The 71,872-nt window shown below is 47.4% G+C and overlaps 1 protein-coding gene across 1 annotated transcript; it reads right to left on the minus strand.

The window, feature by feature from the left end:
* Positions 1–35,116: 35,116 nt before the first annotated feature.
* AGTR2 (angiotensin II receptor type 2) lies at positions 35,117–39,100 on the minus strand. Its single transcript, XM_073358865.1, has 2 exons — positions 38,998–39,100; positions 35,117–36,744 (listed from the first exon to the last, which is right to left on the minus strand). Exon 2 carries the CDS (start codon positions 36,711–36,713, stop codon positions 35,535–35,537), a length of 1,179 nt encoding a protein of 392 aa, XP_073214966.1. The 5' UTR covers positions 36,714–36,744; positions 38,998–39,100; the 3' UTR covers positions 35,117–35,534.
* Positions 39,101–71,872: the final 32,772 nt, after the last annotated feature.

Raw genomic sequence — 71,872 nt, forward strand, 5'->3', positions numbered from 1 at the left:
CACCGGAAGGTGACATGCCTCAGAATTGTTCCTGGCAGGCAGGAGGTAACTGACACTTATTTCCCTGTCTGGCCATTTGTGCATTGTGCATTGTATGCTTCACAATGTGTGCTTATTTACACACTGAGCCAGTGTGGACTGAGAGATTGCGAAATCTACCTGAGAGAAAATTTACAGGAATAAGCAAACAGCAGAGGGTGTCCTGTTGATGAATAAAGACAAAGGATTTGGTATCGGGGAATGCAAAGGGACATACTGAGCCTTCACTGAGGAGGAAAACTAACAGCGGACTGGTCTTCCAGGGGCGGAGGGCACAGCCAGCCTGTGAAGTGCTGCATGGATTTTGGGTGATTTCTATAAGACCGGAGAGTATCTTGCTAATTAAGTCAAGGCTCCGGCATGCATGTGAACCATTTCTTTCCAATACTTCTACTTGCTACTACTTGAATCTCTGTGTTTTATTAAATAAACTTATCCTGGTTTTCACTCTGAAGGTATGTAAGTGCTATGTGTCCAGTGGAGTGCTGATCTGGGGTGGGACTGGACTGGTACGCCGAGGTGTCCTGCTTCTTTGGAAGCAGCGGGTCAGTGAACACTGAGAGCATGCCGCGGAACAGGGGCAGGGCACTCCAGGGAGATGCTTGGAGGGCCTGGGAGTTGAGGTGGCCTCGTCCCTAAGCTGTGGAGTGGCAGCAGGGCCTGCATAGACCTGGAAGGCAGCGCTTGTGGCGGGTGTCTGGGAGCTGACCCCTCCTGGCTTCCTCGGGCTAAGGGCACGCGGAGCGAGGGGCCTCACAGCCCTGGGCACCCGCAGGAGGCGTCAGAGAGATCCATGGGTATGAGACACTGTACAAGAGCAAAATAATATGGTCACTGATCTGTGGTGGGCAGGGGATTTCCAGATGGCCTTTACCCGTGGCCCATCCTGCAAGATGGGGGAAGGCCTTGACGACGTGGCTCCAAATAAGGCACCAGGTTTCTTTCCCTGCTAACTCCTGATAGAATTTGGGTTAATATTGCTTTGAATTTGCTGAGTCAGGGTTTTTGGTTTTTTATCCATAACTTTGCATTATCATCTTGTAATCTGTGTGTCATTGCAGGACTTTTCTTTGTGCTTTTACAGAAGCACCCAAGTCAGTATTGCTGTAGCCAGCTAAGCAGGGCGGCTCAATCAGATCTGATGCCATCCGAGTCAGAATCACAAACACAAAGAGACATGCTTCCCCCGTGCAGTGAGCAAAGAGAGCACATGGCACTGCTAGCTTGGCCATTCAAACGGCCATGAGGCCCCAGGGTGAATCACAGAGTCTCAGGGTTGGAAGGGACCCCAGGAGGGCGTCCAGTCCCACCCCCTGCTCCAAGCAGGACCCATCCCCAACTAAATCATCCCAGCCAGGGCTTTGTCAAGCCTGGCCTTCAAAACTTCTAAGGAAGGAGATTCCACCACCTCCCTAGAGAACGCATTCCACTGCTTCACCCATCTACCCAGTCAGGACAAAATTCTCACTGACCTCACCAGAAGCCAGATTTGGCTGAATGGACATAGCTTAACATCCCTGCAGTTGCAGCACAGATAGACCACCCCTTTCAGACCTGCTCAAGCATATCCTTTTACACAAATTAGAATAGATTTGCTTCTAAACTACAACATTCCTTAAGTCAGATCCCATTTGATTCAAAGATATTGGAAATCAGGAAGGAGCCATGGATGGATTTTAAACTTGTTGCTTTATTCCTGGTTCTAATTAACGTTTTCATGTTAGAAAAGTATTTGAAACATCTGTGGAGGTTAAGATTGTTTGGAAGTATCTTATTTTCTTTTTTCTTTAATTGGACACTTCAATTATAGCTTCAAAACAAATGAGTCACCCTGAATTGCTAAACCAGGAATCTTTTCTTACCTGCCTTTAAAGATTCAAACTAGAAAACAAGTAAGCCAGGGAACATAAGTGCTGGAAATTTCTTGCAGTACTGGCTTGCCTTCTACCCTGGTGTGGAGGGCAGCAGTTTGGGCACAGGGTTGTTTGCTGGTCCCACTGCCACAATGCAGCAGAAATGTTCAGGCTTCCGTAACAGCAAGTCTCGTAGGAGAATGTGCTTGTGGTTTGACTCCCACTAGTGCCATAAACTAAGAGCTGAACTGTGCAGCTTTTGAAAAACCTCAGACAACAGAACCAGTGCAGATTACAGGATATACTCTCAGCACTAAGGGCAGACCAGTTCCCTTTGGGGCCACAGGGCATGGTAGTAAGGCACACACAGCTTTAAATAGACATTTAACCCTGCTGCTGCTGGTGTGCTTTGCTTTCTGTTCTCCACCAGTCACTGCCAGATCTGGGCTTGTGTGCAAACGGCAAGGGATCCAGAAAGGTCTCCGCTCTGGGCTTGCAGGTACTGTGCACAGAGCTGGTCAAGAGGTGGAATTTTCTTCCCGTGGGAAACGTCAATATTTGGCCACTAATTTCTGTTCTGAATCGCAATGGAAAATTCAACATATTGGAAAATTTTGAAGAATGAAAAATTCCCAAAAATGTTGAATCAGAAAGGTTGACACTAAAATGTTGACATTTTTTGGTCAAAACTAAATGATTTGACATGTTGAAACAAAAAAATGTCATTGTGTGTCAAGATGTCAACTTAAAGTGAAAATTGTTTCAGTTGTCACAAGCAGGAAATCAGAAAATGTCATCGAAATCAATATTTTTCCATCCAATTTTTCAATTTTGACAAACACATTTTTCAATGGGAAAACTATTCAAGTAAAAAGTTTTGACTAGATCTACTATAGGGTATGAGAGTGGGCAGCTATTGACAATTGCTGTTTATTGGTCATTTCTGATATTACAGCACTGCACAGTTGACTGTGATGATGATGAATTTAAAAACCATGACCGTGAATGTCATTTCATTAGATTCAGAGACTATTTTTATTTAGTACCGTACTCACTTGGGTCTCGCCAGTGCCAAAATTGCTATGAGCATGAGTTTTAAATTATCAGTGTGTCTTAAATTGCAGCATGAGACTTATCCTTGTGATTCATCAATACTTCTATAAATCTAAAACTTTCGATGTATTTTACTTAATCTGTGTCCTGCCTGATTTGATTCTTCTCTGTATTTGGTTTTTGTTTATTCCTTTTTTGTTCAAAGCTCACTCTCTCTTTGTTCATGTTTCTTATATAAAAACTTTAAAACAAAGCCAGAAATTATAGCCACAATCGGTACAGCATACAAAGACAAAAAGAAAACAGCCAAACCTTCCACGCCCTCAGACACACGCTCACGCTCATCTTCTCTAGTGCTTGGTCCAGTTCAGTTTTCAATGACACAAGCTATGATACCCCTTCTATTTGGAGCAAGTTCCACTCTCTAACGAACTCCTGCTCCCAATGAAGAGAGCAGCACAGGTCGCATGGCTATCACTGGCAAAGGGACTAGGCCTTAGCTGGCTTTCCTTTGCAGTTATTTTTCCTGATACCCAGGATTAGCTTTCCTGTGCTCAGTTCCAAACAGTTACTCCTGGTACTGCCCCTTGTAACACCTGAAGCAAAAAGAACAGGAGTACTTGTGGCACCTTAGAGACGAACCAATTTATTGGAGCATAAGCTTTCCTGAGCTACAGCTCACTTCATCGGAGGCACCTGAAGGAATGTTTACTCCCTTGGTCAGTAGCCGTCTCCAGCTTTAATGGGGGAATGGGATATTTTTCTACATTTAAAGTTACCTCTGTAAATATAGGGTAGTGGCTTTATAACAACAACAATTACTGCAGAAGGTCATTATTTTGTCCTATTAAGAATCATGACCTCATCAGTGCTAGGCTGTAGTTTAGTTTCATGGAGACGAAAGGGAAATCATCTCTTCTAGCTCACACTATGTATAGTGCATTGATTTAATCACTCCAATAAGGATATGCTGGCCGTCCTAAGTAGCCTAGTATCAGCAATTGGTAGGTGCATTTTTCTTGAGAAGGAAGTACAGGAGAACCTCAGTGTTACGAACACCTCGGGAATGGAGGTTGTTCATAACTCTGAAATGTTTGTAACTCTGAACAAGACATTATGGGTGTTCTTTCCAAAGTTTACAATGGAACATCGACGGAATACAGCTTTGAAACTTTACCGGGCCGAAGAAAAATGCTGCCTTTAGCCACCTTAATTTAAATGAAAGAAGCACAGAAACGGTTTCCTTACTCGGTCACGTTTTTTTTAAACTCCCCCCCCCCTTTTTTTTTTAGCAGTTTACATTTAATACAGTACTGTTCTGTACAGTATTTGTCTCTTTTGGGGCGGGAGGGGGTCTCTGCTGCTTGATTGCGTACTTCCGGTTCCAAATGAGGTGTGTGGTTGATGGGTCAGTTTGTAACTCTGGTGTTTGTAACTCTGAGATTCTATTGTAAAACAAACTTTATCGAGTGAGGTCCATGACAGAGTACAAGGCTGAGGATTAGATATAGTTGATCTTGTTTTCCTTAACTCCAACTCTGGGAGTCTGAAAAGTTGACTCAGATTCAAATATTATTGAGTTTGCATTCCACTTGGTAGAGACTAAGCAAACACTTCCACAAGCCAGAATGTAAAGCAAATATTTGACAATGGTGTGAACGTTTTTAAGAATGGGTGTATTTTTTGTCAGGCACTTTCTTTCAAAACACAACCCACAATATTTTTTTTAATAGTTCCTTATTTCATGTTTCAATACTGAAGAAAGCCTCCACCTCTGAAATCCAGAGGAACAAGCTGAGAGGAGGGGGAAATTGTGATTTATTTTGTAACACAATTTCTGATTGAGCTTTAATTATGGTTTGAGGCATAAAAGTATACAAGTAACCTAACTTCCTTACCAGGCTGGAAAGTTCAGTCCTATTGGGCAAATCATGATGAAGGTAAGAGTATTGGGAAAATCCTCTCATTGTCTTCTGTTGGGCCAGGATTTCATTGATTCTTGTGTGTCCCTCTCCCTTGCACCTTCTCTCTCTCACACAAGACAGAAACCCTGCTGAAAATCCTGTGTGTTGACTAATGCAATGAGTATCCAGCCTGTAGGAGATTTCTTTAGGCTCTGATTCCATTAACAGATAACTAATCCACAGTGACTAATTTGACTCATTCTGCCTGGGAGTTTGAGGATTTCAGTCCATGTCCAAAACAATACCAAATGCAGGAAAGCCTGAAACTCAAATGGTTTGGAATAAAAAGATTAGCAAAGTTGTCATGCTCTTGTAGGTTTTTTGCCATTCAGACACTTTGGGCTATAGTCCGCATGAACTGGATCCTCAAAGACAAACAGCTGTGCAGCGAATTTCAGAGCTGGGAACTCCTGAGGCTAACAAAACCCTCTTTTCTCCTTGCCTCTGGATCCTATTCATAGCACTGGAGAACCGATACAGCTGGGCCACTGTAAGGTGCAGCCGTGTTATGCTCTCCTGTCAACATAATAGAACCACCTCCATGAGCAGCGGTAGCTCTCTCTGTGGGGAGTGTCTCCTGCAGACATGAGCACTCATGCTGGCAAAACTTATGTCACTCACAGGGCTTTTTTTCCACATCCCTGAGCAATAAAAGTTTTGCCAGCATAAGTGCTAGTATAGACATGGCCTTAGTTGGGTCCCTTTATTACAGTTGTATATGCAGGGACTGAAAAATTTACCAGGCACCCACTAGCCAGAGGCAATATTAAAGAGAGAGGTTCAATAGAGGGACCCCCAGGCTGGATGCTGATGGGAATCCCAGTTCCAATCCCTGCTGCTGGGGGAAAGGGCTCCATTTGTCAGTCCAGGTGTTTGTCAATATGGAAAAGTCCTTTAGGATTTAATAGAAAGCAATAATCTCCCATAAATTTCCAAACTGTGAAAAATGTAATAGAGCATCCGATCCCTGCTCTATAGTCTACAGGATGATTCTAAAACCCTAGGGAACAGAGCTCTCCCTCTCTGAGCAATCCTATAGGCTTCTAGGATAATTTCTTTAAAACCCCATCAGATTTTGTAGTGCTTTCTTGTTATTCACTTTTTATTGTAACAGTGCCCAAAGTCCCCACTGTGCTGCGTGCCAGACATGCATGGGGGAAGAGACAGTCCCTGCCCCAAAGAGTTTACAGTCAAGAGATTAAAGGCAGATGGGTGGATCCAACACACGAGCAGGGTGATGGGGTGAGGGCAGGCACCGAGCAGGATAGTTCTGAGCCTTTCGACATGTTTGTATTATTTGTGCCACAAACTCCAGCATTGCAAGGCTGGGGAGGAACTCTGGGGATGAGGGGAGGAGAGGGGGGGACAGTTCCAGTCGGAGGGATGTGTGGCTAAAGACCGAGGGAAAGCGAGGGGAGGGAAGTGGAAAGGGGTACTGCAGAGGAGGGCTGGGGAACGAAGAGCACCCTAGGCACAGGGCTCCATGCTAGCAGAGCCTGGCACATGGAGATTCAGGAACGGCAGAATTGCTGACCCGGGCCTGCCTGCTTGGCTGTCGTCACGGCTCCCCAATGAAACGTTTGCCCAACACTGACTCAAGTCATGGAGGCAATGAAAGAGCTCCAGTGGGCAAAACTAGTATCAGACAGTAACTCTCCTAGGGCACCAAAACCCTCCTGCCTAATACAAACTCCACTGCCATGTTCCTGCTGTGTTTCTCTGCTGAACACAGATCTCTTGTGCACTGGGGTCATGCTACTGACACTGAATTTGGAAGCATCACACCAATCCAGAGAGCAGAACAAACCGAGTTGCTGGGCGTTCCTCCATCCAAACCTTCTTTGGAAGAGCCGTGAAATTCAATTCATGGTTCTTTCTTTCCATCTTACTGGTAACATCACCTGCATGGGCTGGTCCCAGGCCACGGAAACAGAAAGTTCTGACCCTGGCTCCCCTCTACAGACTCACTCTGTGGCTTTCATCGAGTCGCTCTTCATCTCTCTGCTCCAACATCGCTGAAATGGGGACATGACTATAATGATGATGATTATCCAATGAGGTGCTGATGACATACACTGTTCTATTTAGAGCAAAGAGAAAGATGCAGGCCCTGCCCTAAAGAGACCTCACAGATGCAGTAAGAGTATTCATGAGCCAATCACTACTCCCATTTTGTCAGATGTAAATCCAGAGTAACACCATTGGCTTAGCTGGGGCAGTCCTGGATTTCCAGCAGTATTCCTTCTGGTTCTGGCAAGAGTTCTCCAACAACACAAGAAAGGATAATCCTACAAGACACCCTGGGCGTCGCAGGGAACAGGCTGTCCTCACAAGAACCGTCACCCAGTTTTGCTCTTAAGGAGGTGAAGATAAGGTCCGGGGATGAGCATCCAAACTTTGGATGCTGCTCGGAATCAGACTCCCTAATCTCTTTCTGTTCCCCCAAGCGCTTACAGTAATTCATCACCATGGATTCAGTGACAATGCTCCAAACAAGACAATTGCCACATTGAATGAATGAGACAAAAGGTTTCATTATTGGGGAGACATTTCTTTGGGTCTGTCTACACTGCATTATAAACCTGGGTCTGTCGGACATGGGTTTGTGGACTTGGTGGTCCCAAGGCTGCACTTGAGCATCGACACTGCATTGTAAATCTGGATTTATAATTGCTGGACCCAGGTCTGACAGCCATGCTAGTGCATCCATACTGTGCTATGAAGCTCTTCTGACTCAGATCCATGACTTGACCTGTGTCCACACTGCAAAATGGCAGGGCTTGCACTCAAGTCACAGCAGGACTTGGGCTCTGACCCATACTGTAACAGGGGCCTAGGACCCGGATCCTGAGCACTTGCTGTCCCGAGTCAGCCTGATATATTTGGGTGGAAGCGGGGCTTGGGCTCAAACCTGTGTCAGAGCCCAGGCTTAGCGCACAGTGTAGACATACCCTGTATGTTCATAACAAGTCATCCTCAGCAATGCAGAAAGCTATAAAGCCTTGATTGAAATGTTATTAAACATAGTGCCATTAGTATGAAGAAAGCTAATCCAGCATTCTCTTTCACATAGAACCATAGAATATCAGGGTTGGAAGGGACCTCTGGAGGTCATCTAGTTCAACCCCTTGCTCCAAGCAGGACCAATCCCCGATTTTTGCCCCGATCCCTAAATGGCCCCCTCAAGGATTGAACTCACAACCCTGGGTTTAGCAGGCCAATGCTCAAACCACTGAGCTATCCCTCCCCCCAGAACATCTTGGGGTTTTGTTTGCATGGGAGGTAGATAGGCATGACAACCTGAAAATAAATGGTCTATGCAAGTACTGTAAAAAATAGCTTGTTTAGAGAACTATTATCTCAGTTAGGAACACACACACACACAAAAGAAAGAGTGATATCAACAGGTGTAGAATCAACAAGAACTGACCTGCAGGGCTCTGGAGCAGGAAGCTTTAAAGGCTGCCAAGTTTATCTACAGTGAGGTTAATTCTTTCTCTTGACCTCCCTGATCTTCGTCCTCAGTGTTTTTTCAATCCCTGGGTATAGAACTGCAGTGGATGGAGCCCTGTTGATCCTGGAGAGACAGTAACACAACGAGAACAAAGCAGCAGGTGCCGACAGTGTTTGAGGGGAGGGGGCCCCTCTGCATTTGCCCCATCTCTAATTTCAACACTATAAAACCAAAACCTCAAGCACAAACTAAGGCCTGGCCCTGTACTGAGCTCCGCATGAGCAGACCCTTAAAAGTGCAGTACTGGGGTCTAAAACTCCATGATGTCTGCCGGGGGGGTGGGGCAGGGGGCACAACTCCACTCATTGCTGGCTTGAACAGCTGGGACTTTTCTTGGCCAGTTTGACGTGCCCTCAGGTCCATACCAGCTTCATTTCTGTTCTCTCAACTTTGCTTTTGGCTTTTTGCTTGGGCATTTTAATTTAGCTTTTGGCAGTAGAGGGAAGAAGTTTGCTTTTTCACGTGGTTTTCCTTTTAAAATATGCTCCTGACTTCTTACCAAATAGAAATCAGTCAGAGAAGCTCTAGATCTGATATCAGACATGCTGGTAAAGCCAACACATGGTATTTTAGGATTTATTTTATTGTTAATACTGCCATGGAGATTTTTTTTTCTATGGCATTATTTCTGAGTTCTTGGAAAAGAATCCGAGGAGTAATGAGAAAGGTAGTCAAGCCGGGAGGCTGTGTTTGTGATCTCATTGATGGAGCACAGCTTTTCTACACTGCAAGCTAAATTCCAGCGCCTTAAAGTCCAACTGAAGGCACACGGCTGCTGGAACTAATTGGTTTATTAAGATTGTTTAGTGCACATTGAAACAATCATTATTGCCTAGCCAAAGAACTATAGGCCACGCTATGCTGTTTGCCCGTTACAATAACAAAGAAAACTTCCAAAAGAACTTTGTAGGTAGGGTCCAATTCTTCTCTCATTAACTTCCCAGGCCCACACTCCACTGTCACTCACACCTATGTGGGTCTGGACAAAATCTACTGAAGCCAACAGTCACTGCACATTTAAACAGTACTGATGTGCTCCAGAACAGAATTAGGCTCATTGACTTCAGGGGAGTTCTCTCTCATTTACAGCTGTGTACGGGTGAATGAGGCAGACCATCTGTTGCCAAAGTGTGAAATGTATTACATGGACACGCAACACCTCTCCCTGCCTTTGAATTCAGTGTGACAGCTTGAAGTTCTGTCCTTAGTGAGAATCTGTGACCCATAAACAGGCAAAAATCCAAATGAATTCACAGAATAAATCCACAGAATAAAATCCAACCACTGACTAGCTCAGCAGAACCACAGCAGTCTGTGCAGCACATTTAGCATGCATGTTGCATGACTTCCACACACCCTGCTGTGGCGGCAGGCCCCCAAAAAGGAGAGGTTAAAGTCACCCTGCCCAAGTGGCCAGCTGCATTGGAACTGCTGCCGGATTCAATTCTGGGAGAGGGCAGGCAGCAGTACTGAAACGAAACAGCTGAACCTTGCTTTGTGCTCAAAGTCTGCCAGTCTGAGGATCTGGTCAGCCATGGAAGGGGAGCAAATCCCCAGGATTAGGGGGCTCAGGGGAGAAACTTTTGCTGCTCCCTTTTGGGAAGTTTTATCTAAGAAACCAACAACGGAAGCTTCCCGGATGACTTCAACTGCCTTTCTGTAATGGGAACTTCGGGCTTTAGGGTAATCACTGACACCTTGAAATGCACCAGAACCAGTTCTCAAGCCACGACAGAAGCAGCCGTGTTCAATGGCATGGAAAATTCTTGTTCCTTCTGGCTGTGCTTTTGGTTTCAAAACACCTAACAGGGCCTACTCCCTATCGAGGCTTTACTATAACAAATGTAAATTCTCCCCTCTAACCACGCCTTGGGGGGAGGGATAGCTCAGTGGTTTGAGCATTGGCCTGCTAAACCCAGGGTTGTGAGTTCAATCCTTGAGGGGGCCACTTAGAGATCTGGGGCAAAAATTGGAGATTGGTCCTGCTTTGAGCAGGGGGTTGGACTAGATGACCTCCTGAGGTCCCTTCCAACCCTGATACTCTATGACTCCCTTCTTGCAGGTAAATGAGATGTGTGGCTTTAAGGATGAGAAAGAAGGAGCTGTGGTTTCACTTTAAAATGAAACGTCATCTGTACTGAATAGTGAGAGCAAAGTGCTGAGAGGCGGGATGAGGCCTACAGCACATGGCGTCTTCGCACCATGATTTGCAAAAAGTCTCCAGCAGGACCAATGTTCTGTGTAGTCTGATGAACTAGCAGCTTAGACCTGGGCTGCGGGTCACTGTCTCCAGGCTATTTCCAGATGCAAACATGGTTAGCTAGGCCATTCCCTGAGCAGGATGAGCCCCCCGCATCTCAGCTCTCCTAGGCTGAAATCGAGCTGGCTACCCTGCAACTGGTCTGGACTGTCACTTAAGCCATATGACAGCGCTGTACAAACACCTTGTACCAGTATCAGCGTGGCTGGGGTTCTGCACTGTGACATAGGCTGCAATCCTTGGTTTACTTTTCCTCTGTTAGACTGCAAGATTTTTAAAACTCCAGCAGTTCAGATTGATTTTTTTTTAAAGACTAGTGAGTAAATCACACTTAATAGCTGTCACAGCCAAACCCTGTCCTTGATTTAGCCTCAGCTCTGACATCCAAAGATTGCATTAGGTCTTTTGGCAACAGCTTCTCACTGGGAGCTCATGGTCAGCTGATTATCCACCACCGCTCCCAAGTCTTGTTCAGAGTCACTGCTTCCCAGGACAGAGTCCCCGCTTCCCAGGACAGAGTCCCCCATCCTGTAAGTAGGGTGGACAGTCTCTGCTCCGAGGCGTGGAACTTCACATCTGGCTGTATTGAAACCCATTTGTTATGGAAAGTTGAGGAGAATTCTGGCAGCCAGGGGACGAAGATAAAGGGACTTTGTCGCTGCTGAGGGAGGGAGGGAGGGAGAGGTTGGCAGTTAGAAGGGGGCGAAGTTGAATGGTCAGAAGAAGAATTCTCAAAGCTGAGGAGAAGGGGAGCTTGGCCTTTCCACAGAGGGGATGTAGGAGAGGCAGGAGCTGTCCAAACGGCAGGCTTCAGTCGGCAGAACTCTCAGCTGAGAACGATCTGTTCTTCTAAAAGTAGGAATTCACCAATGTAGTAACATTCTGACCTTGTATGAATGGAAATGATCTAAGAGCTAGGCAACTGTGAACATAATGTACAAAACAGATCACTTAGCACTGGCAGCATTGGTCAGAGGATTCGGATTTCATCACACCCAGGAAAACGCATCCTGAGTTTCCCAACAACTGTTTTCTCCACTGTGGATGAGGAAGCAACTACTGCTGCTCTAAAGTCACTTGACCAAACCCAGAGTGGTCACAGATGGCATGTCCTAGAGAAAAGGAGGAGCCAATCGTGTTTCTACCATAAATGAGTCTCTCTCCCTGGCAGCTCCTCATGGGGCCACCCCCCAAATTATGTTGTCAGGGATCAGAGCAGATGTTATTAAATAACGTTTGCCTGCTGCCAAACTGAAACCACAGAGCTGAGAGTTCTTCTTGCTTCTCACTGTCCTTTGGGGAAAACTTTAGCACTTTATTACCTCCCTGCTTGTATATGCATTAGCTCACCGCAGGGCTTTGATACACTCTTCACCATAGGCATTGTAAACGTGCGCCTACTGCTCAATAAAAATGATTTATTTAACAAACAAATAACCAAACCATGGCCTGCCAAAGTTATCCAGCTGATCCTAGCACTGGTGATACACAGAAATAAATGGAACACGTGGGCTGAAATTGAATGCATCTTCAGCACTGCGTCTCTTTCCCTGTGCAGGTTAGAGCCAGAGGTCAGGCAGATTTAAGGATGGCCACATGGCCTACTGGACTGAGGATGGGACTCCAAACCGAGAATGCCTGAGTTTCCCCTGACTCATGGCACAGTCCTTTTGCATTCTACACTCCCAGTGAAGTGGGAGTTTAGGGTGTGAGTGGAATGCAGGATTGTTACCCTGAGCAAGTCACTTAAACTTTGTGTCTCAGTTTCCTCATCTATAAAATGGGGCGAGCAACACTTTGTCACATACCTCAGAGGGGTGTTGGGAGGAGTCATTAGGTTAATTCTTGAACAGCACTTTGAAGGTACAAAGTTCTATCTGCTATTGTTAATGCACAGCCCCAGAAACGTAAGTCCGTCTGTCTGTCTGTCAATGGGAGACATTCAGTACAGACAATGATGACTTGGTGTCCTGAATGGACACGCATTTGGGTGTGTACATTTTCCCACCCTGCTCAGCTGCTGTCCCTCAGGACGTTTCTGGAGAGACCATCTCCCCGCAGTCCCAGCTCTCTGTGCCCATTCAGCCCTCACCCCGATGGGGTACTAGTAAGGAGAGTTTGGACCTCTCTCCTTCTCCATAACAATCCCCTCCATCCAAGACTTCAGCCTTCAGACTGCTCAGTTGGTCTTGTGCGCCAATAGCCACAGCAGCAAAAACCACTCTCGCCCATCCGGGGCTCGCCAAGAGACCACACTGGCTACTATCCCAGGCAGACCCAGCCAGGATGACCCCCACTTTCATAGCATCTGGGCTGCGTCATTGCAGTTCCCCTTAGCTGGGAATGAAGAGGCTCCAGTGGGTTCCAAATGCAGCAGCCCGGTTGTTCAGTAACCTGTCACCCTGATTCTTGCACTGTCTCACTGGTGAACTTCAAGCACGTCAAGGCTGCTGCCCCGATTTGCATGGTATTCTTTGCTCCCTCTTTCGCTTTCCACCAAAACTTCCCACAGCAGCAACGTTGCAGAGAGACAACAAAACTGCTGATTAACAAGGAGAGGCGGGTGACTCTGGCAGACAAAGGTTTCAGAGGAGCCAGCCCAAGACTGTTAAACTCATTCATCGCCGGGGAGAGAGAATCAGCCTCCAAACAAAGCAGCTCAGGAATTTTTCTACAAAACGCTTTTTCGCTGGAAAATGCTGATTTGTCAAAACCAAACCAGTTTGTGGGCATGTCCTTTTTGGCCAGGGAGAGCACCTGGAATAGCCAAGCACTTGGTGGTGAGAGCTCTCACCTGGGATACGAACAGCCATACTGGGTCAGAGCCGTGGTCCATCTTGCCCAGTATCCTGATTTAGTTGAGGATTGGTCCTGCTTTGAGCAGGGGGTTGGACTAGATGACGTCCTGAGGTCCCTTCCAACCCTGACAGTCTATGATTCTGTCTTCTGACAGTGGCCAATGCCAGGAGCTTCAGAGGGAATGACCAAAACAGTTCATCATCAAGTGATTCATCCCATTGCTCAGTCCCAGCTTCTGGCAAACAGAGGCTCGGGATGTGGCAGTCCTGGCTCCAAGTCCTTGGTGCGGCTGATTTGGAGTCAGGACTGGAACTCAGGGCTCCCACAGGAGTGCCCTGACCATGGAGCTGTTGGCTATTCTGGGGTGCTCTATCTCACACACACATTAAATAACATCTACAGGTCACAGTCTCATCCTGAGGAAAAACGGGAAACACTTCCGAACTCTCAAAGAGAGTCGCAGGATGGGGAAAACATTCCCCTTCCAGCTTCACTCCTAAGGTTCCCACATTCAAAGCTAAATGCAGCAGCCACCTCTCCACCCAGGTTCCCCTTGGAGACAGCTAAGCCCACTCAGCACCGTCCTAGTGGCAGAGAAGGAGAGAGCGCATTGGCATTGTTCTGTACATGTTGGACACTTTCAGAAAACCGAGCAATGACTGCTATAGAAGGACCTGGGTCAATGGCTACATACCCAGAGTCAAGTCGGTGTCACACAGGTAAAAGGCTCTGTAGCATGACCCGTAGGAAAGCTTGGCCATGACATGAGGAAGTGACCCATAATCTTCTCAAGACTTGTTTGCGTTGGAGTGAGTTCCGGTACGATCCATATTGGGCACATGGAAGAACATTTACAGAGTGCTTTGTAAATAGATGATCTATATCAGCTTGGGTCTCTGTATCAATAAAAAGTAGCTAAACATTGGCATTCATAGCCCATCTAAATCTCTGACAAAACTACTGGATTTTACCACATCAGCCAGAGGTTTGAAAAATACCAAAAAACAAACCCACAAGACCCAGGAAAGGAGCCACCAGGTGTCAGAAACCAGGACAGAAATGTATTTGTGCAGAACACTCATACATCAAATAGGAGAGAGAGGGCTTTTGTGGGGAGGTGCTTTTCAGAGCATGGGAAATGGGATATAAAATCAGACTGGGCATGATTAGTGCATGGCTGATGTCTACAAGATTTAAGACTTTTCCTGGAATTCCTGCCTCGCTGCAATTGTAATGATAAAGAGATACTTTTGAAAAGATGAAATTGTTATTCCAAATACACTTGACCTATCCCTATAGGATAGGAACATTATGTTCAAGTGTGATTATTTTTAAAGGCCAGTTTGATACTGGAGGTTAAAGGGACTGACAGCTTCAAAATGGACTAAGCCCCACCCTTCCCATTAAAAGAAACAACTTTGTATTGTTATTTCAAATACCCCTGAGAGTGATAAATTCTCAGCCTTCCAGAGCAAGAGCTGGAACAGGAGGTAAAAGAGCAGGGAGGCCATGCGGGCTCAAGCCCCAAATCTTTATACCTGAACCCACAATTTTGCCCATAGGAAAACGCGCAATTTGAGCGCACACAGTATTTGCTTTGCATTCCCCAGTCATGTGGCTGGGCACAACGTGCAAACAACTCTTGTCACAAAAACACGGAGCACCCTTGAGAACATGCTCTCCGTGTCACAGGAACTAAACCCCAGGCTTCAAAGTGCCGTGCAATGGAAAACAAAACCCTGGTAAGTGACGACCGCCTCAGCACTTTCCAAAGACCTTGACGTCCGGTCTTTTTGACTCTTGTCTAGGTCAAGTCAGAGAAGGAAAGTGGAATTTGTGGTGAAAGGAACAGGGCCAGGCTCTGATCCTAGTCAGACAGAGTAAAATGAAGAGTAACTCCACTGAAATCAGATGAGAATCAGGCCCAGAGGTTGTGACAAAGGGAGTCGGAAGGATCAGGGAAAACGCAGGTGGCTAGCAAGCGGTTAATTCTGGCCGCGTGAGAGGAGAGGGCCTCGTAAAACATGGAGGAATGCTGCTATAGTCTCTTACTAACCTCCAGTGATCACAGGCAACAGCAGGGGAACGAGGCTGGTGAGCAGCAACTCTCTTTCTACATCCCAGCTGTTTTTATTTGAACTAGCAATATCTGGTAGCTAGTTACACAAACGGATGGCATAGAACATTCCAGAACAGGGAACTTGGCTGAAATGGGATATTTTTTAATCTTATTTGATCTTTATTATTTCTTCAGGCTTAGAAAATTACAGTATTATTGCTATCGGGGAATTTCAGAGCTTATCAGAGCAGCTCGCGGGGGGAAGGGCGGCACTTTAATTCCTGCGTTTGAAGGAATAATGGATGTTTCTTAATTGCACAAGGCCAGAAACCCCTGGAGGAATGTGCAGGCAAGAGTTGGCTCCTTCTTAAAGATGAGGAAGCTGCCAGGAAGTCCTGCCAGGTGATTCATTTTGAATGAAGGAATTGTTTTGCTTTAGATAAATTGGGAAACCGGTTTTGTCAAAGGTAGAGCAGGGATGCATAGCCCACTTCCTCTTCAGGATGGTACTTGTTTCAAAGAAAGCTCGCTCTCCCTGCTCTGCTCAGCCCAGCAGCCCAAAGGCTCCCAGGACAGGAAGTGCTTGTTACTGTGAGCACATGATCAGATGTATTGCTTTAAAACTTTGTCCTTACACTGGGCTATCAATGAGCTGAGGCTGGAGGGATCTCTACTTGCCTTTAATAATGGTTAAGGAAAAATGAAACCCATGCCCACTAGGTCATCCCTGGCAGAGACCATCTCCTTTAACTGGAACTTTAGGGACAAGTTTGTGGCAGCCTGGCTCATGTTGAATAGCATCTTCCTGCACGTTCGGGTCCCATGGAACCCCCATCGTATAGAATTCAGTGAGACTACTCCTGGAGGGAAGTGCTACACAACGCCTGGCAGAGGGGCAGAGCCTCGCCCTTACAATAGACCGCGCAGCACATTGTTTCCACCCGTTAAGCCTATATTAAGTCAGGCAAGAAACTGACCTACGGTGTGTCCCTCTGTGCTAACATCACAAGTGCCATCCCATCAGGGTAAGAGGGATGATTCCAGCATTTGGCTCAGAAATGTCAATTATTACAAAAATATTCCTAGTTTATTCCTCTTGAGAAGTCCATGAATTTTTAATCTTCAGGGCTGAATAAAATGTGTCCAGCTTTCCTTTAAGTTAGGATACAAACCATTGTGAATCAAGCTCTGATGCTCGCATACAGGCTTACCCAGTACCAGGTACAGCTTCCAGACACTCTTTATAATAGCTGATTGCAATTTTGATTGCTTCATTTTAGAAATGCAGCTATTATAACACAGTGTTGTTTGGTTGTGGGCTTTCTCAACATCTGTTCCATTTAGATAATATTTTGAAAGGGATTTGGCCATTTCAGGTGAGGCCCAAATAGATAAGAACTTACAGGAACATACTTTTCAATGAAATGTGTAGTGATGCACCAGCAAAATGTTTTGCATACCCGGGCTGGAGGTTAAAGCTAGACAAATTCAGACCAGAGCTGAGGTGCCATTTTTTAAATAATGTGGGTAATAAATCATTGGAACAACTTACCAAGAGTCATGATGGGTTCACCATCACTGGAAAATTTTAAATCAAAATTGGCTGTTTCTCTAAGATATATGCTCTAGTTCAATCCACCACTATTGCATTTGTAGCAGGAATTAATTCTGGGAAGTCCTGTGGCCTGTGTTATGTAGGGGTCAGATCAGAAGATTGCAATGGTCTCTTCTGGCTTTAAAAAAAAAATTATGAACCTGAGAGTCTAAAAACTGGTATTTTGATTCTCTAGGCTCAAATGTTAGAGATGGAAAAATAATCTATGTTAATGCTAATCTGCTAGAAACTGGCCAGTCCTCCAGCAGAGGACATAGCAGATATTAAACTCCGTCTACCTTTAATATTAGCCAAAGGTCTAGGAGACATGAAGAGGTTCATAAGGACATTGAGAATTTTTTTTCCTAAGAGGTCACAGCTACCTGAGAACCTAGCATGTAAACGGACCCATTTCTGCTTTGCAGTGAAGTTAGTACCCATAAAAAGATGCCAGATTCAGTTAGCACTCAGCAAGAAGAAAACAAACCAACGTGAAACTGCCACAAGCATTTCCCAAACATACTGCAGATTTCACTTATGTCTAAAGTAATATTCAAATTTACAGAATTTGTCACGTTCAATCTTTAAAATAAGTTTTACTCTAAAACTAAACAACTGCCTCTTTTTACACTTTTGCAATTTCAAACGGATTTTTGAAAAACAAGATTTTTAGGCCCGCAGTAAAAACGCTTCAAACCCAAAGCAAAGCTCATCTCATCATTATGCTATTTTAGATGCCGTCGTGTCTGGGTTTCATGTTTTACCTTACATTATTATCTCAAATTTATTTTAGGAATAAGTCTATTAGTATTCATAGTCTAGTGAAAACAGAAGTAACAGCAGTGAAATTCTATGCCATCACCAGGGCCAGCACATGTATGCTGTCTAGCTGATATGTGCATTCATTTACCATTGTTCCAGTTCTCCATGTCTGCAGACCCTAGGAGAATGAAGTCCTGTTTCTTGCATTGGTATCTCCACATTCCATACCTTCTTGAGCAAACCAAATAATAAAACACAGATGAAAACATCTTCTAACTGCCTAGACTTGACCTTTAGTGAGAACAGAAAACTCTGGGTCTGTTTGTTGCCTTCCAGATCCAGAGGGCCAAGTTAGGACTACCAATACAAGGCGTGGGATTCACTACAGAATTGTGGGCAATCATCTGTTGGGAGGAAGGTTTCAGTTATACAGTGTTCTAGGAGTAACATAGGCCCAAAGTTGCACAAGAGGCCGCTGATTTGGAGTGCATCTATTTTGCGGCACTCAGTTTGAAACACAATGGACCTGATTTTGGAAGAGCTGAGTGTGTGCGTATCCCATTGGAGCTCCAACTGGAGCACCGGTTGCTCAGCATGTTTGAGAACCGGGGGGGGGGGGGGGGGGGAAGGGAACATGAAACCTATAAGAGTTGAAGATTTTGGCCATATCACTGGGTTATCATCTTGCAGTAAACTCAAAGCGAGCTGGGAATGTATTTATGCTGCCTTCCAGCGTGCCCGTCCTTCTAGAGTTGGCTCGTGTAATTTTGCCAGATGATGATAACTTCACTCTGCACTAGATAGATACATCCATGTCCCTTACATGTTTTTGTGGATACTGATTGCACTGGGCCCAGTACCAGCGGTAGGACAAAGGCCCAATGCAATACCCATTGAAGTCAAAGGAATGACTCCCAGTGTCTCTAGTGGGTATTGGATGGGCCCTTAGAGTACAAGCTCTGCTTTTTCAGAATAGGTAGTAAATTCACGTGATGCCTGGCACACCAGGAATCAACTTCTCAACAGAACAGGCCATGTTCCATTGGTAGGAACTGGCTACTAGAATACGGAGATGATTTGTTTGAAACTTTTTTTTTTAGCTGAAAAATGCAGAACCAGCTGATCAAAACTTTTCATAATTTCATGTCAAATCTGCCAAATAGTTTTTGTTTAAAAAAAAAAAACCTGCAAAAATCAAACACTAGTGCTTCAATCCTTGCAAAACAAAATGTTTCATTTTTTTCTATTCAAAATTACTTTTAGTTTTAAAATATATTTCGATCATCTTAAAGATGGTATTAAAAGTTTGGAAAATAAACAAAACATTTAGTTCAACTCAAAGCTTTCTTTTTTTTTTTTTTTTAACTTTTTGGTTTGACAAAATTTTTGAAACGTTTTCTTTCATTTCAGGTCAATCAGAAACATTTTATTTTTTTCAGTTTTTAAGTAAGAGCAGCAAACCAAAAAAATCACTTATTCACTTGGCTCTACTGTACAGCTGTGTACCAGTGGCATGAATGCATTTTGCACAATAAAAAATTTGTCCACACATCCTTGACTTCCCTCCACTTCATTTTGTTCTACAGGACAGTGAGGTTCTCAGATGTATCACTAAATATAGTTCGAACTGACAGGCTTCATTGTTATTTTTTATCATGGTGATGTAGAATATAGATTTTTATTTTGAAGCTTTTTTATTTTTATCAATTTAAATTTTTCACCGTTGTGGGAAACTGTGGAACACCGGGGGGCAAGGGGGCAGGCGATATTTGAGGGCAGACACTGAGAGTCAAAAAGTTAAAGCTTTGTACTTCTTAACACACAAAACTATCAACGTCACATGTCAAAATTTGCAGGGTCGATGTCCTTCAATCCAGCTCTAAGAAGTCTGCAGGCAGCATTGCTCTCGCTGTGCCTAGCTGTACATTTTGATCATTATTGACGGACTTTTTGGTTGGTGGCGACTCAAGCTCCCCGTAAGCTGCACAGCCACGCAGCAGGTGCTCGGGGGACCTGCCTGGGAACCTGCCACAGCTGGGGAGCAGCCAGGGGAGGGGTGCCCCTTCCCCTGGCCCCAACCTAGCCCGGCCCCCAACCTGCCCCAGCCAGGGCACGCCGGCCCCAACTCTACTGCGGCCCGGACCCAGCCATGGAGTCACAGTCCCAGGTGCGGCTGGAGCAGCCCAGCCTGGACCCAGCCCCAGCCCAAACACCCTGGGGATGGGAAGGGGGAGGGGGAGGGAGGTGCCTATCTTGCCCTCCAGCCCTGGAGCTGCCATAGCAGGGAGAGGCACCTCTCCCCTCCTCCTGGCTGGCTGGGCCTTTGTGATAAGAACATAAGAACGGCCAGACTGGGTCAGACCAAGGGTCCATCTAGCCCAGTATCCTGCCTTCCGACAGTGGCCAGTGCCCCAGAGGGAATGAACAGAAAGAGTAATCATCAAGTGATCCATCCCCTAGCACCCATTCCCAGTTTTGGGCAAACAGGCTAGGGACATCATCCCTTCCCATCCTGGCTAACAGTCATCGATGGACCTATCCTCCATGAACTTATCTAGTTCTTTTTTGAACCCTGTTATAGTCTTGGCCTTCACAACATCCTCTGGCAAGGAGTTCCACACGTTGACTGTGCGTTGTGTGAAGAAATACTTTTGTTTCAGAGTAGCAGCCGTGTTAGTCTGTATTCGCAAAAAGAAAAGGAGGACTTGTGGCAACTTAGAGACTAAATTGGTTAGTCTCTAAGGTGCCACAAATCCTCCTTTTCTTTTTGCGAATACAGACTAACACGGCTGCTACTCTGAAACCTGTCATTATGCAAGGCACTGCATTTAGCCGTATGGAGAAATAAATTGGTTAGTCTCTAAGGTGCCACAAGTCCTCCTTTTCTTTTTCCTTTTGTTTGTTTTAAACCTGCTGCCACATCCATGCACCAGCTGCCAGCAATGCACAGCTGGTGCCTCATGGCAGAAAAACAAAACTATTTCCCTTGGCCCAATTGTGTGCAGAGTGGAAGAGGGTGTGAAGATAAAATGATTGTGGGCTTGTCCCCTTACCGTTAATTAACTGTTTTTCCAGGTGACAGCTGAAAAGGCAGACCAAGCCTGTACCCTGTTCTCAGCCCAACAGCCTTCTCCAGCAGCGAATGAGCTGGGAGAGCAGCAGGAATGAGGAGTCACTGAATGAGGAAGTGCCCAGGAGACATTCCCTAGTTAGCATGAAACTAAGAAAAGAGATGAAGGTGATCAAACTTTTCTGACATGGAGAACTGACTGCTACAGCACAATAGAAGTTTGGGAGTTTCCTACAGATGGTTCACAGTGAAAATAAAGATGGTCAAAAATGGAGAAACTCCAGCAAAATGATTGTGGGTTTGGTTTTTTTGCCTTTTTTTAAAATCAACATTTTGATTTTTTTGAAATTTTCCAGCCAGAGCAGAAACAGTTGCTTTCTTGAAAAATCAATTCTCCCTCTGCACGGCGTTCCTTTTGCTGAGTAAATGTAAAACCATTCTGATTTCAAGGCAACGCGCCCTCTTAAAACAATGCACTCCATCAGTAATACGCATTGGTTGCTGCTCCTGGGATTACATCAATTTTCCCCATCCCTGGAAATTGGATGAGTTGCTTATAAGGTGGACAGAAACTCAAGGCAGGAAACAGTGCCCAGGCCCAGCGCTGCAAAGCAACCGAGGATGGAGCCAGTGTCAAGATAACAGCACTCAGAGAAAAGTGTTCCTCATATGGGAGGATGGCACCACATCTCCAAAGAGAAAGTTGGTAAAAGGAAATAATTTGCTTTTGGTCTATCACACGTGACATGTGAATCCTGGATCCTTCACTTCAGGCTGCTTTATTTTAGTACTTTTGTTTTTGTTTTTTTAAACAGTGGCATGAGGCTTTGAAAACTGCAAAGAAGAGGGAAGCAAGTCTCTGTGTTTCTAACATGCCTGTCATTGCTGTAGCTATGAATACTGCAGGAAGAAATGGGGCAAGAAACATTTCACATCCCTGCTGTGTTAGATGTTCGCTTGCAAGATTATTTTATGATGTTATGCCTTGCAGAGACAAATATTCATATTGCAAATTGGAAATTCCTTAGAGGCAGCTAGTCAGATGTAAAAGGCAGTGGACAAGTGCAGTGGGCAGCTTTGAAATGTTCAAGGACTGATCCTGGCAGCAACTGTGATGGGAGGGGTCTTGGCGGATGAACAGGGCAATATCATTCATGTTCTGACTTTTTCCTCAAATTCACCGTGTTGCTAAATAGCGCTATTTTACTGGGCCAGTGGTTATTAAAGTGCCTTTGCATTTCAGGGCAAGCAACCAAAAAAGAGCCCTTGAACTTTAAGTATTTATTCATAGGATCCATGAGGCCTGGATGCAGCCCCACCCTGTTCGATGTAGCAGGCATTTCTGAGACACAAACAACTGATTTTTGGATGTCCCCAAGACGTCTTAGACAGTGAGTCCCGAAAGCTCCTGCAACTGGGCAGGTGCTGCCACGAACCAACAATAATAAGGACAATATAATTCCCCCCCCCCCCCCCTTTGCTAGCTTCCCAGGAAAGGTCAGTTTTATGTTCAGCAAGGAGTTTGCTCTGACTCTTCCGTGCTCCCGGTCTCTTGCAGCAAGCTCAAGGTTGGAAACTTTCCCAGCTCTTACTATGAAGTGTGAGTGCAGAGTTTCCTGCAAAGCACCAAATCATTGCCTCAGCGGAGCAGTGTCTGTCTCTCGCACTCCAGCCTGGCTGTCTCCCGAATCACAGGTCTCTGCCAGGCTCAGAGCTGAAGTGAAGGCTGCTGCTGACACGCTCTGGGAATTTTGTTCTTTGGCATTCTCAGGGTGAGGGATGGATAGACTCAGCTTTGGACTATGGTGAGGAATGTAACTAAAATTAGGCAAAGGAGCCTGAGGCTGGAAGTCAATGAGAGTCTCCATTGGTTTCAACAGGCCCTGACTTGGGACTTTCTTTTCTGTTTGGCATGGAGCTGAGTTGGAACAAGAAGCCGCAGACTGGGTACTTGGGCACGTCCCCTGGGTCTCTTGCATTTCAAAACCCTGCATTGCTCCAAGGGCAGCTGGTGGTTTCTAGTCATGCCAAAGACTGATAAATATTCTCTCTCCTAGTAACCACAGAAGCTGATTGGAGTATTGATTTTGTGGGGACACACGCCGGTAGAACGGCACCAAGGACACAAACCGAACTGCAGATTCAGAAAGCCCCATTCCTAACAGGCCCCGAAACTCTGGCGGTGCAAACCCTGCTCTGCTGACTCGTGCATCCACAATGAAACTATTACTGTTGTCGTTCATACAGGCCACAGGCATGCACGCTCTACAATGAAAGCAGAGAACCAGATCTCATGCGCGTGCAATCTACACCCATTTAATGCAGACAAAGCTTGGCTACAAATGCGACTTACAAATGGCCGTATTTTGCTATTCTTACTTTGCAAGGAGTCCCACTGTACTCAGTGGTACTATGTGCAGAGTAAGGAGCTACTCAGTGTGAGTGAAGGTCACAGAATTGAGGCCACGGTGACTAGCGCTGGCCTCTCATGATTCATCAGCCCCTGCAAAGAGCGGCACGGTAGAGCCAAACCAGCGCGGCGTGCAACTGCTCAGCTACGCGGAGCTCCAGACAGCGACCGAGCCCAGGCTCACAATGACCTTGCACCACAAGCTCCGGGGAGGACAGGACCAAGAATTCAAAACCCTGACGAATTTGAGAATTGGTTTGCAATCAACGAGATGAAATTCAATAAAGTGCCAAGTACTTCACTTAGGAAGGAAAAGTCCAATGTACCATTACACACCAGGGACTAACTGGCGAGGCAGTCGTACCCTGAAAAGGATCTGGGGGGTTATAGTGGATCACATATTGAATGAGTCTCAACAATAAGATGCAGCTGTGAAAAAGACTAATATTCCGGGGTGTATTAATGGGGTCGTATGGAAGACCTGGGAGGGAATTGTCCCACTCTACTCAGCACTGGTGAGGCCCCAGCTGGAGTGCTGTGTCCAGTGCTGGGTGTCACGCTTTAGGAAAGATGTGGACCAATCAGAGAGAGTTCAGAGGAGAGCAAAAGAAGTATTAAACAGTTTAGAAACCTACGAGGAAAGTTTAAAAAACTGGCCATGTTGATGTAAGAAGTGTCAGGATGAGCTCCACCCTGACATCTGGTGGTGAGGTGTGGCAAGTTGTGGAAAAGAACTTCAGGGGCCGATCTCATTTGCATAGGCACACCCACCACGCCTAGAATGAGGCCATAGCTGCCCAAATGGTCACTTTGGCTGCTGTGGGATCCCCAGTGTCTCTGTTATTGGGGCAGGAAGAATAAATTGTTATTACCCTGATTATGGGAACTGTGCTTGGAACTGTACGTGGCCTTTTGTTATGATGGAGGGATTCACCATCAACTAAGTAGCACTCGCTAGGCAAGGGTCATGGGTTCCAAAACTCTGTGAATGGAGAGAGGCTGGGGACAAGTAGTAGTACTTGGTGGCATAGGCCCCTTGGTGAGGGCCTTACATGCTGATTGCACTTCCTCCTCTCTCCACTGTGGAATATCAGAGCTAATTTTGGGTTCATTAGAAGTCTAGTTATAGGCTGCTGAGCTCACTTTGGGCTGACAGTGCACCAGCACTGGGGCTCCCCTACTATAAGCTGAATTCACCTAAGAGCTGAAATCACTGAGTGTTGTGTTAAGTAGTGGGGGAGCCTGAAGATATATTGTGGAGCAGTTTGCGGGACGGCTGGTGAAGCAGTTCGACGCGGAGCAGTGTGTGGATGGCAGGAGCTGCTTGTGGGCCGTGGAGCTGAGTGAAGGAGTTCGTGGGGCAGCTGGCGGAGCGGAGCGCAGCTGAGCGAAGGAGTTCATGGGGCGGCTGGCGGAGCGGAGCGCAGCTGAGCGAAGGAGTTCGTGGGGCGGCTGGTGGAGCGGAGCGCAGCTGAGCGAAGCAGTTTGTGGGGCGGCTGGCGGAGCGGAGCGCCGCTATGGAGCTATGGGGCGGTCAGCTTCAGATCACGTAAGGTGCCTCTTACCCCCGTCCCATTTCCACCCAGGTGGGGAGGTAAAGCTCCGCCGATAAACTTTCGAACTCTGGGGCTGCCCTGACCAGGGACAGAGACTTTTGGGGCATTGGACTTTTGGGACTTTGGGTGATTTGGGGTTGCTGGACTCAAGAACCAAAGGGAAAAGGGCATGCCCCAATTTGCCTGGGGTGGGGTTGTTTTGCTCATGGGTTGTGTTATGAATCCGGTTGGTGGTGTTTCCCCAACATAATGCCACATTGTTTCTCTCTGTTATTAAAAGGCTTTTGCTACACTCAGACTATGTGCTTGCGAGAGGGGAAGTATCGCCTCTTGGAGGCGCCCAGCGGGGGTGGTATATATTTGTCCCAGGTCACTGGGTGGGGGCTCGAGCCGGTTTGCATTGTGTTATTGAAATGGATCCCCTAGATATTGAACCCGGCCCTTGTTGCTGCCAACTCTGACGGGCAGAAGGGTTACATTTAGTCTTGAGAGAAGAAGACTGAGGGGGGACGGATCACAGTCTTCCAATATGTTACAGGTTGTCATGAAGAGGATGGTGATCAATTGTTCTCCACGTCCACGGAAGGTAGCACAAGAAGTAACAGGCTTAGACTGCAGCAAGGGAGCTTTCGGTTAGATGTTAGTGAAAACTTCCTAACTCGCAGGATAGTTAAGCTCTGGAACAGGCTTCCAAGGGAGGTCGTGGGATTCCCATCATTGGAGGTTTGTAAGAACAGGCTGGACAAACACCTGTCAGAGATGGTCTAGGTTTACTTGGTCCAGCCTCAGCACAGGGGGCTGGACTTGATAACCTCGTGAGGTCCTTCCCGGCCTATTGTACAGCGTCATTCACTATCACCTTTGCACGGACATAAGGAAACAGGCCTAGAGCATATTGCTTCATTCTTCTTCTAAAAGGAACTGAGATACCGGCTCCATGTGTGTCTGCTGGTTGTTTTCTGCCTTCCTAACACGTTGCAAAGTGCCAAGTTCCTAGGCGCATACTAAACTTGATTGTCTTGATGGACCATAGTGCTCAGCGTTCTGTCTAAGCAATCTTCCAGCATTCCAAGCACTGAATTCTATACGGCGTCTTCATATTTTCACTTCATATTTTGCTGTGAGGATCTGTATTATCTGATGAAGTGAGTTTCTGAACGTCACTAGACATAAGAAATTCCATACAGTAACTTTAAAATGCCATGTGTTGTGTGAAATATTTGTAATAAATCAATGGGGTTGAGAATCTCTCTCAGACATGGGTGACCACAGTGTGAATTGCACGTAGCAGTCAAGGCCTAAATCACAGTTTAAAAAACTGTAGGGGAAAAAAATTGTTTCCAAATACCAGGCTTCAGTTTTGGTTAGACTCAGAGTTCAGGTGATAGGCACATGCCTGCCATCTTGTGGCAAAACTTTATAGAAAAACCTGGTACACTGGTTCAAATTGTGAACGAAAGATGCAGGCTTCTGGCAAAGGGGTGACATACCATTGTTAGAGACTGAAAATCCCCGTTTCAGCTATACCAACTAGAACAGATAGACTTTGCATAGGATGTTCTGGATAAACTCATATTTTGAAGTTACAGAAAGGAGGATATATGGGTAATGCTTTGCAACAAAGCCAAAGAACTGTGGACAACACAACAGAAGTAGAAATAATGTTTTATTTATAGGATTCCCTCCCCATCTTATTTGCACATTGTCTATAATATGAATAGTGTGGCATCTCTCTCTTTTGTTATGCCCATTACATAAATGTGTAACCCTACAATAGTCAATTGCATCCTACCTTATATCCCCAATAAATCTTCACATGTATCTATTTTTAATTCAGGTTTCCCATTTCTCTTTCATGTTGGGGATGTGCCCTGCAGTTTGGCTCACACGTCTCTGTATTTTCTCTTTTAGCCTCAGGGAAGATTCTCATACTGTAGCTTGTTCTCTCTCTCTCTCTCTCATGTCAGTTTGGCATCCGCATTTGATACTTAACATTTGAACTATACCAGTTCATTCGGTTCTGATTGATTTTCTTGTATTTACTGTAAAAACTACTCAAATATTTGAACTTAACATTCTTAAAACAAGCCCCAGACTGAATCTTGGCATCCCTCAGCCAGGCATCTTTGCTTTAAAGATACAGCTTGTAGCACTGTAAACTTTTGTTTGCTTACACTTATGAACTGCTGGTTGTCAGCTGGGAGGAGTGAGCTGTGTATATTCAGCTGGATCCCATTCTAAGTCGGTAGATTTAAGAGTCTCAAGTCACCTCAGTGGTACTCCTATTTCATGCCAGAGTAACCCTACTGAAATTAATGGCGCTGCACTGGTAACTTATACCCTTAGATACAAACTATGTCTCAGCATGTAGCATCAGATACAAACAGTGTGTCGAATGAGAAAGCTACAGAAAGTATCACGCAGAACTGTGATCATGCCCCTTAAAAACTCCTCTCAATTCCAAAGGGACTGACTGAATAGGGGTCTATGGAAACTCCTCTAAAAAGAAATAGCTTTTTTTTTTTTTAAGTTACGTACTTCATATAGAATTTTTAAACCACCCTATAAAATTCCTTAAATAGCCACAGCCTAGAATTCTAGTGTAAATATCCTCTAGGAACAATGTTCTCTGTACTGTTATAAGACTATTCCAACAGGGACAGGAGGATCAAATAGAGGGACACTCTCAAAAATAGCCAACCCAGCTGAGAGGGGAAAAAAATGAACTCTGACCTCCCCAGAGTCTTTGCCCTAGGCCCCAAAGTGTTTCATTCAAGACCAAGGCTGGAGTCCATCAGAGACTCTGTCTATGTCTTGCACTACTAACTCTGGGCCAGACTGCCGAGGGGATCTCCCCTGGATTTGCCATCTCTCCTCTTTGACCAAAAACAGGGAGAGGCCAAAGCCCCTTTTCACACAGCTCAAAACCGTCCTGCCACATCAGCATCTTCTGGCAGGCATGGCGTAAGTAGACGAGGAGCTGAGGCTCCGGGCATGGTGACCGAGGTGTCACTCAATCATATAACACGCTAAGAGCTCTGTGCGGTACTGCGGCTCTTCAGTCACCACTGACTTCAGGGGGATTTCCGGGTGCTCAGCCAGGATCAAGCCCATTGTTGTGAAATCTAAACTCCGTGGACTGACACCACCACCGGCTTTCATTTCACTTGGATGTGGGTCTGATAAATGCTCCAACGTGTTGCCAGCGCAAAGCTGTCTCCCATCTCAGTCCGTGATGTCTAGATTCTGGAAGACGTCAGTCTTGGTAGTTAGAGTGGAACTGGTACAAGTCATTGGTCATGTCTGCCAGTGGTAGAAACCAGCAGAGATGCCTTAGGGAAGAAGTACTGCTGACTGCTAAAGTTCAACGCTAACAAGACGCTAATCTCCGGTTCTCAGGAGTAGGCGTTTCTGAAGACTGAGGAGGACACCAGAAGAATTTTCCATGGGAAAAATGCCCTTTCAAAGTTTTCCATTGTAAAATTTTGCTTTTCCTGCAAGACCCTTTGAAATGAAATGCAGGATACCTCTAAATTCCCCCTTTTCCCCCTTTCCTCCTCCCCCCACACCCACTTTTTCAGTTCAAAACATCAAACCACATAGAAAAATGTTTTTCCCTCATTCTCCCTTTTTCCTCCCCTTCTTCCGTGGGGGAAAAAGGGGAAAATAAAAATTGGAAGGAAATAGGGTGGGGAACACTAAAATAGCCACATCAAATGGAAAACTGAAATTTCTGGGTTTCCAAAACCAAAATGAAATTGCATTTTAAGTAAAAGCAAAATGATTTTTGTGGTTGTTCTTGTTTCAAAATGTTGCTTTGAAACAAAACAAAAACCAAACAAACAGTTTGGATTTTTTCAATTTGAAAAACTGGAGAAATCAACATTTTCTTGCCAACAATGCTGATTGTGACAAAAATCACATTTTCCAACCAGAAAGTTTTTTGGCTGAAAGATTTTAGCCAACTCTAATGTATCCTATTGGGAAGGATACAAAGACCACGCTGATTTCAAATCAGTGGGGTTACCTATACAGGATATACAGGAGGTTACAGGCTGCAGGAGCTGCCATGTGACATAAACAAGACAGTGCAGGTTTGATTATCCATCTCTGGGCAGAGAGAAGCTGTGTAATCTTTAATCCTCCTTTCCCTTGGACTATAGAGATGCAGGTGCTCAGAAACAGTGAGAGAGAGTGTATCATCATAATCTGGACTGGAGGCAACAATGGCTGAAGTACACCTGGGGAGCTGGCCTGGGAGAAGAAAGGTTTCAAACACCCATCCAAGCACAGGTAGACAAATGCACACATGGTCATCAATGCTATATGGATTTGAAATCTTTAAAAAAGGGAAGGAGGAGGATCCTGGGAACTACAGGCCAGTCAGCCTCACCTCAGTCCCTGGAAAAATCATGGAGCAGGTCCTCAAAGAATCAATCCTGAAGCACTTGCATGAGAGGAAAGTGATCAGGAACAGCCAGCATGGATTCACCAAGGGAAGGTCATGCCTGACTAATCTAATCGCCTTTTATGATGAGATTACTGGTTCTGTGGATGAAGGGAAAGCAGTGGATGTATTGTTTCTTGACTTTAGCAAAGCTTTTGACACGGTCTCCCACAGTATTCTTGTCAGCAAGTTAAGGAAGTATGGGCTGGATGAATGCACTATAAGGTGGGTAGAAAGCTGGCTAGATTGTCGGGCTCAACGGGTAGTGATCAATGGCTCCATGTCTAGTTGGCAGCCGGTATCAAGTGGAGTGCCCCAAGGGTCGGTCCTGGGGCCGGTTTTGTTCAATATCTTCATAAATGATCTGGAGGATGGTGTGGATTGCACTCTCAGCAAATTTGCGGATGATACTAAACTGGGAGGAGTGGTAGATACGCTGGAGGGGAGGGATAGGATACAGAAGGACCTAGACAAATTGGAGGATTGGGCCAAAAGAAATCTGATGAGGTTCAATAAGGATAAGTGCAGGGTCCTGCACTTAGGACGGAAGAACCCAATACACAGCTACAGACTAGGGACCGAATGGCTAGGCAGCAGTTCTGCGGAAAAGGACCTAGGGGTGACAGTGGACGAGAAGCTGGATATGAGTCAGCAGTGTGCCCTTGTTGCCAAGAAGGCCAATGGCATTTTGGGATGTATAAGTAGGGGCATAGCAAGCAGATCGAGGGACGTGATCGTTCCCCTCTATTCGACATTGGTGAGGCCTCATCTGGAGTACTGTGTCCAGTTTTGGGCCCCACACTTCAAGAAGGATGTGGATAAATTGGAGAGAGTCCAGCGAAGGGCAACAAAAATGATTAGGGGACTGGAACACATGAGTTATGAGGAGAGGCTGAGGGAGCTGGGATCATAGAATCATAGAATATCAGGGTTGGAAGGGACCTCAGGAGGTCATCTAGTCCAACCCCCTGCTCAAAGCAGGACCAATCCCCAGTTTTTGCCCCAGATCTCTAAATGGCCCCCTCAAGGATTGAACTCACAACCCTGGGGTTAGCAGGCCAATGCTCAAACCACTGAGCTATCCCGGCCAAAATGATAACATGAGCTAATGAAGGCAGCAGGTATCATAGAATATCAGGGTTGGAAGGGACCTCAGGAGGTCATCTAGTCCAACCCCCTGCTCAAAGCAGGACCAATCCCCAATTTTTGCCCCATATCCCTAAATGGCCCCCTCAAGGATTGAACTCACAACCCTGGGTTTAGCAGGCCAAAGCTCAAACCACTTGTTTAGCCTGCAGAAGAGAAGAATGAGGGGGGATTTGATAGCTGCTTTCAACTACCTGAAAGGGGGTTCCAAAGAGGATGGCTCTAGACTGTTCTCAATGGTAGCAGATGACAGAACGAGGAGTAATGGTCTCAAGTTGCAGTGGGGGAGGTTTAGATTGGATATTAGGAAAAACTTTTTCACTAAGAGGGTGGTGAAACACTGGAATGCGTTACCTAGGGAGGTGGTAGAATCTCCTTCCTTAGAGGTTTTTAAGGTCAGGCTTGACAAAGCCCTGGCTGGGATGATTTAACTGGGAATTGGTCCTGCTTTGAGCAGGGGGTTGGACTAGATGACCTTCTGGGGTCCCTTCCAACCCTGATATTCTATGATTCTATGACTTCCAAAAGCAGCCCACATCCACTAGGCCTAGAGGTGCAGGACATTTTGTGACTAAAAAAATTTCCTTTCAGAAAATGTGGTTTTCTCTAAATCAAAATTTTCCACAGGAAAAATGTCACTTTCCATCAATTTTTTGATTTTTCAGTTGGGAGAATCAAAATGGAAACTTGTCAGTTTTGATCAGAATGAAACAATTCTTGAGAAAACTGCAATTTTACATTTGAACATTCCCGGATTGGAACTCGTCGGAATGTTTCGTTTGGTGAAGGTTTTGGGTCTCTTGGTCTTTCCATCCGCTTCGGAATGGGAAGGGATTTTCAAGGCCAACATTTCCCACAAATGGGGACAGCACCATACAGGATTTAGACCCAAAGGAAAGGCAAACTAGCCTCTGACCTGAACTGGCTGAGATCACCTCGTCGGTTTCCCCTTCCCACCAGCATCACCGAGGTCTGAGCTGGCTGGAGTTTCAGTTCTCACCCCAGCCAGTCTCTGAAAACACTGAGCAAGTTAAACAGCCCCTGAGGGTCAGCGGCTACTCCCTGACATCACTGCCCCCCTTAGTGGCCACAAATAGAAATTGACTAAAAGGGGCTGATGGAAGTTACTCTACCTGGGAGAGCCCTCAGAGCCCATGAACAATCGCTCAGCTGCAGCGCTGACAAATTCTGCCTAAGCCTGCAAACCTGTCAACAGCCCCAGTGCTGGCAATGGCCACTGAAAGCCCTAGCGTGGAGATCTGCTCTGTCGCCATAGCCAGACAAAGACCAACAGCAGCTGGTGAGCACGATGCAATCTGACCATGCGCAGGCCTAAGCCCAGCTTGACTGTAGCCCAGGACAGCTAGTGGGCCTGGTTCATGGAAAGCCTGCCTTGCCACAAAACCCCCTGGAATTCTCCTCGAGAAAGCAACCTCTGGGCCGACCAGCAAGGCTGGCCACAGGAAATGCGGGCTTCAGGGATTTGTAGTTCAAATGCTTTGGGGTTCATGCACGTCCACGGAGGGAAGCCTCAGGTTACACTAAAATGTAATCACTTTTCTGGGGAAAGATTTCAGCAATCAGGCCATTCATTTCCCTTTACAACAGCTCGGTTGCATCTCAGCCCATGTGGGCCAGGCTGCAGGGAGGGGTGTCCACATAACACGAGCCAGCTGCGGGATGGCAAGATGATATTCTTGTGTGAAATAAATCAAGAGGAAATGGACAAGCTTGCTGAGTGGGCGCCAAGACATGCTCAGGCTTGCTGGCCGCTCCGGGAGAACAAGCTGTACTAAACATTGCTGTCTTATTGTGTACTTTATGCAAACAAGTCACTTACCACCACAATGCCTGTGCCCACGAATGGCTGTTCTTGGCCTTTGCTTTCTCCACTCAGCGGCACAGACAGGATGCCCAACTGGAGGCTCACGCAGTTCGTTAAAGCAGACGGGAGTGCAGTGCAGCTGGGAGCAGGAAACTGGAAATTGGGGTTTTTAGTTCTGGTGAGGACAAAGCCAGACCCTGTAACGTAGAAACCCCCCCCCCCTCAGTTCTGCCCCCTGCACCCCTCCAGGGGGAAACACGGTGAAATCCCTGCATATAGTTCCCGCAGGGTCTCCCTTTCAGCGTGGGGAGAGGAGGAGTTGAGAGATGACTTATTCAAAGGAGCAGAGGGTTCTCCCCTCAAACCCCACAGTCCCAGGGGATCTGCCAGAGACCCTTTGCCTCTGCATTGGTTCTGGGGTCCCTGCTCCCATCTTTGGCCACCCCTCAGACTTCTCTGTGGGAGGGACCCCACAGGGGGGAGGGGCTCCTTAGAAGTGCGAGTACTGTCTTTTTGCGCATTCCCCCAAGCAATAGGTCCATGCACATCTCCCTCACCCCCTCTTTCATGCCCCTCGCCACTCAAGGATCCCCAGCGCCAGAGAGCGATGAAGAGGAATCGGTGCAGAGGCAGCTTGACCATCTTTGTGCATAGGCCTGAGGAGATCCATGTGCCGAGGGGCCCCCATCCCACCCAGGAGCTGCTCCCTGGGGCCCAAGGCTATTTGTTTTGTCCTGCTCTAGCTCTCTGACTAAACCCAGTATTCTAACCCACAGCTGGGAGCTGCCCCTCAGCAGAGAATGGAACCGCTTCCATATGAGGGGAGATTAGAAAGCCGGGGACTGGTGAGTTTGGGAAAGAGACGACTAAGGGGGGAAATGACAGAGGTCTATAAAATCATGAATGGTGTGGAAAAATTGAATAAGGAAGTGTTATTTACACCTTCACATAACACAAGCACTAGGGGTCATTCACTGAAATTAATAGGCAGCAGGATTAAAGCAAACAAAAGGAAGTACTTCTTCGCACAGCACACAGCCAACCTGTGGAACTCATTGCCAGGGGATGCTGTGAAGACCAAAACTATAACTGGATTCAAAAAAAGAATTGGATAAATTCATGGCAGACAGGCCCAGCTTCAGCTTTTAGCCAAAATGGTCAAGGATGCAACCCCATGCTCTGGGTGTCCCTAGGCCTCTGACTGCCAGATGCTGGGACTGGATGGCAGGGGACGGATCACCTGATGATTCCCCTAATCTGTTTATTCCCTCTGAAGCATATGGCATTGGGAGACAGGATACTGGGCTAGATGGACCATTGGTTTGACCCAGTGGCTGTTCTTATGTTCTTAGTCTCCATGCAACTGCAGAAACAAACAGTGCAATCAGTCTGCGGCGGGGGGGGGAATGAATATCCTTGACAGCAGGAGCTCCTGCACTGCCTTCCACCCTCTGTGGCACGCACACAATTCCATTGGTTTACAGCGTATCGTGGGTGCAACCGAGGGCAGAAACTGGCCCTCAGTGCTTATAAATTACCCTTACTGTATCTGTGTAGCAGACAAGTCCCACCCTACCCAGAGGTCCCCCGTCCGAGCTGTGCAAATCACCAAAGGGAATAATAGTGAACCCCAGGCTGTGTGTGTTAATCTTCTGCAGGGGGAGTTTCCACATAGTCCACAGTTTCCACATAGTCACTGCTGCTGGGTCACACACGGGGGTTGCTATTAATTATTCGCATATGGCTACAGATTTCAGTGTAGTTGGATTCAAACGTGGGGCACAGACTGTTTCTCAATCCAAACAGCGTTTCAGTTTGGCCTCTGCAAGCTGGCAGTGAGACTGCAGCCAGAATGTAGTGCTTGTAAAAGGTGCCACCCTGACAAGATACCCGCACGACTCTTATTCTGAGAGCAGGGGCGGTGGAGGGGCCCATTCACATTTCTAGTGTGTAACTGCGGATTCATTCAGTGCTTGGCCTCTCTGCAGAGAACGAGAGAGGAGCCAAAGATTGCCCCTAATTACTGACCTTGCAAGGGGCGATTTGGAGATCAAAAGCTCCGTTCCATGACCCTGTCCCTTTAAATACCAGGCAATTATCCAAATATGATTATGCGTGTGGCTGTAGCAGCATTCTGGGTTTCAGTAATTGCTAAGCAATTAACCGCCGGCTCCACCAGAATCAACCAGCGCCCTGCTCATTTGTAGCCCGGGTCAGAACACTGCTGACGACATGAAATCTTGGCTAACCCAGAACGTTTCTTGGAGCTTTACCTGGTTCTGTGATGGGTCAGTATCACTGACTCTGATGCCTAGGACAATGGCTGGGAGCCCGACTCGCTACTCTGCCTGATTCTGAGTGACCCGGGATGGAAAACTCTGCTCTCCGTCAGAAAGATCAGGAATTTAGGTCTCCCACATCCCAGCCTGCAACCCCACCCGCCAGGCTGTAGAGCATGTGTATCTCTTGCTCCACCCAAAAAGCTCTCCTAAGTCAAAAGGTTCCCCTCCAAAAATAGATTTTTCAACAGTTCTGGCTTGGGGACAAGGTTTGAAAGGTTTTGGTTTTGATCCAATTCCTGTCTATTTGCTGCAATGGTCCCAGATCCAAACAAACAGGAAATAAGTCCAGTGTTTTCACAATGTTGCAGGGAGGGTTCTTTCAGAACGCATGAATAATCTGATCTCTTCATCAAATACTTTCACTAAATGAAATACAGAACAAAATCTTTTCTTACCAACAGGTACAGTAATATCTGTATTTTACTTATTTTACAGCATGATTGACAGGTTTTTGTCATGCCAAACTATTTCCTTCCGGAAGAGATTTTAATGAGGGGGTGTGATAGTCACAGTTTTCTCTATTGCACAGTCTTTTATTAGCATTATTTTGGTCACCCTTTCCTATGTCGTATTAAACAGCATTCATGTGCCCCCAGCTACATACAATCTTATGTTTTAAATCGTCATGTATAGGTTGATTTTATAGACATTACACCTTACATAAAAATTCTGCAGTCATTGCTCTTTGCCAAAAGGCAGGTAAAGTAGATGACTCGGTACATGAAAATAAATTCTCCTTTGAACATTTTGTACCAGAAAATCTGGAAAATGGAGGGAAAAAAGAGGACAGTGTTGTGGCATTCAGAGTGCCCAGATGCCCCAAAGAAACCCTGTTTGCTACCTACAGTGTTGGTTTACAGTTCAATCTTTCTTTGTCACAGTTTCCAGGGGTCTCAGCCTCTTTAAGGCAACTCCCTTTTCTTGAAGAAGAGCTTTGTCTGGTGCTGTTAAACTGATAGACTCGCAGCTTAAAGAGATGTTGGAGCTTCTCTTGGAACTGGTGTCCAATGAAACAGTACAACAAAGGGTTGATGCAGCTGTTTGCAAATCCCAGGCAGATGCCAAAAGGCAAAGTAGTGTCAATGGCTGTTATAATGTCACAGTTATTAATGATGTTCATCCGAGCCAGGGCATCCAAAAAGGTTAAAATGTGGAATGGAAGCCAGCAAATTAAGAAAGCCACAACAACTGCAGCCACCAGCTTCAAGACTTTGTCTCTTTTTTGTTTGTTTTTCCTAAATTCCTGTGCTTTCATTAAGTGCATCCAGATCCACACGTAGCATGTGGCTATGACAATTAAAGGAATCAAAAAGCCAAGAGTGTTTTTCATTAAGGCTGTTCCAGCAGACCACTTTGCATACTTCTCATAGGGAAAAGCCATAATGCAAGCATTCACCCCCAAGCTTTCAATGAAGTACATGTCACGGAAATAAAACGTTGGCAGGGAAGACAAACAAGCTAGGCCCCAAACAAGTAATGCTATCAACGACGCTTGCTGCAGTGTTCTCCTTTGCGACCGAATAGGATAGACAATAGCTCGGTACCGGTCCATGCTCATGCAGGTGATGAAAAATATACTTGCAAACATGTTCAGAGACAGAACGGAACTTGAAATTTTGCACATCACAGATCCAAAAAGCCAGTTGTATCCATAGGCATAATAGGCTGACCAAAGGGGGAGTGTGGCTAGGCACAACAAATCGGCCATGGCCAGATTGAAAATGTAAATATTAGCAACTGTCTTAGGGCCGTGGTGGCGACAGAGTACCACGACCACCACGCTGTTGCCAGCAAGCCCAAGGATAAAGATAACGCAGTAGAGCACCGGAATCAGTGTAAATTGATAATCTGAATATAGAAGTGGACAGGAGGAGGGAGACATCTGCTCAGTCGATACGTTTGTAGCAGAGTAATGTACATCTTGAAGTGTTTCTTCCGTAGTGTTGAGCCTGGAGTAATTACTGTACATCTTGGGTATTGGCGAGGAGATAGTCACTGCTGGAAATGCTTGTGCTAGCATTTGTCACCACCTTTATCACCACATTGTTCCCCTGCAGATTATAAAACAAGTGTTAGAGCCACACGTAGCCAACAAAATCACCGTTGCTATTCTCAGAGCTTCTATCCCAATGACAGGGTGCGATTAGCACCAGAGAGGGGTGATGGTACGTCCTAATTAGGCCTAGCAAAGGGCTGAGGTTCTGGGTTTTTTCCTGAGATCCTGAGGAGGTTCTTGCTGTGGGCAGAAGAAGGGAAAGCCCTTTGATTCAGGACAAGGCCCAGGCTGGGCTCCTCCTGACCCTTTTCTCCACGTGCTCATCCTGTTTCCCATCTTTCTCACAGCTGACAGAAAACAATCATTCTTTGCACGCCCACGCAAAGCGCTCACAGAGCTTTACAGACATTCATCTTGCCTCCCAGCCACCTCACAAGTGAGGTGAGGATTAGCTCCATTTCATGGAGTGGGCAATTAAGGCATGGAGAAGGCTACAAGGCTTGCAAATGGCACACAATAACCAGTGCACTCCCCGTGCTGTGTATTCACTGGGAGAGAAGAACGTGGCAGGGAAGCAGGGGCCTGCTCCTGCTCCCAGTGAAGTCAGTGGAAGTTTAGTCAGTGGACTTTAGTGGGAGCAGGACTGGCCTTCAGTTCAGTTATACAACGCAGGAGCAACTACAAGACACAGCCACGAATATAGGCATAAAAGACAGACCTCGGTCACACATCTTTCGGGGACCTACTTCATGTGAAATTTCAATTCAACGTTTGTTCCGTCTGCACACCCAGCAGAGCATTAATCACTTTGTATATTGGACTTGGAAAAGGTTCAGAATAAGGCAACAAAAATTATGAGGGGTATGGAACAGCTTCCGTATGAGGAGAGATTAATAAAACTGGGATTTTTCAGCTTGGAAAAGAGATGACTAAGGAGGGGATTCAGCTCTATAAAATCATGACTGGTGTGGAGAAAGTAAATAAGGAAGTGTTATTTACTCCTTCTCATAACACAAGAACTAGGGGTCACCAAATAAAATTAATAGGCAGCAGGTTTAAAACAAACAAAAGGAAATATTTTTGTACATAACGCACAGTCAACCTGTGGAACTCCTTGCCAGAGGATGTTGCAAAGGCCAAGACTATAACAGGGTTCAAAAAAGAAATAGATAAGTTCATGGAGGATAGGTCCATGAATGGCTATTAGCCAGGATGGCCAGGGATGGTGTCCCTAGCCTCTGATTGTCAGAAGCTGGGAATGGGTGACAGGGGATGGTAATCACTTGGTTCTGTTCATTCCCTCTGGGGCACCTGGCATTGGCCACTGTCGGTAGACAGGATACTGGGCTAGATGGATCTTTGGTCTGACCCAGTCTGGCCATTCTTATGTAAAAGTTTAACCAATAAAAAGGACGTCGCCATGACATTCCATTATTTGTCATTACGTAAGATAAAACTACACTTGCTGTTTGTTTAAATACTCATGGAACTATTTATATTTATGCTACTAAAAATCCTTGCAAGGTATAAATGCAGCCATTTCAGACTTAGCCAGGGTCTCCGTAAGACACTGGGAGTTTTGATGGGGTAAGGGCTGCAGGGTCTATCCCTAACAATGCTGTTTTATTTAACCAAGAGTGAATGACAGCCTCAAAAAGTCTCAGTATTTTCTATCATTCTAACAACTTTAGCCAATTCTTCTCATGCATGATCATGTACGGTTTGCACAAAATATTTTAATACTACAGTAAATAATACACTTCCTAGAAAAATCTGGTAAAACAAACTTTTAAATACATGGTTATCATAATGTAATAAGAATAAAATTGGCAACAGATGAATGCCTCTTCACTTAAAGTCACAAACTGAGTTTAAGATCCAGTGTACTATTAAACAGTTCCTCCACCATGGTGAGGGCTCTGGTTTGGTTTTCGGTTTTTAACTGTATAGATCATCTTTTTCTCATGCCTACTGTATTTTGAAACCAGAATGAAGTGTTGGAAATAGAGTCATGAAGTCTTATCTGTTTGATTTACTGTCAGCAAGACTGTTTTATGTTTACGTTTAGATAAATTATCATGAATTAGCACCAGCTGTTTCTACATGCCCAGCTGTCTGCTCTTAAATTATTCATTTCAGATTTTTTATTTTCATTGTATTTTATTTTTTGTAAAGTATTCTACTTATTTTTGCTATGCTTCCATTTAAAGCAGCATGACACATCGCATCATTGTAGGTAAAGCAATATATTTTTAACAAATTTTTTTACAGTAGATAAATAAGTAAACAAGAAGTGACTTCCACTTACCTTAAAAGTGTCAGAACTCAAGCTGGAGATAGATATAGAATAACGTGGTCCCTTATTCCACTTTCCTTCTAGCAGGCAACATCTCCAGCTCTCTGCTTTCTTTCCGATACATTCTGTTGTCTGCACCAGGAGACTTTAACCTACGTAACTTCAGGACTGAAATATGAACACTTGCCAGTTTGTTGAATTTTTTTTTTTTTGGCAGCAAAACTGATTGCGAATCCCCCATCCAAGATCATGTCAGTTCACAGAGTGAATCAGAAAAGGAGAGAAACAAGAACAAAATGAAATTTGCATAAACATATTGAGCTGTTTTGCTAGCATAGATAGTGGGTTCCTTATACTGGGGAAATACACATACACTCTCTGTAGTTAATGGTTTTCAGGGGGGAAATCCCACTTTCTTTAAAGGATTCTCAATCTTTGACAACAAATTCAAGAGAGCAGTAGATATTTGTGCTAACTAAAGAAACAACAGGAAAGTCAACAAAGGGAGTAAAATGGGCAGAAGGTAATGTAGACTGTGGGAAGCAGCCGGGGACACTCTGAGAAGGACTCACAGAGGGAAAATATTTACTTCGTAAGTGAAGGAAAAACTCAGAGGGCTGCTGCCTTCTGATACACAGTATGGACATATATTACCCAAGTGTCTTAAAACAGGTACATTGCTTGTGAGATGATGCACAAGAGTCTAAGTCTGCAGCAGAGCAAATCCCAGAGCAGCGAGAAGAATCATGCTACGAGTTAAAGCAACAAGCCCATGGTCTAAAAGCACGGCAGAGCTGTAAGCCTGCACGTTCAAAGCCAGACACAACTCACAGCAAATTGTGTACATGAATGTGCTTCCCCATCATTCCCATTTCGTGCTTCTTTTACTTGTATGTTATTTAGTTGAAGACACTCGTGCAAGAGGATTGGTGCAAGCTAAACATTCACAAGCGCTGCAAACATTTTGTCCTGTTGTTAGAAGTCTGCTTTCCTCTGGCGCCTCCGCTGGGGCTACGTGACCGCTCCTCCCAACGAGACAGGGCACTTGCCATGCAGAGCTCACCCCAGGCTCAGGGCAATGCCCACCAGCCAATGGCTCTCGGGTTTGCTCACTGCAGGCTGCCAGTGGCTAATCGCAGCTGCCCTCTCAGGCGCTGGGAATCGTCCGGCCCAGTGCTGAACATTGCCTTTAAATGTGCCCAGAGGGCAGAAAGCTCTTCTCTGCCTCAAATGCTCCATGCTCCTCCTGCTGTGGCTTCCCGCCGTGCAGGCAGCCTGCCCCTCACAGCCCCCACCACCAGCATGCCTGCATGCCTCTTGCTGCTCCGCATAGACCCCTGGCTCTGGAGCACCGGCTCCCTCAGACCTGCCCAGCAGCCCGCTGCAGCCTTTGCAACCGGCAGGCAGAAGGTCCAGGCCGCCCTCCAGATCCTGCCCACTGCCTGCCACGACCCGGACAGCCCTCAGCCGTAACGATCAAATACCGCCCCCCTGGGGGGGGCTGCTGCAGGGAGCTGCCCCCCTTCTGGTGACTTTGGGGCTCTGGAGACTTGGGGCTGCTCTCTCACCCCTTCTCTCAGGCGCTTCCGTGAGCCTCACACCTCGTGGCCATTACCGTAGTCACCTGGCGGGCAGGGCAGCGCGCCTGTCCCACTGCACTGCCGAGCCTTGAGGCACAGCCAGGCCTGCCTCGGGCCCACAGGCAGCCTGAGCCAGGAATTGAAGCCAGGTTTGTTAGTGCCCTGCCTGCTGGATCAGCCTTTCTTGCTAGTACCAGATCACCAAACACAACACCCTTTACAGAGCTGGTGGGAATGGCCCTCTGCTGTTCCCTCACAGCCTAACCAGGTCGTGGAGACATATCGCTTTTGACCACATTTTCATCAGAAAGGGGAGAGAGAGTCTCTCTCGTACTCTATCTCCTGGCTAGGGCACTGGCTGGGACGGGGAAGAGCCAGGTTTGAGTCCCTGCTCCGCCTCATTCAGAGCCTGCTCATTCCAAATCAGGGACTAGAGCCTGGTCTTCCACGTGCCAGGGGAGTGCTCTGACCACCCCTAGCCCCAAGTCACCAGCTCCACTATCCATCCGAAAATGGACATTGACACAAGTCCAGCCTGGGGAAGAGGGCTGAAACATTCTGGTTTTGCTCCAACCATGGAACAAACACAAAAAACCTCGACTGTTGCCATGCAACTGAATTGTCATCCTGGGCTCAGCTCTGACCCTCTGCCGGTATGTCACATGCTCACGCAGCTCCTGAACGCCTACCTAGTGCCTTAACACACCAGCATCCATGCTTTCCGCTGCCGGGGGAGCCAGCGAGGGTCAGCTCTCGAAGCAGAGACCAGGCCGGAGCAAGCTGTGTGAGAGGGAAGGGAAAGAGAGTCTTCTGCCAACCCAGATGGGATTGGGCTCTGCCCCTTGTAACAGATTAATCGCACACCTGCACACACCCCCAGGAGGGCCTGGATCCACAGGTGCACTGTGTGGCAGGGGGTGCACAAGTGCAGGCCTGTTCGAGCCACGACTGCTGCCCTGTGTAGGAGTTGGACACCTTGTTACCGGAGTATAGAAAGGAGAGGGAGGCAACTGGTGATCAGATACAAGTGTCTGCACTGGCCTGCCCACCTCCAGCCCTGAACGCTTTCAGCAGCCAGCAGGACATTGGTTTTATTCTCATCGCGTCTAAGCCTGCAGCTCTCCTCTGCTTCAATGCATTACCCAAAGCCAGTCCAGTCAGGTGCCTTCCCTGGCAGGACTGCGAGCTACAGCCCATATTGCAAGGAACAATCCGTAGGGGGAAATAGCCTGCCGGGATCTGGGTTTCATAAGCCACGTGCAGAGCAGAGTTTGCAATGCTTCATACGCAGCATTATTGGCTGCTTGGCTTGATGACTCGCAGCCCTCTTGAAAACAGACCATCTATGCCAGCAGTTCTCAAACTGGGGTCTGTGAGAGTACTCCAGGGGGTCCGCAAGTCATGACCGAGGCTGCCAGCCCCACTGGTCAACTCCTCCCACTCCCTCCAAGTGCCTCCTGCATGCCACGGAGCAGCTGTTCAGTGGCATGCAGGAGGTGCTGGGAGGGCAGGGGAGGAGCGGGGATGGAGCGTGCTTCGGGGGAAGAGGCAGAGAAGAGGAGGGGCAGGGGTGGGGCCTTGTGGGGAAGGGGTGGAGTGGGGAAGGGGTCTGAGGGATGAGTGGGGGTTGAGCACCTCTGGGGAAAATTAGAAGCTGGCTTGGGGGTCCGTGAAAAAATTTAAATCAAAATGGGGTTCCTTGGGTTGCAAAAATTTGAGAACTGCTGATCTATACAAAAGCCACAAAGAGCTGGAGACCTGGGCTCCAGTCCCGGGGGCCCAGGGCTCTCCTCCCTTCTGTGGGGGTAGCTGAGTAGGGCAAACGGTATCTCCCATGCATGTTCCCTTAGAGACCAGGGGAGCCTCTCGAGCCAAGCGACACGGAAGGGACCTGTTCAAGAGAACAGGGGAGGGGAGACGCCACACCATGCTCCCCTGATGGCAGTTAACATCTGCTCAGAAATCCAGCGACTGCTGTTAAAAACCCCTCTGCAGAGACTCCTGGGGCTGAATGGGCCCTGGAGACTGACCTGGCCTCTCACTCCAAGTGGAGCCTGCGGCGAAGGATTCCTGTGGGATCTCTCTGGGGATATCCGTTTCCAGTGCTGGCTCCTTGCACAAACATCCCATTCCCTAGAAAGCAAATCAACCACACTGCTTGGCAGACTTGCTTTTGATTCAACGTGTAGTAAAACCTGGCCCTTACCGCACAACACAACACGACTGAAAAACAGCGAAACTCCCTTATTTCCTCTCTTCACTGCAGCGCACCTAACCCAGTGCTTCATGGACAGAACGACTGAACGGACGTGCCCAGGATTTAGAATCTACTGATAGGACGGTGACGCTGCTCTGGGGATCAACGTATGAAACGAAAACAGTTGAGCGTCCCAGGGAGACCATGTGCCAAGGGCAGATAAACAGCACAGCTGCAATCCTCAAGCCAGAGCATCACACACATCTTTCAGGAAGATATAGAATTCACCCTAGAGGGAGGGTAACTCCCCCACCCACACATCCCCACTAGCACAGGACCATCTCTAAGATTTGTGGACTGTAAATCAGAATCAGAGCCAGCTGAAAAATGGTATGTTGGGGGGGTGGAGTGTTAAAAAAAACAACCTTGTTCTCTTGAAATTCTTCATGGGAAGTTTCAGAATTTTTCAATGATTGATGAAAAACAATTTGTTTTTAAAACAAAAAAATAAAAATGTTTTCAATTCAGTTTGGGGGATTTTCCACCTCCCCCTTCTTTCTCTTTAGCCACTGGAAAAGATCAGGGGATAAGGGGCAGAAACAAAAACTACAAAAGAAAAAAAAAGTCTAAAAATGTTCAGGCTTAAAATAAAAAAAAAAAATCTGAAAAAAATTTTAAAACAGAAAATTGTCCACACTTTGTTTAGAAGGCGCCATGTAATTAGAAACCATTGACAATGGAAGCTTTCGCCTAGCTCATATCATGATGCTCCAGACTACAAGAAGGAATGTAACTTTTTGAAAGCCGTCACGAGTTGCATTTCCCTAGGCGCTCCGTGCTCTCTCTTTGATAATTAGCACTGAACACCTCCGTAGAGTGCGCCTGGCACGAGTGCACAACACAAATGCGACTCTTTTCAGAGCGCGGCGGACACCATGTGCCTAGCACACAGGAGAAAAACTGCACGTTTTCGCAAGCCCACCTTGTTGATCAATAGCCCTGTGCTCACCTGCTCCTGGACGGGAGTGGAGAGAACGTCGCCCCGCAGCCACAGAGCTTGCTGCCAGCTGCACTGTACATAACCACTTCTGACAGCGCCTTTGCCCTGCTTGTTCAAACATCCGATAGGCTTTGTTACGAAGAAAAACATCAGTAGCGTGTGAAAGTTTATTTTTCATGATGCCGAGACCAAATTGTTGTTTAGACTGAAATATAAACAGTGTTTTCTTCTCCAGATCCTTTTCAGTTCCTCATGGATACTCGCTGTGTTTGCCCTGCCGGTACCTCTTGGAATGCCTAAAACCTCACCATTGGCTTATCCCAGAACAGGTCGACCTGGCAATCTGAGGCGTGACCGCAGCAGAGTGAAAACCAGAAGCACAGACGCAGTGGTACAGGCTAGCAACATGAGGACCTCAAGGTCCCCAGCGGGCTTGGACGGCCCATGCAGAAGCCAGCGTCTCAGCATCTAGGCTGCTGTTTGTAGCCATGCTAAAATGGGGAAACCATCCATGCTGGGATTGTCCCTCAGATTACAGGGCAGACGTACCCTTAGTAGCAGAGGGATAGGCCCAAAACAGGCATGGCCTCTGGCTCCAGCCCCAGGCGAAATCATCACGACGAGGTGGGTCTTTGCACACCGGCCACACTCCTCGCACACCCGTTCTGCAGAGACTGCTGGAGCTAGGCTGGTGGGGCAACTAAGGAGGAGGGGCTTGGCAGTGTACTCCCCTTTTCTCTAGACCCCCCCCCCAGAAGCTCCCCAGAGAGATCCCACAGGAATCCAGGCCCACAGGGTGGGAGCGGGTGGGGTGGGGAGACCGGCTGATTTCCACTGAGCACTCTCCTTCAAACCTTCCTGGTGCAAGTCCCAGGGTGAAACAGCACTAGCTGGTGCAGGATGCCTTACTCACTCGATCAGGAACCATGCTTTTGAGGGGCACTGACAGCTGGGAAGACCAGGCTGATGCATGGCGGCAAATGGTCCTTTTCCTCTCAAATGGCAGGCAACCTGCAGATTTTTGGGGCCGGGGGCAGGGCCACCCAGCCCTACTGATGGACAGATGAGCAGGAAGCTCATTCTGTTTCAGCCCCCTTACCTGAAGCTAGCCCAGCTCGGAGCCTGCGTTGGACATGTACACGTGCATTTCAGCAGAGAACTGTGCCCTGCACATCTATTGGTGCTCAACTAATGCTAACCCCTGGAAATGCACATTTGCACGCAGAGCGGCGGCTCCTCTTCCTAACATCCGGCCCAAACGTTCAACAAGTTGGTTAGAAAATTACAACAGTAAAAAAAAGCTGATTAAGGAGAGTAAATATGAACCCATAATTCATCATTTTGTTTTTGTAAATTAATAAAAGTACATTACAGAGTTTGTGTCTGGGGTTTCACGGGGAAGCCGATAACTGTTGCTTTCCCAGCCTTCGCCTGGAATATTCCAAACAATGTAATATTTCAAAATGTTCTAGCAACTTGTCAAGTCATACTCTTGAGGTTAAAATTTCCTTGGCCTGCCAAATTCCTCCATGCAGCTCCAGATGCAGAAGGTATTTGTGGATTTAATTGGTTTCTTTTAGGGAAAACATGGGGAAAACTCATGTAAATCTCCTCCCCAAGAAACTGCATCAAATGGTGGTCAGTAACCCACAGCAGAGTGCCACTCCGGATGGATTTAGAACAGGATGCCCGAACTCGGAGAGCAAAGTCTGCCTCGGCCACATGCCAGGAGCCCCAGGGACCTGCCGAGAGCACACACACTTTTGAAACAAAACATGCCTTTATGTTTCGCTGGCCTGCGGCCACTTCGCACATTCACCTTCAGAGTGACCTGCCCGCAGCTGCTTTCTCACAACACTTCAGACAAACAGAATGAGACACTCCAGTAAAGGTTTGGGGATTTTTAACATGCAGCCATCGGTGGATATATTGTGGGTGCTCACCTCTCCCCTCCACTGTCCAAAGGCACTTCCTGTGGAAAGGCAAGGCCTCCGGAGTCACTTTGGAGGGATACGGCGGGCTGCGGTAAGCCAATGTTCTGGATGACTACCCATGTTCTGTTTGGGTCCATCATCTCTGGTCCTGGCTTTGTATGGGGAGGTCTCCATGCTCTCCCCTCTTTGGAATGGCATTGCTAGTCCTGATAGTGGAAATACAGACCAAGGAGCCCTATGATAATACAAATCAAACAACACTAGTAAGATTTCACTATTCCTGCAGTTAAATAGAAAAGGTACCAAAATTATCCTAGCTCCATCTCTCCTCACTTAGAGGTAAGAAACAAGGTTTGCTGCTCATTGGACCCACAAGGCACAACAATCTCACCAAACACAAGGAGAAGTAGCTGATGCTAATAGTACAAGAGAGGGACCAGGAGAGAGTTTGGCACAATGGAACAAAACCATCCGGGGCAGTCGCATTTAAACCAGGCACTCCTGCAGGGACGCTCTTTTACCTCTAATACTGTCCAACAGCAAAACCTAAAACAAGACAGGAAAATATTAGAAACGTGACCCAACAGGTGGATCATGGCTTGGGTAAAATACTAAGCAGGACATTAGACATCTCCAGCTCCATAAAGCCTCTGCAGGGGGTCTACTAGGAAATAAATCCCAGGGAGCATCCAACTCACTGTCTGAAGAATAGTCAAAACAGGAATCTAGCTTGTGCGTGGGTCTGAGACATGGTAACAAACGAACTGGAAAGGCTCAGACTTCCCATACAAAGTGGAATGGCAAGATGTCTTAGTCAAAAAAACACTTGGTGTATTTACTCTAGGAAACATTAATACCAGAAGCAGCAATGAGACAAAAGAAACAATCCCTGTGAAACACTAAGATCTATGGCCCTCATCTCAAGAAAACCACCAGGAGACTGGCTATAAGACACAGATGTGTCATGGTGGAAACAAAATGAAAGACGGTACATCAGCAGTAACAAAAATCGGGAGTGTGAGCAGGTGGTGACCCGTTGACTGGAAACTCCTCATGGTCGGCACCTTGTCTTCGACCTGTCTGTAAAGCCCCCACACACACACACACACCTATGGCCCTATGTAAATAACAGAGTTACTGTCAAGTTGGGCAATCTTGATTTACTGGGGCTTTCACAAAAACAGAACCTCTCTTGGTACAGTATGCTGCTTGAACATCGAGTGCTTGAGAAGCAGAGAGCGGGTTGCACAGAACTAGCTGGAAACGCAGCTAAATCAAGCAACGTTTGGCATAACAGCCACATGCATTATTGTCACAGCTAGTGCAAAGCATAGGCAACTTTGCACGTCAAGAGGCCACACAAAGGCAATCTGCAGTCATCAAAAAATGGTTCTGCATGATGAAGCATCTTGCAGTGGTCATCTGTCTCCCAATGCTGTCACCACTGCATGCATCTGGAAGTTATAAAAGGGCTATAAAACAGACAAGGAAATGGAATCGCTGAAGCCATAACAAGATATAAATATGATATTTAGGATATCCAAAACTGCTGTGTGTTTAAGGAACATTTTGAATCAACAATATATTCCTCAGCCCCAGATGGTTCTATTTTCCCACTAAGTTTTAGTCCCAATAGGAAATATCTGGCAATAAAAAAAATTCTAAGAGCAACATAAATTTTGATATCTGAAAATTTCCATTAAGAAATTAATTGCAAAACAGTCAGCATGAAAGGAAAGAGTGGAGTTGAAATCAGGACCCTGAGAATGGCTCTCTCAAGATGCCCAGAAGATGAGTGGTTGAGGAATGGACAGCCCTCCCATGGGCAGAGCTGCCGGAGTCAGGAAAAGAAACACAGAGCACTTGTAAATAACATGGGGCAGCAGATCAGCTGATCTACCTTGTTCACTATGAGCTATCTACAAAAGTAAACAAGAACAGAAACAGAACATCCCTGGCTGGAAAAACAAAGCAGCAACAGAGCAGCCCACTTCGAGAAGGGTGACCCCTGCCCGCCTGGTAAGGCCCACACAATGTCTCAAAAGTACGAGATGGTTGCAGTTCTGCTGACCTAGGTCAGAGGAGAAGCCAGAAGAAATAGTCTCAAGGAATACACAACGTGCTGCGGTTGCACAGTGCATGTCGGCACACAGGGTTGGGAAGAAGGAATGCATTTGGATCCGCTGCTGTCAGAATGCACTAGCCAATACTCCAGACATGGGCACCGATGCAAACAGCCAGTAAGGTCTAGCTAATGGCCCCAGAGCGCACGTTTCTGTGCTCTGTTTGGGGGAGGGTGGCAGGTTCTATCCCTCAACCCTCAAGGAAGTCTCCTGCACAGAGCCATACCCTTCAGGTTTGGGGCTGAAAAATCAGCATTTGGCCTCTAGGAGGGACATCTGCAGAAGTGCCACATGTCCTCCTAGTTACACAAATGGTGTTGTTTCCAGCTGGGAGGTGGAGGCCATTACCCAATGCTGCAATCCCAGCCAAGCTTCCAGAGAAGAGTTGTTCTTATGAGGCTTTTGTTCCTCTGTTTAAATTCTGAAGGGAAAAAAGACAAACAAGCTGCAGCAAACAAAGGGATCAAATGAAGAGGGCGCCTTCGAATCTGCTGCTGCTGCAACGCCACAATGCATGGTAACGAGATTCATCCAGTTCTCACTTAAGTTCAGGCCTACCATGCATTGTATATCTTCTGCTGCTTTCCAGACACCGCTGGCAAGGCCAAACGGGAGCGGGACCATTGTGAGAGATGCAGGGAAGAGGGAGGAATGGAAGGAAACCAAAATCTGGAGAATAGAGAAAGGAAAAGCTGAGACAAGAAGGGGCTTAAAATAGAAAGAGAAATGAATGGCAAAGGGAAAAAAAGCATAAAGGAACAGAGACATTGAGGGAGAAGGTGCTTTTAAAAAGATGTGATTAAAACTAGTGAATTCCAGTATAGGGAAGAAGAAAAACCTGGAATCATTAAAAATTAAACAGCAGAGATTGTGTCACTAGTTATTTTGTTACCATGTCAGCTGTGATCAGTTGTCTAGTCAACTTGGCGTCTTAAGCTAAACAATCAGATCTCTCGCTGCCAGCCATCAGTTGCCAGATCCGATAATCAGTCCCCAGAGGCCTCTCAGATATTCACCAAGACTCAGATAAATTCTCCACTCTGGGGCGGGTGGAGTCTGATAATGGGTCTGCACTGTAGCACCAGGCCCTCCCTCCCTCTCACGCACGCACACCCCCCCCAAGCACATTAGTCAGCAAGGGGTCTGCCGCCGACTGGGGCTGCGCTATAATGCACACCAGTTATTTCTAACGGCAGTCAAGTGTTTCCCTACTAAGTATTGTACCGGCGGGAGAAAGGGGGGACTGGAAACTTCCCAGGAGGGGATGTGGGTACAGAGGTCCTCTGAGATTGGAGGCTGTGTCATGCTAACTGAGACCATCCCCCTCCCCAGGCACTGTAGTTGGAGCTGGGCCAACACCACAAACCTGAGACTTGGGTCTGGATCCAGATTTCGGATGTGCCATAAAAGTGCAGCGCGGCCGGGATCCCACGTTCTCGTTCAGTCCATTACAGAGACTGGAGTCTGGCTCTAGAGTTCAAGCAGGCCCCAATGCTCAGGGATGCTCAGGTTGCCGGCTGGCTCATGAACAGCTTTATAAGACTGCAGCGAGTATACCCCATGACCTCTAAGGAGGAGACCCACTACAGGAAAAGCCAGAACACTAGGCCTGAAGTATGGCTCAGCCCATACCCATGTCTTTCGCTGGCATCTTTGCTTAGGCTTTTTGTGTAGGCCTAGCACTTTTGCCATGGCCCCTGACCTGACCAATTCCTATCCACCAGGACCCCACCATAATGCACATCGCTGGTCTCAGGACTTGCAGGGGAGAGGGGTCCGTGTGACAATCCATTGGGATATCCCCCCAAAGTGAACTCACTCCTTTTACATGAACATATGGGGGGGGGGAGATTTGAATCCTCCAAACCCTAAACAGCCTTCTCTGCAGAAGTGGAGTCCAGTTGCTTGTTCCTTTAAGTTACATCTTCACAGCAGTCTTCACAGGGAAAAGAGCCAGAAACACACTCGGGGTTTTAAAGGACAGTTGAAATTCACCTTTCCATTCTAGCTCCAGGATCAAAACCAGAGGGTGTGAGGACGTGACCTGGCTGCTTGCCTGAAACCTTCTCATGTACTGGAGATGAGTAGCACTAGGGTAAAGGCAATGTGCTGCTTGTAAGATTTCTTTGCTTCCCCCCTATAGTTACGATTTACCATTTACATTGCAATTAGAAAAAAGAACAGGAGTACTTGTGGCACCTTAGAGACTAACAAATTTATTTGAGCATGAGCTTTCGTGAGCTACAGCTCACTTCATCGGAAGCTGTAGCTCACGAAAGCTTATGCTCAAATAAATTTCTTAGTCTCTAAGGTGCCACAAGTACTCCTGTTCTTTTTGTGAATACAGACTAACACGGCTGCTACTCTGAAACCATTCCAATTAGAGTGAGAGAAAATTTCAAACAAAACTCCTTTTAACTGAAAAATGCAGATTCTGGTCAACTGAAATATTTAGTGAATTTGTGTCCAACTTCACAAATTGTTTTGTCCAAGTGATTTGTTTTAACCATTTTTAAATGAAACATTTCAAACTTCTCAATTAGAAACAATTCTTCATTTCAAATTTTACTTTGATTTTATTTTTAAAATTGTAAAAAAGTTAAAAACCCTCAGAAACAAAAGGTCAAAAGAAATGTGGTGTTCGCCCTGAAATGATTCTCCCTTCCCTCCGCCCCCATCCCGGCCACCATTTTTCGGTTCAGCCACTGAACCAAAACCTTGGTCATTCTCAGAGCTTTAATTCCAACAGCATCCCACAGGCGCCATCTGAACAGAGAGGGAGGAATAGTCCCTTTGCACTATAGAGTGTAAACTTACATCTTAAGCCCTAGTCTTGCAGTGAGGTCATGGAAATGAACTCATACGGCCATGCAGAGCCCAACTGAAGTCACTGGGGGATCCACTCCCAGGTTGCTCATTGCAAAGTCTAAACTGTGGACAGCTGATGCGAGGCTGGGCTGGGCATTGGAGAACTGGTGCCAGAGTAGAGTCCCAAGAAGCATGCATCTGTTTTTGCTCAAATGAAAAGTCAACCATTCAGGCCTTATCTCAGGCAGTCACTGTGTCAGGATCATTCCACATTAGAGTGCATTCCAGGCTGCCAAAAGCATCCATCACTCGGACACAAGCTGGCCTGCCAGCTGAATCAGCGTCAAACTGAGGCTGAGGAAGACAGCGGAGAGAAGTGAAATGTGATGGTCAGCACAGCGCGATACACAGGCAACGGTGCCCGGGAACTGGATGGATACAACAGCATGAACCCAGTGTCTGTGCGCTTCTGGGGCAGATGGGCTGTGGTTTTGTTTCCCTTTGGTTTGGTATCAGTACGAGCGCCATGCATTTCCTTCCCCGGGGTTGGAGCCGCAGGAGAGCCTTTGAAGGGGAAAGGCAAGAAGAAAAAGTCTAGTTGAATTAGACCATTTAGTTCAACTGTCTCGTTAAGCAGGACACCCCCTTCTGCAGCACTTGGCTCATTCCCAGGGGGCCTCGCCTGCTCCCCAGTTACTATAGCAGCCCCCCACATTAGCAAACAGTTGACAGAGATGCTATTTTAAAGCAGTTCCTGTTAGCATGGCCATGGCACCCAGAGCAGAGTGCCCCCCACCCCAGAATGGCCTATTGCCCAGTGGTTAGGGCATTCACCTGGTCTGCCACATTCAGAACAGGGACTTGATGCTGGGTCTCCCACATCCCCAGGGAGTGCCCTCACCACTGGGCTATTGGCCATCCTGGGCTGGGGTCTCCCCGTCTGACCCAAGGAACGTTTAATTCCTTAGACCAAGTGGAACAGCTCTAGCAGGAGAGGCTGCCTGAGCGAGCGCCCAGCTCGGAGGAAGGTTTGGTTGCAACTGATACGTTGCGGCACAAAGTTTTGGTTTCACCTAATCTGCATTTGCGGATGACGGATTTCCCCAGCGGCTCTACTCCTCTACTGTCCACAGTGCAGAGCAGTGCCAGGCCAGTTCTTTCCCGGCGTCTCTTCACTGCACCCCACTGCAATGCCAGCGAGGAGAGGAGGTCGGGGTTGCAGTCAGAGCATTTTGGTGAGCCCTCCCAGCTCAGTCACACTGTGAGGGAACGCCCGGTGACCATTCTCCCAATCGCAGACCCACTTCCACAGGCCTGGAACTGCCGCAGCAGCATCTACTTCCCCAGACAATCCCTCCCACTTGCAGTACGGTACGATGCAGTAATGCAGCCGCATGGCCAGAGGTGTATTCAGGGCGCGGCCGCAGCAGCGCCTGGGACAAGTACCGTGCATGGAGGTGGCAGGACAGTTTGACAAGGAGCTGCCTGCGGGGTGGCTGCACTCAGGGGCCGTCTGCATCGAACCCTGATCCGACACAGCAGCACTATTTGTATCCACATTTCTCCAGGCCTGCAGTGGCCTCAGCTTTTGCCTGTTGACAACCGGTACTTCAGGGAAATTGCCAAGCCAGGTCTGAGAGCACAGAACACCCTGCTCTGAGAGACGTCTAGGCACTAGGAAGCGGCAGGTTTTGCAGAGCAGATTCTATAGCAAAGCTTGTTGTTCCCTCCTACCATTAGAGAGAGGGGCAGGAAAAACCAGCCCTGTATCTGAAAGCAGCGCATGGCTGAGGAACTTTCTGATTTCCCAGAAGTATTCTTTACAAAACAGAAATGCCTAAGCAGCTTTTGTCTGCCTAAGAACTTGATCCCCACTGGGCTGCAACCGTCTTAAGCTGCCTAATTTAATTTCACCGGTGTTCAGAACACAGCCTAGTTATTCTTGCAGTGTTTGCTAGTCGCTTCTCCAGAAAGTATGTGCTCTTTTCTCCCACCCTTTCTTTAGGAACTGCAGAACATTTGATGTGGGGTTGGGGTTCTGATGGGCCATGTTCTTTCTTATTATTTCTCTGTTTACCTGTGCAGCGAGGATTGGCCGGGGTGTGAATGTGTCCGCATGCCCTAGCGTTTGCGAGTGCTCTCCTGACGACACCATATACTGTAACAAAGCCGGACTGACAACTCTTCCTGCAGAACTAGCAGCATCTGTCGTCTCTTTAAACCTGTCTAACAATTTGTTAAGGATTCTTACTGCCAACACCTTCCGAAATCTGACTGTCCTCCGCAGCCTCTGGCTGGATCGCAATAACCTCACCTTCCTGTACCCAGGAACCTTTAGTGCCCTCAGCAATTTACGGGAGCTGGATCTCGGCTGGAATTCCCGCTTGACACACCTGCATGCTAATACTTTCAGGGGACTCTCCAGCCTCATCAGCCTGGATTTATCTAGCTGCAATATCTTCGAAATCCACCCACTGGTGTTTTCGTATTTGCTCTCTTTACAGGTACTTGACCTAACATCCAATAACCTGCGTTACATCCCGCAAGCCTTCAGAAGCCTGTCCAGCCTCACGAGACTGTCTTTGGAAAGAAACCACATCGAAGCCATAGGCCGAGATTCTCTGAGGGATCTGAAAGCCCTGTACGAGCTGAACCTCCGGAAGAATCGGATCTGGAGGATTCAGAACGATGCCTTCGCAACGCTAAACAGGCTGGGGGTGTTGGATTTAGGACACAACCGTATATCTGATTTGCCTAATCAGCTTTTCAATGGTCTGATCCAGCTCAAGACCATGCATCTGGAGGCCAACAGAATCACCAGAGTCAACTGCTCTTTCAACCGCCTGCTTAACCTGAGAAAGCTGTATCTGAACAACAACCATATCTCATCCATTTCCCACGCAGCCTTCTCCCATTTAAAGAAGTTGCAATTCCTTCACTTGAACAAAAACAATTTAAGATCCCTTCCCAAGCGCTTGTTGGCAGAGCTGCCGAAGCTGAAATATGTCTTTCTATCCCACAACCCCTGGAACTGTGACTGCAAAATGCTTTGGTTCCCTACCTGGATAGCAACATACGAAGGGGCGGTTGAGGGGATGCAGTGTGCCTTTACAGTGCTTCACAACCAAACCCTGCTTGACGTCTTCACTCACAGCGAATTAATCAGCTGCTCAGTACCACCTGGGCTGGCAAGTGCAGACAGGTGCGAAGAGACTGATGTCAACACTGCTGGCATGCCACATGCTATTTCTGACAAATTACTTTGGATCACACTCACTTGGTGTGCTTGGCATTTGGCAGAGATACTGGACAAATCATTTTCTGGACGTGGATCAGATGTTTCAGCATTTTTTCTGTAATCTGTTTATAAAAAGCGAACAATGGATTTAGTTGCAGGAATGTGCCAAGATTTTGTAAATGAATAAACTATTGACAAACACTGTTTACATCTTGCTATTGGCATTGCAAAACTAATTACCACAATGGCTAAGGTAACAGGATTCTAACAGGACGGTAGCATTCCTGAGGGGTGAAAAGATCAGGTTATCAAGCTCTGTGCCAGGGCTCAGGCTGTTAATCTGTATTAACGTGGCAGTGCATGAGTGGAGAGAAAGACTGCTCCAAACAGCACTATCCTACACACGAGACAAAACCAATGTCCCTTTTGCTGGTTTCTCGTTGGCATCCAGGTGAAAGCTGAAGATCCCACTTTTGGGTCGGTATTTCCTACTTACAAAAAGGTTCTCATGTCCTTGTCTGTGTGAGTTGCTGTTAAATGTAGTGTCTTCACCATCAGCCTGTGATGTCACTTTGCACAATGCTTTGAGATGCCCCGAGTAGGAGCATTCCTATATATATCTCAAGCTCTGTAGTTTAGAATTAATCAGGTTAACACAGGCTTTCCTAGGGATACAGAACGTCATCCTGTGCATCTGGACAGCGCTTCCCATATTGGGCACACTAAAAAGATGCAAATAAATGTCCCAGCACATCTCAAATGTCTATAAAACCACTTCAGTCATTTAGGGTCTACTTAAATGTGCAGTGTTTTCCCTCAGCTAGTACCCGGGAATGCGATACTGTATGAAACACTTCTACAATAAGGATTTAAAAGAGTCAGTGTAACGGAGCAACAGCGCCTGCATGCCTGTCACAGGCCTGGGGCCTAAAATGGTATTTTCACGCTCAGTCACTCTGTACAGTATCTTAAGCCTCATGAAGCACCAAGCCTCTGTTCGGGTGCTTGAAGACGTGACCAGGGCGCAAGCAGTCTAAACCAGGTTGGCCTGGTTACTTTTTATCAGTAAATACCCAAGACAGTGTAATTTTGTCTCCCATATTCCCAAACAGCATCTCCAGCTTCAGGGAGTTTCCACAAGCCCCTGATGGTGCCGCAAGACCCCTCCCCCACTATGTGAGCGGTGCATTCTTTCCTCCCCGTCCAAGAAATTAGCCTCATTTATCTTCCCGAGAAGAATTTTCAGTGTGCGTGGGTGTTTAAAACAACAAAGCCTGAAGCCCATTGCTGGCCAGTGGACCCACTATTGGAGAGCTCTGATGTCCTCAAAGTCCCATATTTAATACTAGCAGAATTGCACGGACTTGAAATAAACCTTTTAAACTGTAAAAACCAAACCAACCTAGAAGTAATTGCCTATTTAGTTATTAGATATTGGTGGGTTTGTTTTCAATCTTTATCTGTGTCTGTTCCTCTCTCAGCTCTGTGCCGGCTGGCCTGGTTTGATTTACTGCCTTTCTACTCCCAAACGCCCCCTGCAAACCTGCTTCAAACATTCCATTAATATCTCTTGAAAACTGGCAACCGGCCACCATCGGACAGGAGGCTGCTCTCTGTGAAGACTCAAGTGAAGCAATGGGCCCGGCACAGGAATTCTATAAACAGGATCAGTCAGAAATAGATTCTGGCTGGACTGCAGAGCCTGGCTGCAGCTGGGAGACCGTATCAGAAAGCATCCAGTGTGCCCTTTTGTGAACTCATCCACTTTCTACACGGTACTAACCAGACATACCTCGCCAGGGCTCTCCACAGACAGAAGGCTAACTGCCCTAGGGGATCCCTGTAGCCCCAGCTTCTCACCGACACACGGCACGGTGCAGCTCCATAAGGGAAGGCAGAAGTGGCCTTTCTGTGATGACCACCATCTTTGTCCAATAGTTAGGACTGAATCAATGTCCTTCAGAGCTAAAATCATGGGCCAGGCTGTGGAGACGCCAGGCGTAGGTTTACACTAGAATAAAGGATCTGCAGCTGGCCCAAGTCAGCTGAATCAGGCTCACGGGACTCGGGATGCAGGGCTATCTGACTGCAGTGCAGATGTTTGGGCTTGGGCTGGAGCGTGGGTTCTGAGACCCCATGAGGGGGAAGGGTCTCAGAGTCTGGGAACCAACCCGAGCCTGACAGTCTACACTGTTAGTTTAGCCCCACAGCCCCAGCCCTGGGAGCCTGAGTCAGTGGCCTCGGGCTCCGAGACTCAGTGCCGCGGGTTTTGTATTGAAGTGCAGACGTGCCCAAAGAGACAGACTCACACGTAACACATTCACATCCTCTGCAGACTGGGCTTAGGGGCACACAAGACACACCAGTGCTGGGCTGGCTGTGTGCCAGGCTGGGTCCCTAGTGTACAGCGGAGCAGCCAGCGGCCCCAGAGGCAGGGCCGCCAGTGGCCCAAAGGCACTCATGCAGAAGCAAGGGGTCACTAAGGGTACGTCCACACACCACTGTCAACCTGGGTCTGTGGGACTCAGGCTTGTAGATTCGATGTTTCCAAGCCCAGGCTTGAGGACCCGCACTGCATCGTAAACCTGCACTTACAATCGCTGGGCCTGGGTCCCACCGGCATGCTAACACGTCCACACTGCACTACGCAGCCTTTCTGACTCGGGTCTGCGCCGCGAGCTACGTCCGCACTGCAAAAGTCACAGCGGGATTCGGGCCCTGTCCCACCCCGCCCAAAAGGGCCCTAGGTCCTGAGCACTGGCTGATCCGAGTCAGACCGATTTGTGTGTGGATGGAAAGGGGGCTTGGCCTCAAACCTGAATCAGAACCGAGGCTTGGTGTGCAGTGCAGATGTACCCCCAGGCACGCTCCACCTGGCCACATTACTACCCCAGCTGCAGCACCAGCCCCAGCCCCAGCCCTCCCTCTGGAGCACGCCTCCCTTTGCACCAACACTCCCGTGAGAATCTGCCAGTGCCAGGAGCCGCAGCACAAGACCTGGGTGCAACCTGACTGGAGAGAGGGGCAATTGAATGGAAGGCCATTTAAATAAGCAATTACGGCACTCTCCCATTCGTGTGCAGCACTCTCAGGAAGTTTGTTCCACAGTTTTAGCCACAAGGTTGTTGAAATTTGCGATGAGCCTTGAGCAGGACTTTGATCACAACATAGCACGCTTTGTATACAACACACGTCTCTAGAGAGTCACTCGGCATATAAAACGAATTGAAGGAGATTTCAGAGGGCCTTCATAGATTACAGACTGATGATGCTACTGTCACCGTCTCAGTAGCAGGCTGGTTTGATCTAAATTACGAAGAACTGGAACCGCCCGAGGATAGAAGCAAAGTAAGATTTAGAAAAACTATGGAATAATTCCAACTACTTAGCCAAAATGACTGACCCGAGACAGAAACCAGAACAGGATACAGAGGCTGTGGGTGATGGAACATAATCCTCTTCGTCTAGCATTTCAACACCAAAGATCCAGATTTCTACTTCAGATCTATATTTTCAAAGAAGAATGAGTGGCACAAAAATGTGAGATTTTACTTCCAGTTTTCTACCAAGACAGAACAGTCAAATTCAGCACGTTGTCAATTTTTAAAAGCCCTGTGCTCCTTTGCAGGCCTCTGAGCATCAGTCAAATGCCTTTAGTATTGGAAATTACAGACTAGGGTTCATGCTAAAAAGCAAACATGCTGGTAAAAGTGTGTTCACAGCTAAGGGCAGGTAGCTGGAGTGGAAGGAGTAATGAGTTAATAAACTGGGAACTTAGTTCTTGTCAGCATTTCCTATTGGACATGTGTGTGAGGCTTTCCCATTGTCGTGTGTAAGGATTAAACATGCTTACAAAGTGAAGTGCACGATGTGTGTTTTGTGTTTCAGTTCAAACAGCTTTCTGGGTTTTCTTGCATTTTCTCAGAAGAAAAGCCACTGGGTGGGCAATATCCCAAGCCTGCCACAATCCCACCATATGGGGCTACTTCTTATCCGAGAAGTGACCAGAAATCAGGAAAACTCCCAATAGCAGCTCAACCTGCTCCTCCTTCACGCTGCTTCAGCTTCCCCAGGGTTCCTGTAGACTAAGGATGTGCAGTGTGTGGGACTTGGCTGGAAGTCGTGCAGTGACTTCTGCCTCCAGGAGGTTCTGCTCATTAATATCAGAAGTGAATGACAGTTGTACCGCACTTGTGGTGTGAACATCTCCAAGCACTCAAACTCTACACACGGATTACAAACCGGAGGTCAAAATCTGCCCTCCACAGCACATGTAGGACTCCCAGGGACTTTGTTTGGAGGTGTGAATTTGGAAGGCCAGGGTTTTGCAGAATTATACATCAGTTTAACCCATACAGGTGTACACACATGAAAACAAAGTTTCTGCCAGTGAAATGCATCCATCTCTAGGATAGACGGCAACAGCCTTTCAAGAGCCCAGCAGACCAAAACACAGTGAAAATAGTACGTTTAGCCGAAACACCAGGAAATGCTTTCGTTCAGCAGACTAGAATCACAATTACACAGTTTGAATGCAGCCGGGACCTCCCTTACCGTACAGAGGGTGTCAGAGGAGGTTCTCACAGCCACTGTGCACAGGATCGAGGGGTTATGCTGGAGCTGGGGAGGAAATGGCTCACATCCAACGAAAACATTCAAGATTTCAAAAAAATTTCCTGTTCCACATTGGGACGAAACTGAGACCTTTCCAAATTGTTCAGGCAAAGACCCCCGAATAGACAAGAGCCTGGCGGTACCGACAATCCCCTGGGATGTGGGAGACCCAGGTTCAAGCTTCTGTTCCAAATCAGGCAGAGCAGCACTGTAGGCGTAACAGAATCCCTCCCATCACACTGGGACCTTAATTCAGGACCAGTGACAGGGGAAGTGCCTACTGCATTGCTCCCAGCGCACCTAGGTTGTCTCAGGGAGAGCCCCAGCCAAGCCCATCACACCCAAGACGGGATGCTCGGAGGCCACGCTCTAGTTTCACCGAATTGTCTGTCTAATAACAAAGTTGGACCCTAACCGTCTCTACCCAGTGATCCCACCTGACCATTCCTAAGCAAGAAAAAAAAAAGAGGAAGATCAAATGTGTTTGATTTGAACTCAAGCTAAACAACCGTTTCCTCAGTCAGGAATCTTGGCTGTTGGCAGTTTCTCGATTGAGGTTCTTGTGAGTTGTCGTCAACACCCCTTGCCCCTCACTGCACACGGCAGGACGCAGACGCAGCAACACAAGAGACAGAGCACTGGAAGAACAGAAGGTTTCCAGCTCAGCTGGATTGCAAAGAGGGAAACATCTCAACCGGGAAGTCAAAGTGGGACACAACAACTTTGCACTTCCGTGGCTACTTGCCAACTCTGCTGTTCGATACCCTGATTATTGCTCATGGGTAGCAGGGCAGAGCTGGAAAAAGATGACTCTAAAATCCTTAATTTGCTGCTAATTCATACATTAAGTCCCACGATTTCACAGCTGGATTGTGTTCCCTGCCAGCCCAGCCTTAAACCTGCTCAGTGAGTTAATTGGGAGGCAGTGCAGCCAAGTGGCTGGAGCACTGGACTGGGAGCCAGGAGACCTGGGTGGAACTCCCAGCTCTGACATGGACCTGCTGTGCGACCCTGAGTGGGTCACATCCTCCGTCTAGACAGCAAGCTCCTTGGGGCAACCTCGGACAGCTAAAGGGTTCTGTCCACGTGTGGTCAGACTGGAGGCAGCCCACGCCGTCCCATCGCCCAGCAGGAATTCTGGGGCCTTCTCACCCATAACAGCACCCCTGCCTCTGAGCTGCCTCAGCTCTCCTCCTGACACGTCAATCTGTTCCCTGGGCCTCCCCCCAAGTGCAGAGTCTGGTATCACCAGGGCAGGAGAGGTTTGAATGGGGGGAAACCAGTGCCCACTAACAGTAAGGGAGGGGGGGCCCTTTCCCCACCCAGGTTTGGCTCATGGCTGGAGGCACAGGCCAGAAGACAAAATGCTCCCCCACAGCACTGGGATAGCTGTGCAGCTCTCAGGAGTCCCCTTCTGCCCCAGACCAACAGCACTGGCTTTAGCCCCCTCTACCATCCATCAGTCTCCGGCTGGTCTCCTCCACGTCGGCAGTGGGGGCTGGGAATTTGAATTTTCCATGCAGGCCGGCAGACAGGATCAGGGCTGGCTCCAGCTTTTTTGCCTCCCCAAGCGGCGAAGGGGAAAAAAAAAAAAAAAGTCAAGCCTGGTTGAGCTGCCGCCGAAGAGGAAGAGAGGGACTGAAGGGCCCGCCGCCGAATTGCTGCCGAAGACCCAGACGTGCCGCCCTAACGACGGACGGAGTGCCGCCCCTTTCTATTGGCTGGCCCAGGCACCTGCTTCCTTCGCTGGTGCCTGGAGCTGGCCCTGGACAGGATGATCAGAAAAGTTCCGAAAGGCCAGAGGGGACCAATCATAGAATCACAGACTTTAGACCGTCACAATGGTCCCTTCTGACCTTAGTCTGCCCTCCTGCACAATGCAGGCCACGGAATCTCACCCACCCACTCCTGTAACTAACCCCCTAACCTATGTCTGAGCTATTGAAGTCCTCAAATCATGGTTTAAAGACTTCAAGGTGCAGAGAATCCTCCAGCAAGTGACCCGTGCCCCACGCTGCAGAGGAAGGCGAAAAACCCACAGAGCCTCTGACAATCTGCCCTGGGGGAAAGTTCCTTCCCGACCCCAAATAAGGCGATCAGCTGAACCCTGAGCTTGTGGGCAAGACTCACCAGCCAGACACCCAGGAAAGAATTCTCTGTAGTAACTCAGATCCCACCCCATCTAACATCCCATCACAGGTCATTGGGCATATCTACTGCTAATAGTTGAAGATCAATCAATTGCCAAAATTAGGCTATCCCATCATACCATCCCCTCCATAAACTTATCAAGCTTTGTCTTGAAGCCAGATATGTCTTTTGCCCCCACTGCTTCCCTTGGAAGGCTGTTCCAGAACTTCACTCCTCTGATGGTTAGAAACTGTCATCTAATTTCAAGTCTAAACTTCCTGATGGCCATTTGTTCATCCATTTGTTCTTGTGTCCATTTGTGAATCCATTGTTCTTGTGAATCCATTTGTTCTTGTGTCCACATTGGTACTGAGCTTAAATAATTGTTTTCCCCCTGTGATATTTATCCCTCGGATATATTTATAGAGAGCAATCCTATCTCTCATATCTTATGACTCTCCTCCCTCTATCTCGCACCTTTTCCCAAGTCTCTGGTTCCTCCCAGTCCCCCAGGCTTCTCCTCCCCTCAACATCTCTCCTCTTTCTTTGAGGGCTTGTCTACACCACACAGCTTTTAGCGACAAGGCTGTGTCGACACAGCCTTGTCGCTAAAAGTCAGCCTGCATAAACGCTCTTTGTTGGCATGTTCGCTGAAAAAATACTTCCAGCCCCGTGAGCGGCATTAGCTTTGTCGGCAGGAGAGCGCTCCTGCCAACAAAGCCGTGTTCACACTGCCACTTGTGTTGGCAAAACTTTTGTCTTTTGTGGAGGGGCTTTTTTAAGTACCCGTGAAAGACAAAAGTTTTGCAGACAATTTCTCAGTGCAGACATACTCCCAGAGTCACCTCCCTTCACTGCCACCAGCTCTCGCCTTTCAAGCCTAGTTAAGTGACAATTAAAGTCTTCAACTGACGCCACTAGAGAACCCCAGGAGTTCGGCTCTAAACTTTGAGAACTAGCCCATGTTCCCTAATGGGGCAAACCAAACAGCCCCACATTTCGGGGGACAATGGATCTAGTACTGGCTCACCTCTGCTTAGAGCTCGACAAAAGCTACAGACTAGGGACCGAACGGCTAGGCAGCAGTTCTGCGGAAAAGGACCTAGGGGTGACAGTGGACGAGAAGCTGGATATGAGTCAGCAGTGTGCCCTTGTTGCCAAGAAGGCCAATGGCATTTTGGGATGTATAAGTAGGGGCATAGCGAGCAGATCGAGGGACGTGATCGTTCCCCTCTATTCGACATTGGTGAGGCCTCATCTGGAGTACTGTGTCCGGTTTTGGGCCCCACACTACAAGAAGGATGTGGATAAATTGGAGAGAGTCCAGCGAAGGGCAACAAAAATGATTAGGGGTCTGGAACACATGAGTTATGAGGAGAGGCTGAGGGAACTGGGATTGTTTAGTCTGCAGAAGAGAAGAATGAGAGGGGATTTGATAGCTGCTTTCAACTACCTGAGGGGTGGTTCCAGAGAGGATGGTTCTAGACTATTCTCGGTGGTAGAAGAGGACAGGACAAGGAGTAATGGTCTCAAGTTGCAGTGGGGGAGGTTTAGGTTGGATATTAGGAAAAACTTTTTCACTAAGAGGGTGGTGAAACACTGGAATGCGTTACCTAGGGAGGTGGTAGAATCTCCTTCCTTAGAAGTTTTTAAGGTCAAGCTTGACAAAGCCCTGGCTGGGATGATTTAATTGGGGATTGGTCCTGCTTTGAGCAGGGGGTTGGACTAGATGACCTCCTGAGGTCCCTTCCAACCCTGATATTCTATGATTCTATGAAAAGCTCCTTGATGCTGGCCTGTCGCTGAATCCAGTCTGTCTGGCAGCATGACACACCCAAGATTCCTAGCTAGGGGGTTACCCTCCCAGTCGGAAGAAATCGGTCAGTCCCCCTGTCAGCAGAGGGGGCTTCTCTGCGAAGGGCCCTGCGTGTGACTACCACAGCGCTGACCATGAGTGGAACCTGAAGTGAACACAAGGGCCAATCCCCAAAGCTGCAACCAGGGGCAGTCAATAAGGGGACCGTGGGCCAAAGCCGGACCGCCAGACGCTTTTGAATGGACCCCAAAACCTTTTTATTTACTTATCATTATTGTTAATTTTTTTAAATTATTTTCTCTGGAGCCTGGACCTTGACCAAGAAATTTGGACCTTGACGAAAAAGAATGGACTACCCCAGCTGCAACCAACAGAAACCAAGTTCTCTCCTTTCCCTGCGGCGTTGCGCTGGAGTTTCCTTAGCCCTGGAGTTTCTAGCTGAAGATTTTGGCTTGCTCTGTGCTCTGGTTAAGGTCCAGTCTCACCCCAGGATAGTCTGTCCCTTCACATGACACTCTATGGCCCAGGCACCAAAGGTGATTTCCAGTTACATCTCTGGAAGTTAGGAGCTGAAAAGCATTTGGGGGTCTGGGCCAAAGCACTTAGCAGCTGTCCCCTGGCGGCACTGCTTCGTTTGCCCCTGTTGTGCTGCAGACTCAGGGACTTCCCTCATTATTTTCAGGTTCTTTTACACTGACCGTTTCAGATCTAATTATTCTGCTCATAAACCAGAGCTCTTCCCACCCACTGTTCCCCACCACAGCAGGCCTGGGAAGCCCACTCAGCCCCAGCAGACTGGGAGGACTTCCTTGAATATAAGTCAGACAATATGGCATCACCAGACAGGAAACGGGGGGCTGAAAACAACAAAACGCAGAGCCTCCCTCCCCATCTCTCTGCTGTTTATGTAAGTGTTGGTACCACGGCTCCCTGGACACCCAGCAGCCAGGCCCCAGACGCTGCATGTTCCAGACACACTTGCTAAACACACGTTAACAAGGCTTTCGTGTTCCCCCCTGCCTGAGAGAAGGCCATGCAGGGAACAACTCTTATTTAAGCAACAATTAGAGCAGAGAGACAAGACCCAGAGGCTCCGGAAAGCAACTCTGGGAACAGGCCGACAGATTCCTGCCAGCTGGCCTTGCCCAGCTCAGCACAGCTGCCTTCCCCACCTCGTACCCCCCCCCCCATTTTCTCCTGATGCAGTGATGAGAGAGAAGCTGCTAACTTAGCTTGTAAAGTGGAGCAGGAGAGAAAAGTTTGCTGTGAGTGCGAAGGGGATACAAGTGCAGAGACTTCAGACCTGGCATTTGCCCTTATACAGTCTAAAGGAGCTTATTAACTCTTGAGTTTTGGCTTACTTCATGTTGCAGCCAGGTACCCTCTTTTGCAGTGCATTATGGGAGTGAGACGCTAACACTGGGTCCGACAAACCGGCCCAATGGCACGGAAATGTTGAAAGCCTTTTGTTCTGGTTTCAGAACGAACCAACTTTCATTTCTGAATCTTTTCCAGAGAATATTTTTTAAACCAAAACATTTTCCGCGTCCTGATATGGAAATGGGCAATGCAAAACCACACCTGGAAACAAACCCAAAAGCCCTGCTTTGGTGGGCAATACAAAACAAAAAAACCTCAAAAATTTTAAAAAGAAAAACACGCTGTCTAAACTTTGCACTTACAGTTTCTGTGGAAAGCATTTTGATTTTTATTTCAATCCCTTTTATTTCCTGAGCTTTTTTGTGAAACACTGTCTCGTTTTTTAAAAAAAGGGTCATTTTTGGTGAAATATTGTTCCACTCCAACACTCCCCAGATTTAACAGAATTTCCTTTGTCCTTCTAAAACCATGGCTGTTCCATGGCCTGCATGGCTGATCATTTCTCACTTACTGCTCTCTGCCACTGCAAGCCCAGTGACTGCACTGGAGTCGACTGCCGCTGGAGAGAGCAGGGTTGGTGCAGGGCCTTAGATGCCTGCTGCAGCTTCCCACGGGGTTTAAGGCCAGAAGGGACTGTTATGATGATCTCATCTGCCCTCCTGCATAAGCCAGGCCACAGGACTTCACCCAAGAATTTCTGCATCGAGCCCACAACTTCTGCTCCTAGAGCAGAGCTGGTAGAAACCGTCCTCCCCAGCGTGCGAGGCCTCACCCAGCAAGCTGCCGACGGGCTTTACCATGCAGGCTGGTCCGTAGGGTTGTCCCCGCGGCTTGGATAAACAAGATGCTACTGTTTAACCGCAGCCTCAGGTCACCGCTGCACAAAGCCAGTCGCAAGATCAGACCACAGCTGCAGGGACACACTGAGCCTGCCCCAGAAAAATTAAGGCCCAGCTCCCCCTGGTGTCCTAATGGAGCTGTAACATGTGGGTCATGCCAGTTATGATTATTGTTATCCTTGTTATTGGCTCATCTTAGCAGGGAAGATTTCTGCAGATAAAGGACCCGGGCCCTTTGGGGCACTGACTTCTATCAAGTTTAGTGTAGACAGGCTCCTCGGGTCTCCTGAAAGGGCAGCGTAGCTCAGCCTGATGGTTCAGGGGGTCAGACAGGCTGGGAGAGCAAGGGAGGGAGAACTTCATGTGCTTATCAGGCCATGGCATCCTCTCCGCTCCCGATGGAGCGCCACACCTGTGCTGCAGGAACGGAGACAGGCTAGGGGACACGAGATCCCTGCTGGGCTCTGCAGCGTGACGACAGCTCTGCTTCCCGAAAACAAACGGCGCATCGGGGATACTCCCGCTGGAGGCCTCTGGGGACGGTGTGTAGCCACCCGCCACAGAGAAAAACAAGCTGCGTCCACACCGCGGCAGGTGGCTAGACGAGTCAGTGACAGGCTCCTTTCCTCCTGCAAGGAAAGGCGCAGGCCGGGCGAGGCAGTGGGACAGTACACAGCTAAAATAGCCACGTAAACAGAGGCGCAGCTTGCGCGAATAGAGCCCTGGAGAGTGCGTTCTCAGGTACGTACCCACCCCACGCAGGCGTCTTTGCTATACTTGCCTAAGCCTGCTTTGCCGTCTACACGACTGTTTATACACCTGGCAGACATACTCTATGGGCCGCAGAAAGACACGTGCAGCGTAGACGTGCCTATCGATTGTAAACTCCCTGGAACAGAGACTTTTTTGTTGTGTTTGTACAGCACCTTGCACACTGGGGTCCTGGTCTGTGATTGGGGTCCCGGTCTGTGATTGGGGTCCCAAGGTGTTACAGACATGTAACAGTAACGTTCACTAGCAACAACTGGCAACCAGAGCCCAGACCTAAAATCCCCCACCCCGCAGAGATCAGAATCTAGATCCAAATTTTGTCGCTCCAGCCCCTGCACTTACCCGCTCCAGTCCATCTCTGCTATTCACTGAGGTACCAAGCAACATATCAGGGCTCTGCAGAAGCCCTTCCCTGGTGCAAAGAGAATGCACACCAAGAGAAAGCAAGAACATGGTGTATTTCCCATCCAGCAAGGGGCAGCCTACACTATATACCTTGCTCAAGGTGTTAGCATGTAACATACCCATTGCACAGCCTCATCCAGCGACATGTCGGCCCTCAAGCATACACTGTACCTGAGGCCAGGGACAATCTGTTAGTTCTGTGTTCATACATCACCTACAGGAACAGAGTCTTAGGCCATGATTAGGGCTCCTAGATGCTACTGCAGATAAACACCAATCTCTGTAGGAAGATCAAGATTAAACATGGTTTCAGAACACTTTGCCCTTTGCTGCCTACTGCCACCCCCTGGTATGCCATCACCTTCCGAGTTCCTCCTCTGCAATAACAAGACCATTCGCATGAGACTAACATGGCCCACCCCATCACACCAGCAGCTCTCAGATACCACTGGCCCTTCAAGTAGCAATCAGCTGTACCCCTCTGTTACACTGCACCCAGTTTATACTGGGCTGGAGAACAGAAGTCACAAGGCTGCTGCCTTGAGCAGCACGTGGGGAAAGCAAGAGAATGAATAATTACACTGAAATGTTCTATTTTAAATTGTTTCCCTGACTGTAGCAAACTCAGCTGATTTCAGTACTATTGCTCCATGTACTGGAGGGATAGCTCAGTGGTTTGAGCATTGGCCTGCTAAACCCAGTGTTGCGAGTTCAATCCTTGAGGGGGCCATTTAGGGATCTGGAGCAAAAATTGGGGATTGGCCATGCTTTGAGCAGGGGGTTGGACTAGATGACCTCCTGAGGTCCCTTCCAACCCTGATATTCTATGATTCTATGTGTTAGCTGCTTCAGCTTTGCTTTCAATAACCTGAGGTTTGTTAAACCCAGCTATAATATAGGGCCGCTCTCGGTTGCTTTTCTTTTTGGACCTTGCATCCAACTTCTATAGGTCAAGGATCTGGTTAGACTCATCGCAAAGCTGGAACTCCTTCACCAGCACAAGTCTGTACAGAAAAGCACACACAGAGAATTACTTTTTCCAATTGCCATCTCATTTGGGGCGTGAAGACTCAATATGATACACAATGTAATCAGCTACAAGCGAATGTTTTATGAACATCAGAAGATCACCCGTTGTCCGAGAGATCCAGAGTTTGAGGTCTGCAGCCACCAATAGTTATCGTGTGGCACCAATCATTCTCCTGCACATGGTCCTGCCTATTTAGGAGAAACAACAGCTGATGAACAAGCAGCAGAGCATGATGGTGTTGGATCATATTAAAGAAGTTCTGTATTAAAATCACAAATGAGTTTGATTCCCCATAATTAGTAATACCCTAGAATTTAAACTAAGAGGTCTCTTGGTTTTTGGTGCTGTTTCTCTCCCTCTATGTGTGAAACTTGCAAGCTGCTAATTGTGTTAGTACATTCTAAGACAGAGTCTGTTCTCAAAGCAATTCACAGAGAGAGAGACTCAAAGCAATACTCTGTAACAACAGAAACAGCACCCAGAGACTCCCCGCCCTTTTGTTGTATTAACCATTGTGATTAAAATAGAGATAGAGGATGTATGTGGATGGATGCTTGGTATGGATAATAACTGAATGATCAGGGAGGTGCCAGCCTAAGAATCCAGTGTCCATTGGCTGAAGAAGGCGTCAAGTGGAAATAACCAGAGGACCCCCGGAGGGCAGACTGGAATCCACCTAAGAGCCTCAAGGATGGGAGAACCAAAGAACAAGATAACATCTGGAAGCACGGAGCCATCAGGAATGTGACATCTGCTGATTGATTCAGCAACAGCATGATGAAGCAATTCCCATAGACTGGCATAGGAAGAAATGCCTATAAAAATGGACTCTAGAAAGTGAGAACTTTGGAGTCTGATTCTGCAAAACAACTTCCAGGAGCGTCAGATGAGCATCTGACAAGGCCCTGCTCCCTCCTCATGTCCAGGCCACCTGGCCAGTGGCTTGGCACAAGCAACTCTAAGGCTGGTAACTATGATAACCTTGCAGAACGTGTGTGTATGAATGAATGTGTGAATAAATATGGAATTGAATGGAATGTTATAGCTGTAACTAACTGCTTACTATGATTCTTTCTGTATGTGGTATTTTGCCTTTCCCCCTTTAATAAGATCCTGCTGGTTTTTATTTTATTGGCATAACAATGGGAGCCCTCACATCCCCACCCCATCCTACCCTCTTCTCTCGCACGCTCACACACTCTACTTCATGCCACTGAGAGAGAATGGCCATTAACATCTCTTGAGTCACGTGGCATCTCTTCTTTAAACTGTTGATCCATCGGGGAGGGCAGGAGACGGAGGCTGGCCTGAGTGGAAGGAGGTTTGAAATCACAGAGGGGTGCAGTGACTGAACGGGCTGTCTTCCAAACTGCAACCAAAGCGGCAGGATTTACACATTCGGTTTAAAATCGTATTTTGACTTCAAGGGAGTAGTTTTAAGTTTTTAACATTCATCTCCCCCTCAGTAAGATCCAAAGACATGCCTGGGAAGGCCAGATGTTGCCCTTTGTTTGTAAGCACAACCCAACCTGTCAATGTGAGGATTGGATAGTAAAGATTCACTATTTGGAATACGTTGGGAGCTACAGATGGGGATTGTACGTGTTCCAGAGAGGCAGCTCAGTCCAGAGCATGGGCCGCGGGGCACAGGACTGGGACTCCTGTGATTCAGGTTCCGATTAAAGGACATGCCAATTCCAAATGGCACCAGATCCTGCCAGAACAGATGCAAAACCTGCAGACCCATCTCTGCTGCTACAATGATCAACACCCCCCACAACACACCTTTCAAGATCCATGGGTCCTGCTCGTGCCTATCGCAATGTACCTCATCCATTGCAACAGATGCCCCAGTAACAACTATGTGGGTGAAACCAGACAGACAATCACTACGCTCTGAAATGAACTCTCACAAAAAAAATGATGAAAGATACAAACACCCTGTCACCCGTGGGTGAAGATTTTCCCAAAGTGATCACTCTGCATCCAACCCCTCAGTCCTCATCCTCAAAGGAAACCTGCACAGCACCTTCAAAAGATGAGCCTGGGAGCTTAAATTCATTACTCTGAACAGGCACACTGGATTTATGGCTTACTACAGCAATCTGTAACCCCTTAACCCCCTCCCACTCCGCAGCTTTCTTTCCCCCTCTGTGACCGGAGAGGTATTAATGGGCCACTTCACCTTGAATGGTGCCTTGAAATGTGTTAGCTACTTATGCTAAACAGTCTGTCCCACCTTGTATTTAGCTGCGGCACTCTGAGTCCATTTCCAGACCAAAAAAAAGCTCTGTGGGGCTCGAATGCTTGTCTGTCGCACCAACAGAAGTTGGTCAATAAGAGATATTCCCTCCCCCACCTTGTCTCTCTGATATCCTGGCACCAGCGTGGCTCCTTATGAAAAAAGAAGCATTTTCATTGCAATTCAGATGGAATGAAAATGAAAAATATTTTTCTAATGTCCGTTTTTTGCATTTTATTCCTGGTACTTTTCCTTCCCCCTCACAGGGGCAAAATAAATAAATAAATAAATAAATAAATAAAAATAATTTTTTTTTAAAAAATGGGTTCAAATCAATCTGGGGAAAATTCAGGTTAAATCTGCAATGAATTCAGACAAGAATTTTTCATTATGTTAAAAAAATTGCAGAAATGAGTCCCTATATTTTTCAACCAGCTCTTGTTTTGACTCTTCCTCTTTGGAGAGGTGAAGCAACTGGATGCTCTCACATAAACCACTTGGAAACACATTTGAAATATACTTTTTCATTGTTAAGTTATATTCGAAGTGTACTTTATCTCGAAGAGATGGTGTGTGGACAGTGCAGCAGGACTGGAAAGACAGGAGCTGGGCGCAGCACAATGGCATTTGGAGGCTAGCAGTTTAATTTCACTTTCAATGCTCACCGCTCAATAAAACCTCTACAGCACTTTTTAAAAGCAAATGGGAAATGAGGGGGTTTTTTTTACATTTTTGTTTTCCTGCTCTGCTGTGAGTATCAAAGCGTTCAAGGTTATTTAAAAGGTCAACTCTCCATGTAGTCATTGCTCTGGTCCTTTTCATCCTCCTACGACATTTTTGCTATTATTGGGTTGTAATAAAAATTTGACTTTAAAGATGAATGTACATTGGTTACATATGGGTCTGCTGCATCATAGCAGGCCAGGGCACCGTTCACAGGTAATGAAAAGCAGGGTGAGGTTTTTCTCGGCAGAAGAATTGTGGGAAGAGGAGGAAGATGCAGTTGGCTTCAGCCCATTTCAGATTCCTGCAATTGACCCCTCGACTCACTCTCCATATTGTACATTGCTGGTCAGCATTTGCCTTCATTTCCCTTGCTTTTCAATCCACAAGAAAGTCCAATTTGAATGATTTTTTCAGGAGCTAATGACAAAGACTTTCCTAAATTCTGGACCTCACCTCTCCTCCATTCCTTACCGCACGTTTTGAAATTCTATAAGCAAAAGTGTGCTCCGGGGGTCTGGCATTAATGGTTCTCTACAACCTTATGTTGCTTATTGCTCCTAGTTCTTTTAACTTCCAGATACAAACAGCGATTCCTTCAGCTCATTTTATGCAGTACCGGATGACAGCCAACTAAATGGTAGACACAAAAGGGGTGAGTAAAGGGTTTTTATATTGCATTCATTTAAAGTCAGAGGTTTCTTTTCTGGAGTCATTTGTTTGGGGCTTATATTTATTGGAGTGCACATGGCTGCCCCTGGGTGGCACCAAAAACAAAGAGACTTGATAGGCTATTCAAACAAATTCCCAGTTAAGAATGAGAAAGCACCTGACTTCTAACTCCAAAGGCCAGAGCACCTGTGCTGAGGTATCCCAGAGGTAAAGTAATTGCATCACACTCCTTTCCTGAGCTGAACGCATCAAAGGGCTCCAGAGCGGTTTTATTCCTTGCATGACACAGCCCCCACTGCCACAGAGCTGGGGGGAGCAGAAGGAGCCAGCCCACGGAGACAAATGCAGCATTCCACTAGAGGCGGGGGCCAGGACGTAATGGACAAGCTGGAATAAAATCCTGCATTGGGAGAATTGCCCTGCTAACAGGAGCACAAGGGATGTCTAGAAGGACCGTACAGGTGTGATTCTAGTGTACACAGAGGGCAGACCTGGGGCACGGAGGGGTGCCAATAGTCTCTTCCCTGAGTAGACTAGAGCCTTACAAGTATGAAAAAACCCCACACCTGACAAGAGGGAAAAGACAGGGGCCACCTGACAGCAGCAAGCCGTAGCGCAGTGTGTTGGAGGTAGGAGACGAAGGGTTAAAGTAAAAGGAGGATTTTGATTTTTTAAATTACTCATCTCTTCCTGAGCCACTGAGCGGGACGGTTTGAGGAACTGCACGGCCTTTCCCCAGCTCTATGACAGAGCTCGAATGTGTAGCTGAATTAAGAAAAGCAGAAGATGAATTAGTAAATATTTTATTCCCAACCCCCCCCACTTACCATCACCCTAGGGACGACCTCAGCGCATTTATCTCCAGCCACTTCAGGGGCTCCTCTTACATCTGTTGTCTAGCACAGCATCTCACACCCCCTAGGAGGGGGTGTGCAAACTTTTTGGCCCGAGGGCCACATCGGTATGCGAAACGGTATGGAGGGCTGGGTAGGGAAGGCTGTCTCCCCCCCAACAGCCTGGCCCCCACCCCCTGACTGCCACCCTCAGAACCACTGCCCCATCCAACCCCCCCGTTCCTTGTCCCCTAACCACCCCCTCCGGGGACCCCCAACCCCCATCCAACCTCCCCCGCTCCCTGTCCCCTGACTGCCCCGACCCCTATCCACACCCCGCCCCCTGACAGGCCCTCCTGGACCCCTGACCCATCCAATCTCCCCGCACTTCTTGTCCCCTGACTGCCCCCCCAGGACCCCACCCCCATCCAACCCCCCCGCTCCATGTCTCCTGACTGCCTCCACCCCATCCAACCGTCCCCTGGGACCTCCTGCCCCTTATCCAAGTCCCCCCTCCTCCCGCCCCCTTACCATGCCGCTCGGAGCGGCAGG

Source organism: Lepidochelys kempii, chromosome 9 (genome assembly GCF_965140265.1).
Source record: "Lepidochelys kempii isolate rLepKem1 chromosome 9, rLepKem1.hap2, whole genome shotgun sequence".
Lineage (NCBI taxonomy): Eukaryota > Metazoa > Chordata > Testudines > Cheloniidae > Lepidochelys > Lepidochelys kempii.

Excerpts from the sequence above, each read along its gene's own strand:
- AGTR2 (XM_073358865.1), bottom strand. The coding sequence starts at position 36,713 with ATGCTAGCACAAGCATTTCCAGCAGTGACTATCTCCTCGCCAATACCC.